Here is a 72,089-nt window from a genome sequence, read left to right on the forward strand (position 1 = left end):
CACGCCCCTCCTGCACTTACGCAAAAATCTCTTTCCAAAGGCATACTTTGATGATCCGAACTTTTGGGAAAAGTCATTTTCAACTTCTCGGCGTGCGCTGTTTGGGGAACATTAGGCTCAAATTCTTCCTACATGAACAAAGTGATGTTTGTTCATTTCATATTAAGTAAATTTCCACACATAGGGCTGGACAACATGTAGATATAGGATTGGAAAAACATACTAATTATCAAGAATAATGGATGTTATCATTGAAATTAAAGTACATGTAAACCATACCATTAATTTGTTCCAGACATTATCCTTGAAGCTTCCATCTATTTTTCTCCAATCTTTGTAATGAATTGGAATACGAGCTCGAACATAAACTCCAACCTGGGTATTCCATTTAGCATGGTTAGGACCCACAAATGACGCCATCCTCATTGAACTCTATAGGTAACTTGGTAATCGTTGGTAAAGCTTCCAAGGCTGAGATGTATGTGAGTCGGAAGTTAAATTATGAGATGGAAGTGGACTTTGACTCGAGGTCAGGAAGCAAATATGTTGTGATTGACTGATGACATTATTAAATAGCCTAATATGACAAAAAAATTTAGAAACAGAGAGGTAAAACTAGGATACCACAAAAAAAAAAATGAAAAGTTCAAAAATATACATTTATAAAGACCACTCTTGATAATAAAAACATAACTCTCACCTAATTGCACAAACAAACTTCAAAATAGAAAAAGTAGAAAATGAGAAGTTTGCATGCAACTAAGAATCTTAAAAATATCTAAGAATCTTAAAAATGTGATAATGCAACTATTACAATCAGGTTAGACTTTGCATCAAAGGCTGCAAATTAGGTTGGTCCTCAAGAATAGATTGAAGTCGGTTGGTGCATCTAGTTCATCAACTCGACTTGTCAATCGCCTAGGTGAATTTATCACTACCCACCAATTAGGATTTCTCAAATCCTTTGAGTAAAATACTTGACTAGCCTCGAAGCAAGAATCGGCTCATCAATATAATCGATCAACACTCTTTAGCCTATTGAGATTAACCATCACCAAATTAGAATCTGGACAAAGTTTACAACCATTGGTCTTGTCCTCCACCTTCACCCAATTACAGTAAAGACAACATGCCGGAAGGTCGATAGTCCAAAATTTCTATTATCCGTTCAATAACCCCATACCACTTAGTCGATGCATCAATGGGATTTTTGTCCTTCCTACTTGAAGTAAATGTAGTGATTGCATTCATGCAAACACCACCGCCTTGTGTAGCAACTGTTTCATCATGCGACCTAGTAGAGAACACAAAACCATTAACACGATACTTTTTATACGCTTTAGCTTTGAACAATGGTCCTTGGACAAATCGCCATAAGTCACAATTTGTGTCTTTTTCAGCCAACAACTGTGAAGTGAAAAAAAAAAAGACAATTAGAAAGTTAAAAGTACAAATTGTAATATCCTAGTAAACTAAATACATGAATAGAAGAAAACAATACCTTATCATATAACCACACAATGAACTCAGTTTGTATCTCCACTTCTGTCTTTGCTATCCCTTTTCTTCTACCACGTGCACTTGCTTGCAAGACACGATACTCACTGCAATTTGTTTATGCAGTTTGACATGACTATTTATTACGACTTTCTAGACTAGTAATTTCAAGTCAAATGTGTCAAAAAAAAAATCAAACCTATAATGTTCATCAAGCTTTTCGACGTCTAGTTGAAAAAGAACCCATCTACGGATTTGTATCCATTGTTCCTTGCCTAGGGTCACAGTTTTACCCTCAAGTATAGGCCCCTCATCACAATACTCTCCATCTTCATCTAGAAACACCTCACGAGTAGCTTTGTGATTTCCATCCCGAATTTTTGCATGTACTCCATAACATACCTAACAGATTCGAAACAATATAGGACTCCATAATAGAGCCTTCAACATAGCGTTTATTGCTCGGAATATTTTTACACTCCTTCATTGCCCTATTAAAATAAACAAATCCAAAATTGTACTTAGTAGTTTCGATGATAATTGCCATTAAATATGAAATAAAGGTAAAATTGTACATACCGTTCAAATGGATACATCCACCTAGGATACACGGGTCCACAAATCAGCCCTTCTTCATCACCAAATGCACCAAAAGGTGGATGCCGATATTAAAAAGCGGTTGGAAAATACTTTTCCAGCACACACAATGCCTCTGCTACCATGTATTTGGCAACTTGGATTTCCTTTCGGATTAAGACTTTCGAACATAGGAGATTAAAGAATAAGCTAATCTGGTGAATAGCTCTACGCAAATCATGATGTTTTGGAAAAGCGTGTTGAAGCAAAACTGGAAGCAAGTAACACATAATCACTTGATAGTCGTGGTGATTTCATTGTAAGCAAACCAGAGGACTCAAAGTGACAACATTTTTAAATTCGACGAAAAACCCAAGGAAGCTTCAAGTTCTTCAAAATTGTGCAAAACTCAAGTTTCTCATCTTTATTCAAGACAAATGGGGCCATTGGTTTAACAGATCTCCCTGTGATTGGGTCTGTTTGCATCCACTGACCACTATGAATCCCCATTTTCTTCAAATCCTCTCGCTACCAGATCAGATCCTTTGTTTTCTTTTCTTGTCAAGAATCGATTTATTATGTGTTCTCGCCACATTCTTCTCATCGTGCATCACATCAATAACATGTCGAATCTTATGTTTCGCCAATATTCCATTTCAAAGAGAATAGACCTCTTATACCATGCTTCAAGAATCTTCATAAATCTTCATCATCTCCAATAGCAACCACATCTACATCATCTACACCGCTTGGCACCTTTTAATACTTTACCAAGTACATAATGGACACGACTTAGCATTTTCTCAATTACTTCTCCCTTTAACCTTGGTGGAGGGGGTTTAACTCTTTTGTCTTAAGTCCTAAGTACTTGCCCGCCTAAATGGGTGATCGATTTAAGAAACATCCGTAATTTGTATAAACGATCTTCCTTGCATTCCCAAGATGCATAGACGGAGTTTCATCACCACAAATAGGACAAGCTTTGTAACCATGTGTTACACAGCCTGATAAGTTACCATACGCAGGTAAATCATGAATCCCCCATATCAACATAGCCCTCAAAGTAAAGTGCTCTCTTTTGTACATGTCATAAGTCGCCACCCCTTCTTTCCATAACTGTTGTAACTCATCAACTAGTGGTTGAAGAAATACATCAATGTTTTGACTCGGTGCCTTCGGCCCTGGTATTAATAATGACATCATATGGAACTCATATTTCATGCACAAAGACCGAGGGAGATTATAAGGAACTATGTAAACAAAGCCAACAATCAGAACCAGTGGATTGAACTCCACATGGATTGAATCCATCGCTTGCAATCCCAAGCCAAACATTACGCTCTTCCTTAGCAAAGTCCGCCAATCATCTTTACATGTCTTCCAATCGAAGTGAATCGATTGGGTCGCGATATAATTCCAAGAAGGTGTCGCTCTATCGTGCCATGTCATTTCACGCGCTATCCATGCTATTGTGTACAACCTCTTGAGTCTTGGAATCAAAGGAAAATGTCTCAATACTTTTCTCTTTTCTTTTGTTTCTTTCTTCCCCGTTTTCCCCTCCTTCACTTTGTATCTAGGTGTTTCACATTGAGGACATACCGTTAAGTCAGCTTCAGTCTTCCAATATAACATACAGTTGTTTTCGCATGCATCTATACACTTGGCTTTCATTCCCAAATCTTTTAACATTGCCTTCATTACAGGATACTTTAAAGGCAACGTGTTTCCTTCCGGCAACCATTTTCTTAACATGGACAATAGCGCGGTCACACTGTTTCCTGACCAATTATATTGCTTCTTCAAGTTTTGTAGGTCCACCACTGCCGAGAGAGTTGTTATAGGAGCCTCTCATGTAGGGTATAATTTTTCTTCCGCTTTTTGTTTATATTCATTATACCTTTTACCCAAATCTGGTTCAAGAACATATGGTGGTTCCAAATCTCCACCCTCACTTTCATCGCCTCCATTCAAATCACACCGCTAGCCCTTCATGTATGCCATAAGCAACGCCAACAAGATTCCCCATTCGAGTCCTTCAAATTTCATCGTTTTTCTTCATCTCGGTTACCCATTCGATCCTTATATGGGTTCTCACCATGTAAAACCCATACACGGTATGTTGATTCTATACCATGCAAAATCAAATGTTTTCTCACTATATCAAACGGAAACCTTTTCCTATTTCAGCACTTATTACAAGGGCAAGGACACGTGGTCGATGTAGGGTCCTTGTCACTAGCAAATTGAATAAAATCCGACACCCCTTGCTTGTATACAATCCCAAATCTATCAATTTCATTCATCCAATCCTTTGGATTTGGTTGAGACATACTGCAAAATAACTCCTTACACTACACCGTTTAGAATAAAATAAAATCTACTCAAAATAGTTTAGAGGCAAAAGGATGAAAGTGACTTTGAGCTTGCAATATGACATATACAGACACAACTATTTACTTAACTTCATTATACCAAATCAGGGAGTTCCTTCAATATGCAAGTCTAGTATAGGTAATAGCAGAGTATCATTTTTTTTTTCGTAGAAATATCGCAAAGTATCAAACCACTAAGGTAAGTATACTCAATATTTTAATCCAAATACCATAACAAATTTGACAAGGAAACACTAAAGAAAAATACAAACACTCGAGTTCACTCATGACAATGACGACAAGATATTTGTCCAAATAATGACATATAAGAAAAGATCTCTCAAAGTCAGTTTTAACACCATCGATTAGTTTACTTACCACAATCATTTTACTTGAAAAAAAACCATAGGATAAAACAACGATAATAACATGTAAACAGATAATAACCACAAAGATGCAATTCCACAAACAATCCAGAGACTCAAAAGAAGAGTTCAAACAGCATAGTATTCATATATTGAATAGTACTAATAGAGCATACTCATTACATGCCTGATTAAACCAACAAACTGAAACAGAGAACTAACAACTCCCAAAACAATTGTTTTTATGCCCGATTGTTATGTAATTTATGTTTTTCTTGGTTACAAAATTATTTTATGTGAGTTTCTAATGGGCTTTGAATTTTATATTGTATGAACTCAAATATAAATATTTATGTGGGTTTCCTGCTATGAATTTTATATTTATGTGTGCTATGAATTTTATATAATATTTGCGTGGGTTTCCTATGAATTTTATATTGCCCAACTATGAATTTCCTACACTATGGGGGCATATGTGTGAGCAATGTCTACTTGCAGGCCCAAGTCCCCCCGTGTACTCATAGTTTAAATCCAAGTCCTCATTGCAAGAGATCAATTATTTATCACAAGTAAGGGAAGAAAAAGTAAAAGGGACAAACAAAGTAAAATAGTAAAGTGAAAAGATGGTCTTAAGTCTAAATACACTAAAGAACACCCACAGTAGAAAATCTATTATATGGTCTTGCACTAGGTCATTGAATTTCAAGACAAAACATCAAATCCTAGGCTCTCTCGATCAAAGTTTCTTTAGAAGAAAGGAAACGATATATATGGGTGTTGCGGGGACTTTGGAATATCTTTCTAGTTCGCTAAGCAAGAACCATGAAAAGAGCAAGAAAAATAAACTATTGCAAACCGGGGAACTTATGGTCGAAGATGGATCATGATGGGTGTGAGCTTAAAGTTAAGAAAACCCTCTCTTCACTGAAAGGTATCTCTACTACTTAACCCCTTAAAATGTATTTGCATATATAAAGCAATAAGATATGATACATAATATGGTTGTACTCAAAACAACAAACCATATGATAGTGGGTATATAGGTTAGAATATAATAGGTAGATTGAGCAAATAGTATACTAACACAAAGCTATTGTATACTGGCCCGACATGTAAGGACTTCGAAGCATAGGGACCGTGAATAGGACATATACTCACCATCGGCAGAATTTAGGATATCGCAGTATGCGAATGGGGATGAGATTCGCATACTCCCAATTCCCAAATAAGTAAAACAGGAAAGAATTCCCAATCTTTGTCCGAATGAGGGAGATTCAATACTTGCGTGGGTTTCCTGCTATGAATTTTATATTTGCGTGTGCTATGAATTTTATATAATATTTGCGTGGGTTTCCTGCTATGAATTTTATATAAAATTCATAATTTCTAATATTTGCGTGGGTTTCCTATGTAACATGCTATGAATTTTATCTCTCAACTCAAATATTTTGAACCTGCTTCAAATGAGTCTGAATTTCAAAAAGAGATATTTTGTGTGCCAGTTCAGATTTCATCTATTAAAACCCACAGTTGCCAGAAACAAGACATGGGTTATTCTTTGTTTAAATATTTCAACCCATTCCAACATGAACTCTAGAAAACCCTATCCACGCTATCTAACTCCAAAAAAAAGGGAGTTAGATACTACTAACAATCTAACAATCCACAAACCAATGCTGACAATGGGTAGCTTTAATCCTGTTATATGGGATGATAACTGGACAGTTGTTACATCAGATGGGAGTCTATACAACTTACCCGAGATAGATGGAGTCAAAATTTCATCTCCAATCACCAAGGAACAGCCTAGAATCGTGACAAGCAAGAGCATAACTTGAGCCACTTTACTTTTCTCCAGCTTTTCTTTTATTTTTTGGGCTCTCCTTAACTGGTTTGATGGTGTATCTACAAGGAAAACTAAAGGTCTCGTACACTAGGCTTCAGTATATTTTAGCATAACAAGTTTAGTAATGCCTAAGGTGCTTGTTTGGCATGCTTCAACAGCACATACTTCTCAAGTGTGTGTGTGTGTACATGGATGGATAACCAAGAAAACTTATTTGAAGAACACAAGATATCAAATAAAAATCGAAATTTTTCGTTGTATTTCAAAATAAATATCATACCTTTGGTTATAACTGAAGCAAACTAGCACCGAAATTACTTGCAGTTGTGGATTAAACACCTAGAGCAGTGTGAAAAAAAAGCATAAAAGTGGAAATTAGTTAATGAAAATTAACGGACAGGTATAAGAAGAAGGAAAAGGAAGAGAAAAACTACCGGATGTCGGTGGCGCGTATGTTTGTTTGGTTGAGAGAGAGAGGCGTTGGAAAAACAATAAGAGGGGATGAAAATTATAAGAGAGGAGAGAGAAGAGAGAAGAGCGCGATTTTTTCTTTTTTCCCTCTCGCCCAAAATTCTAATTTTGGATTTTATTTAGTTTCTATTATCTTTTTTTTTTCCGCTAATCTAGTTTCTATTATCTTAATAACCTTTACGGTTTCCTGTCAAAACAAAACTTTATAAATACGTTACAAATTAATTCTCAAATCCGAGAAAATTAACTAACACATTATTTGCAATTTTAACGCTAAATAAACGTTAGGAACTTAGTTACGCCTAAAAAGCGTTAGTAAACAAAAAAAGTGTGCGTTACTGATTTTCTGTTTTGGTGTAGTGCGACATTCAGGAAGCTTACCACCATCCCGACTTCAAACAACCCGATTTTGAACTTTATGATGAGTCGGAAGGAGATCCTGGCTTGCATGTTCTATCGTTCAAAAATAAGTTGGTGTTATGGGATGGAAATGATCCGCTCATATGTAAGCTCTTTCCATCAACTCTAAAGGGAGAAGTATTACGCTGGTTTAGTGAGTTGCCTTCAAGATTAATTCACCAATACAATGAACTAGAAAATCAGTTTGTTAATCGTTTCCGCCACAATTGCAAGATGCCAAAGGATGTCAACTCACTTTTGAACATCAAACAACAACGTGACGAAAAGTTACGTACTTTTGTTACTAGGTTCCGAAAGCGGAAAAGCGGCGCCATCGCCACCATTGCTACCGGCGGCGGTACAAACGCCTCCGAAAGAAGGCGTCGCGGAAGAAAGTATAAGGAAACACTTCATCCCAGATTAGACCGACCTGACAGGGAAGGCCGACCTCGCAGATTTGTGGAAAATCGCCATCCTAGACAGGTCTGTCCAGACAGGGAAGAAAGGCGTCACAGAAGAAAGTATAAGGAAAAACTTCATCCCAGACTGGACCGACCTGACAGGGAAGGCCGACCTCGCACATTTGCGGAAAATCGCCATCCTAGACAGGGAAAAAAGGCATCACGGAAGAAAGTATAATGAAAACCTTCATCCTAGACTGGACCGACCTGACAGGGAAGGCCGACCTCGCAGATTTGAGAAAAACTGCCATCCCAGACAGGTCCGACCAGGTAGGGATGAAGGTGTCACAGAAGCAACTAGAGGGAAGACCACAATCCCAGACAAACTACCGACCTAGATAGGTTGGTTACACGCAAAGAAAAAGACAATCTCCAATCAGACCCGAAAGTGTGTACCGCCTAAAATCTTTAACTCTTGTAAGAGGTAATGGCAGGTGTCATCTTCCACATAGGCTCGACCGGGGGCATCTGTCTGTTTAAATCTTCTGGGTGAAATGGATTTCACTCTTCAATACAATTTTTTCCGATCTGCTGGGAAAAATAATGGAGGCTTATATCGATGATATAGTCGTTAAATCGAAAGATACTGAGACTTTAAAGAGGGAGGCAACTTGGAACATTGATTGTGAGATGGCATTGCAACAACTGAAGAAATACTTAGCCAGTCCTCCTATATTGACAAGTCCTTCAACGGGTCAACCTAGTGGCATATACCTGGCAGCTACAACTCAAGCTATTAGTGCTGTTCTTTTCATTGATGATGGTAGACCCGTCTTTTTTTTTTATCATAATCAAGTAGATTAGCCAAATGGGAAAGTTATCTTAATGGATATAGCATTGTCTTCCTGTGTTTACCATGCTCGTGATAATGGAGACAACTCACACAATTCTCCAGACGCACCACCAGAACAAGGTTTTCCTACCATGATCGCTTGGACCTTTGGTAGTAACACTGTTGTTATAGCTGAGTATAAGGAGTATAAGTTTAACTTACCGAGAATCCAAGATGAGCTTAACAGTGCTAGTTCGATGGAAGGCGCCACACAGCAGCAGTAATGCGGAAAGAGACGAGCTTTGTGCGACGTCAAAAATTGTTTTGCTTACGTCTGTTTTGTTGGATGAGCGTAAAGTGTTTTTCTGGATTGGGATGTGCGGCACCAGCACTTATATAGGTTTACGAGCGGGTTTTCCAGTGCTGATGGGATTCTTCTCCAACTCCAACTTCATCTCTACTATCAATTCTTATCTCATCCGAATACTTTGAGTCCAATTCGTATTTAACTTCTTATTATTATTATTATTACTAAACTGCCCCTACGTTCAGTTTTCAACGGTATAATCCAAGTATCAATATTCCGTTGGCACGCATCGTCTAATTCAAATTTCGTTTTATTACGTGACGCGTTCGGTACAATTTTCGCCAATCGATTTTTTTTTGCAATTTTATTTCTGTGCATATTTTATTTTTTTCTGTGCATTTTCGGCCATCTTTTTTTTAACTACATTGCGTCCCATATACGTTAGTTTGACATTATTTCGTTTCCGATAATTTACGGATTTTTTTTCGACAATCAATTTTCCTATCGTTTACGTTCACACGACACTTTGTTATACATTCCGCTTACTCTTTTCTTATTCCACGTTTTTCTTGATTTTTCTTCTCTTCTTTGCCATGTGAACTTTGTTCGCATGACAAAGAGGGGGCGGTGTTTCGACCCCCACCTACGTGGCAAACATCCATTACTAGGGGTCTCTATTTTATTCATTTAATCGACAGGGCTAAAGCCCAATTCGCAATATCATGGATCAATGTACAGGCCCATTAACTCATGTGTCTAAGGCTGAACCTTAGCCACATGGCTTGCCACTAATGTACATTGATTTATGTCCAGATTCGTTTCTTATCAAAAGAGATAATTATCAGTTGAGAGTTATATTCTATCACAATTACTCAAGCAACAAGATTACTTGAGCTACAAGGACTCTCTACTCTACTTATATAAATACCACATTATTTTTCATAAGGAACTACGTGGAAACTTGATCCCTAGATAATAGATCTTGGGTACGTAGGCAGCCATTGTTTGGTTCAGTTTCATCTCCCCCAATATCAAATTCCTTTATTTCTTAGTGTGTTCTTTACCATTGCTCTCGTTGTGTTGAAGCAGTTTACTGCCGAAACAGTATATGCGTAATGATATGCATTTTTCACAAAATGCATTTTATTATTTAGTAGTTTCGACCAACTATTATGAAATGCAATGAGTTGGTTTAGGGTTTAGGCTTAAGGTCTAGAGGTTTAGGGTTTAGGCTTAGGGTCTAGTTTATAGGGGTTTAGGATTTGGTGTCTTGAGGTTTAGGGTTTAGTGTCTAGAGGTTTTTAGGGTTCAGGCTTAGGGTCTAGTTTATTGGGGTTTAAAGTTTATTCTTAGGGTCTAATTTATAGGGATTTAGGGTTTAGGGTTTAGGCTTAGGGTCTAGTGTCGACAAGTTTAGTTTGTGATACACCATATGCAATTTAAAATGCAAAGTCATTGTCAGAGTTTTTCACATCTCCACTGCTAAAATGAAATACAAAATGAATTTGCATTTTCAAATGTATGACCAATGAAGGGATTTTACATTTTTAAATGTTGCCAGAGATTTCACATTTTAAAAAGTTGGCATACGCATTCCTAAAACAAATTGAAACCTTTATTTACTAATTACAAAGTAAGCAATGCTTGTAAACAATTAAGTTCTTTTTTTTCACAATGACAGTAAATGTTAACCAATCAAATAAAAGCTTTATAAGGAAAGTGAGAGAAACATCTACCAAATGCTCAACAATGTTTTCGAAAATATGAATTCTGATTTTGAAAATAAATGAGAAATTAATGGAAGATGTTATACATTGAATTCACCAATTAATGAATTTCTATATATGATAATATTAATCTTTGTTAAAATTGGAAACAAATTTATTACATACCTTTGATCACGATTTGAAATTGGCCGTATTCTTCATTTTTGATCTCTCACAAACTTAATTTTCCGAGAATTTAGTTGCCTAAATTGAGCAACTTTTCATATCTAAAATTTTTTATCCAGTTTTCTTTTTTGTGTGAAATTCAAAATTTTGTTTTGCATCTCACTACGTTACTGGGTAGATAGTCGGTTCTGCTTGTTTCCAAGTGAAGATATTTTGGTATATTCTTGATAAAGTTGGGTAACATGTGTCAGTTTCATATTCTAGTCAAATTGGAGTATTAAATTCTAAAAAAATTTAAGAGGAGTCTTAGGACTACTAAATATTTATAACCAACTCCTCTAGCCTAATTTTCTGGTTGTAAATCTAACTTCTTTAAAGAAAACGTCCAACTCTACAGTAATTTTTCATCACGTCATTAACTTTATTTGCCTTTTTTGTCCTTACTTTATTGCTGTAATTGCATATTTTGTCCGGTCAATTGGATTTTTTAATTCCAATTTTTCTCCTAATAATTTTCAATTATTTCAAATATTCTAAAAACAAAAGGGTGTAATAATAGATGGTATGGAAGGATTAAAACGTAAACATATTATATCTCATATCACATCATCTCATATCTTTTCTATTTCCCATCAATATCTCATTTCTCTTTCTCTTTTCTTATTATCACATCTATTTTCTTCACTATTTCTCCTCAATATCTCATATCTCTAATATCTCTCTCTCCTTAATATCTCATCTCATTTCATCTCTTCATTTTTTATCCTCATTATCTCATCTCTCTCTCTCTCTCATCCGAAATTTCGACAATTCCATCAGAAATTCCACACAAAATTTCAATATACTTTAAAATTTAGAACTTATTTTTTATTATTTTTTTTTTTTTATCCCGAACACATTTAGTCTAAATTAGTGTGTTAGTGGGACCATTTTACATCTAGAGCAACAAATCGGGCCAGGAAATTAGATTTTTATGTTCGATTCAAATTTGAATTTTGGAATCGGGTTTTTTTATTATCCCGATTGATTTCGGTTTCGGATAGGTAGTATAAAGTAAGTGCAAAAAAAACAGTCGCATCGCGCACGCCAGAAGACAATTAAATTTCGACAATTCCATAAAATTCCAATATGTTTTAAAATTCGGAAATTATTTCATTTTTTTTTTTATTCCGACAAATTTAACACATTTAGTCTAAATTAGTTAGTGGGATCTCTTTACATCAAGAGCAACAAATCGGGTCGGGAATTAAAATTTTTATGATCAATTCAAATTTGAATTTTGGAATCGGAGTTTTTTTATTAACCCGATTGATTTCAGTTTCGGATAAGTAGCATAAAATAAATGCGAAAAAAACAGGCGCATCAGTTGCAATTTGGTTGGTTGGCTTATTTTGACTGAGATTCGGTTGCAATTTTTTTAAATCAACATTGCCACATGGATTGGGCTTTTGGTGGGCTTGCTTTCATAGTTTGGTTGATTGTGGAACTCTCAATTTCACGCTCATAGAGCGTGCCCAAAATACTAGTCATATAATAAGTAAAGTACGTTTACACCCCCCATCGTATTTCAATCAAGTAGACGTGTAACCTTTGAGACGCTTAAACCTCTCATTCATCCCAACCAGTCAATCAACAAAACTAACTCACCGCATTTTTCGCTCTGTCTCTCCTAATAATAATAATAATAAAATGGGGTGTTGTGGTGACGAAGAAGAAGAAGTCGATGACTCAATCTTCAAACCACTCACCTCTTCAACCCCATCTCCCATGACATCATCATCCTCCTCCGATGACGTGATCATCTCACCCTTAAACTCAAACTTCTCGGCATTAATATCTACCGACATATTGCGAACAATATTTTCGAGCTTAGAATTAAACGACTTGGCTAGATCAGCATGTGTGAGTCGCGTATGGAATTCAGTTGCATCAGATAAAGAGTTTCAAATTAATGCATTTAAATTACCTTGGAAATTAAAGCACGTGGTTGGGACTCCGAGTTCGGGGAGTTTCTGGAGGGATAATAATAGTCTTAATCGTTTTGCGATTTCTCATCGCTTGGTTAGAGGGGACACTGTTACTAGTCTTGCTGTTAAATATTCAGTTCAGGTACATTTTTCTTTTTTGGTTTTCAATTTTGCTAATTAGAGAGTTAATTGTATATTTACTGGTTTGGATTTTGATGATTAGTGCTAGAAGTTGAATTTGCTTCTCACAACTCAAATGTGAAAAACTAGTGGGTAGATGTAATTCAATAGGACACTTGTAAACTTGGTTTCTGTCAGTTTATGATTATATGTGCCTCCTTTCACTCATACCTCGACATACTGGTCAATGATACGCATTCGGCGTGCCTATGTAGTTGAGCTAAGATGAAGTGTTGGTATGTCTAACAGGGTGTCCTGCTCAACATCTATGTTCATTTGTTTCCCTTGCTATATGGTTTACCTGTCTCTGCTACTTTTCTACTATTGGTTTTCCTTTCTGATAGAAACACTTATATGACCAAGCATAATGTATATGAACATTACAAAAAGTATGCGTAGTGCTTTTGAGTGCATAGGATGAAAATATGAAATGTCAAAAAAAGCATTTTTTTCTCTCATCATATTCGCAATCCACTATAGTTGAAAGATGAGAGTTTGTCAGAAGAAGAGGAATCTAATAAGTTTTGGAGTCTATACATTCAATTTCCTCTTTCATTTGGACATCCCCCACACTGACATAATTTTACTTCGTAAAGTCTATTTCTGATGGTATCTTGCATTTTTCATCTCCAAGAAAACATTACCTTTTAAATGGTTGGAATATAATAACCCAATGATATTCTCTACAGGTGATGGACATAAAACGTTTAAACAATATGATGAGTGACCATGGTATACACTCGAGGGAGAGGTTATTAATACCTGTCAGCAAGCCAGAGCTGCTTCTGAATGGTACTTGCTACATTGAACTGGATCCCTATGCCAAAAGAGAAGTTGCAGTGCTGTATCTCGAAGGTGGCCCTGTTGGAAATATTAGCTATTTATCAGGTGGAATAGCCACCAATAAAGGTAAAAGGGTGGTGATTGACTCCATGAAAAGAAGCATGCAGGTGGATGATGGAACTGCTGAATACTACTGGTCCATTTCTAATGGTGATCCTCGTGCTGCATTCTCAGAGTTCTCACAGGATCTTAGTTGGGAAAGGCAGGCTGGATTAATCTGATTTAGGGATGAATGATACAGGAGGGTTAGGAAAGCCAAGAATGCTCCTACTTCTGATTGTTGTATGTTAATACTTCTCCCTGAAGGATCATGTATTTATACATCTGTTATAAAATTGTAAATTGTTTGTCTTTATCCCTTACATTCTAAGAATAAATGAAACTAGGTTCATAGCATTGGGTTTATGTGGAGATTGATGTCATTGATTGAGTCCTCATCTGAGAAAGTTTTGGCTGAACGAGCTGTCTCATTACTTCTGAGCAATTACTCGTTATGCAAGGAGGATGTATCCAGTTTACTTACAAACTTTTTGCTGCTGATGTATCCAGTCATTGATTGTATTGACAAACTCACAAAAGCATATTCAAGTCAGGCCATTCTTGTCTTCAAGTGGAAGTTGCTCGATTTGCATTCTTTTAGTGCAATTTTGGTGGTGAACAGTGAGACCATCTACAAGGTCTTCCACTCATCTCCTGCTAGTTCAAATTCTACTTGGGAAAGTTAATAAATTTGGAGAAAAACTGTATAATATTAGGATTTGGAATTTTGGTACTTGCAAATGCGATCAATATTTTAGACCCACTAGAAGCTATTTCAATTCTCTTTTAAGTGGACCAAGAACGCCTTTTACATTTGCTACAAGTTTTTTCAGTGATTAACATCATCTCGAAAAGCAGCTTAAGTGACTTGTGTTTGCTTTAAGTCCTTTAACTAAGTACATACATGAATATCTAGAAAAGCAGCTACAAGAAGGCAGAAGCTTTTAAGTATTGCTTTACTCAGACACGTATATGGTCTTACGTATCAGTGGTCGTGGTCCTTGGCTGCCCCTCATCAGTCATATAATATTACCCTGGGAGACATAATAGGCCCATAGTGAAGATTACAACGCCTAAAAATTACATAACTTGCCAACACGCCAACATAACGCCAACATTTGCATCCGCTTGAGCCACTACGCATCACATAAACAAAAATAACTACAATGATACAGACCTAATGGTCATGGCAAGAGACGACCTAATGGAAAATGACAATGATACAGAATTTGTTGGAACTCACTCATGGAAAATAAAATAGTTTCATTTAAGTTCCAAAAGGTCTAAATGTTCTGTATAACTGAGTTAATTATGGTGTTCCATTCTGAAAAACAATAGTAATTCTGATGTAGAATTGCGAATCAGCTACTCTACGCGCTAATACACCACCCTCAAATGCTGTTCCAACACAAAATGAATAACCTGAGCCTTTCATTCTATTTGCTTTTTGTTTGTTCAGTAAGTATACAGATTTTCAGCGCCTTCCAATGCAAAAGGAGCTTTAGGTGGCTTCGACACCTGGGTTACCACTCGAAATTCAATCACTTCATTGGAACAGAAAAGGGAATAATGATTTCAGAAGTCAGATATTTAGCTGGATTTTCCGTTTGATTGTTGTGACGCTGATAGACTATCAGTCAATGCACGCAATTCTTTGTCCTGCTGCTTCTTTAGATACCTTTGTGCAGTTGCTGAAACAATCTTGATAAAGAAGTTGATGAGCATGAGCCAGACGATAGTGTTCCAGATTGAAGCAAATGACAGATCCCAGCTCTTCACCTAAGAAACACAAGGATTGAAGTAACTGGATTTAGGCAAAATGCCATCTACAGTACCAAATAATTGACTGCTAATGATAGATTTAGAGCTGTACTTGATGACCAGCTAAGTGCAAGTGACACCTTCAAAATGGTCAACTTAAACAAGTATTGTCTATATTGTATAGATCTTCAAAAGAAACCAATGTCAGGTTGTCAACTCTTTAGTAGAAAACAGAAACTGATTATTAATGTGACCGGTAAAACCTAGAAAAGTATGCATTTTCAGTCTAACCGAAACACATCTTAAGATACATCCATGCAATATACATCTTAAGATATGTGTATGCATTAGTTTTAAGTTTTATGGATAACAATAAGATATGTATGTAATACATAAAATATAACTACTTTCACAGATAAAAAAAAATGCTACAATAAAAGGTTAGTATACACACAGGTGACACAGCACAAGAAATGGGCAGTACCTTCACATCTGACGGCACTGGAGATGGAGATTGGGTTGTCAGATACTTCTCCTTGACCATGTGTAACTTAGCAATGAGGCTGGGCAAGATAGAGGAAAGTCCAGGAACAAAGCCAAGCACCCAGATCATCTCATTCTCCATCCACCCAAGAAGTTGATTATTGCAAACGGAGATGATAAAGACCGTCTACATCAATGAAATTAATGTAAATACCTCACCAAGAAACAAAAAAAAACACATGCTCAGGTGCAGCTATTTCTCATTATGGAAACGTGGCCCAGAAAATAATTAAAAATAAAAACAAAAAATATGATTAATTGTAATAGAGGATTTCAAAAACATTCCGCATCAGGGGTTATTTCTTGGCTTCGTTGAGTTATCAACAACTTGATTATTTTTAGTAAATAGAAGATCAGAAACAATGCTCATTAGGAGTCCAATTGGAACCAATAAATATAGGCCTGCCTTCCACCCACACCAGAATAAATGGAGTGTTCCAAAAAATTGTGCTAGTGGAGTAGACCTCGTGTACGGAATCTATTGGAACTCTACAAAAAGAGAATTATTTCGCAGAAACCTGTATGTGAGTCTTGATGATTGCTTTCCCTATCAATGTTGCGAGGAAGAACTTCCAAAATGGAATCCCAAATTGCCCGCACATAATGCCAGCAAGGTCAAATAATGGATTTGGCACCTGAAGAAAAAACAAATTATTCTGCTCAATTCCAGTTACCCAAAAAGATTGTGCTCACAAACATTTGTGAGAGTTATGAAATTTGTTCAAGCTCTACGTCAGAAATGAACTTTTGTTTAAAATTTGAAGCATCCCCTAAGTTGCAAGGAAAAAAAAACATACGCCTTTTCTTGTTTGATTCCAGATGAAATGCAAGAACTAATGGCACCTATGTTGTATCAAGACACGATACTACTCCTTAAACATTTGAGGCAGAAGGAAGCACCCTTTCCTTTTCCCAGTATGTTTCCATTTGCAAGAACTAATTGTAGTTTCTCCTAGGACCTCTGTGACTAATGCGTGTCTACTCCAAAAAATGAAATATCAGAGGGGGGACAACCCTCAAGGCAGGGGAAAAGGAAGAAACTCACTAAACTAAAATTCAAAAAAAGAAAACAAAATGAAAACAAAAAACAAAAAACAAAAAACAAAAAACAAAAAACAAAAAAACAAACGAAGATCATTTGAGAAGACCAAGCAAAGAAAAGAGACGGTTGAAAGAGATCCTGTAACTCTGTAAGTCTCAATGACATTAGAGGATACTGAAATGTCAGAAAGGAAGACAAACCAATAATTTGTAAATTAACCTAATAAAAAGGGGATGTAATACAAAATGAATTACAAGACTAAACATACGTATTTGACTTGTCAACTTCAAAGGAAACATTTTGCTCCTAAAAAATCATTATACCAAAACCTAGCGACAACAACAAATAAAGAAAACTCTGAATCAACATATGTTAGAGCACCATTTCCGATTTCCCAGTAATTGGTTTGTATTGGAAACTAAATGAAACAAATTAAACCTCAGACATATTACAAAGAGTTATCACTTCAAGTTTTCTAAAAGTTGAACCTATCAACATGAGAAAGGATAGAGAGCCAAACTCTAATGCATCATTCATAGATGTTAGAGTACACTGGTACCAGAAATCCTATAGTCAGATAAAAAAATAAAAAAAATTACCCGTGCCCAAAAAAAAAGCTAATTTCTACGGGTAACTTGAGAATAAAAACGAAAAAAACAAAAGCAAAAGAGAATCCAAACTAACCGAAGCAAGTACTAAAATTGTGAAAAAATTCAGATGTTGTGAGTGTGAAAGGAACCAGCGCTTGATTTGTGTCAGGCGATTGGATAGGACACCATCTTCTGGAGAGGAAGCATCCAATTCTTCCATTGCATCAAATTTAGTACCTGAAATGCGTGCTGCAGCGAGATACAAATTATCATGGCCTTCTCATAATACTATAAGTACAGGCTTACATAAAATTTGAATATGCTTAACATTCTTCACCATGCATGTAGTACCAATAAAGCCAAAGCTTGAACCTTTCTAATGTTGATTCACTTCATTTATTCACTCTTAAACAAGAATACGTGGAAACAGCGGTTCAACATTCAATCTGACCTACTGAATAGGTAAATATAACAGGGGAAAAACAATTAGAAAGTGGTGGCGCAAATAAATTTCATATTCTCAATATTTGCATTTTATAATACTATGATTGATGTGGAAATGAAATTCAATCTAATTTAATGGCATAATTTCTAAAGACATCTCTCATGTGAACAGATAGAACACAGACACATACACACACACAACATAAACAGTGACATCTGACTGGGCTTATTACCTGCTCTTGAGATAAAATAGGGAGGAAGCTCGCCAAGTGCCGTCCCAATGCCCCATAAAATTGCCTCTAACTGAACTTGAGGCAATATGCTGCTGAGTGGAACCCTCAAACCATGTAATGATGGAAATACAGGGGGGCCAAAATCAGAGCAGTCTTTATCAAGCCAAGAAGGGACTCTTTTTAACTGTATTGTATCATATGGCGCACTTTTTAAGTCAACTCGGCCACATTGCATAGCCTTAATAGTAAACAGGGCAATATGGGGGCCCAAATATAACACGAATGTGTGCAAACCAGATCCTACACAGAAAATAATATAAGGGAATTGGTAAGAATTCATGCATGCACATAGTTAATGAATATAATTACCTATTACAAAGTACATATGCATAACATCATGATTAAGCACTTGCATCATCACCCCACAAAAAGTGAATCTAGCCAGCTTATTCCAAGTATGTAATGACTTATCTACAGGATTTTAAAAATAAGAGACAAACCAACATAGACCAAGCAAAAAGAACAATGTCCATAAAATGTGAATCTCCCCAGCAACCACCACTCACCGTGTAAAAAAAATATATTTCTGATTGGGTTGCTTGTTAGTGGTCAGGGTAGGACTCTATCCCAGGTTGTTGGTTCAACATAACTCAGCTAAGGGTAAAATTATTACGAATTAATTGTAACATTAATTACAAAGTCCATAAACATTCATTTTTAAAATCCTCTTTGCTACGTGTAAATATGGCAGACAACATCAAAGTTTGGAGAGAACTGATGACGATACTGTCATCACCAGTGCTGGAACTAGTATTTCGTAATGGGCTGGGCTAAAATGAATCTTGGAATTTACCATGGATGAATCTGAAATAAATTCCACTTACCCAAGCCAATTGAAGATGCTACACCAAGGGCCACCCACCACAGTCCAAACCGGAAGTAGTGAAGCAACTCTTCGACGTGCTGCACAATTATGTGATGAGATTAGCGAGATTAATCCAAGTAATCAACCAATAGTTGAGGAATAAGACATGGCTACTTATGAAATAGTGTACGTCAAAAGCTTTAAAAGGTAATGAATGTGTCACTCTAATTTTCAATGATTGAAATTAACATCACTTAGTTTGCTAAATGAGCCATGGAATAATAAATACGAGCATTACAAGAGCAAAGCTGACATTTTAGTATTAATGCATTGTCATGTGAAAAAATCTTTGTGGAATACATATTGACTAAATTTTCTGAAACAAGCTAATGTTTTTTTTTTACAGGCTAATGTTTTTTTTAGTAATAGAATTATTAGCTAATCATGATTCACATACCTTTTCATGGGGTCCGTCAATAGTAATAAGTAAGACTCCAAAAGCCAATATCAGAACGCTTAGAAACAAAAGCCAGCCACCTTTAGTAAGAAGATACGTTATCGAGCGCGTAAGGTACTGAGCAGTAGCCAAAGTGAAAAACTTTAGCATCTTGAAAGGTGCTGCCGTTAAAGTCAAATTTTCTAGTTCCAATTGATGCTTCTCCCGAAGTCCTGTTAATATAGGATAATAAATTAGCAAAAAGAAAGCCAAGAGAACTTTTTAATATTTCACTAACAAGTATATATTGCTATATATTAGTTCATGATGTTTTCCCCTTATTAGTTGTAGACATATATTACAACTCAGGTAAAGAAAGAGAAAAAAGGACACAAAAAAAGGCACTTTTATTGAACAAAAATAAGATAACATTTATCTTCATCAATTTAAAATGCATTTACAAATGACATAAACAATTGTTAAATATCTTATTCCTGAACATGTTTTCTTTACACGTGATACATTCTCAAAACACATAAGAACATCAGGAACTCCAGCACCCTAATACCATTTAAGAAAAAGAAAAAACCCCGAAAAGCAACCTTTATTATTTCTTTCTAGTCATAAAACTGAATGTGTAAATTAAATCAATTCCCTTTGGGTACATCTTAAAGCGTTCAATATCATTAAATACCATTATGTTCAACTTTCTCTGAAGTACTAACAATTATTCAATGAAATCTTAGAGTTGGTATTCAAATCCACCAAGGATTCGGACATCTGGACCTACAGCCAGTACATACATCCTTTTCATCGATAACCTAGGCATATAAAGTCAAGATAAATAGGAAAGTGTACTGTTCAAATGGCCTATAAATAAGACAAAAAAACTATGGATCCTTAAAAGAAAATGTGGAAAACTTACTGTCAAAAATACCCACTAATTATTCATAAATAATCTTCCTTGAAATGTAATTTATTTGAAAGAATGGTGTGTGATAGTTTGATCGTCTACTTAAGTGTCAAATTCATACTCAAGGGGCCATCGTCTCAGCGCACCAATGGAACTTTTTCTCTTTCTGGGAAACAACCAATGTATCTCTTACTAGTTCTTGGCAACCAAGTTAAAAGCAACAAATTCTGAATGCGGTAAAGAATTTAATACCACTAAACACCACACCATTCTTTTTAAACTGTGTACGCATTAATAATTGTACGAAACTACGAATGCACAATGCAAAATGATTTGTAAAGGGTATTCTGATCAATAAATAAGGATCTACAAAAGAAGATAGAAAAATGGAAAGAATGTAGGTTGAGGTGACCTATATAAGACAATAAATACTTTATCTCTCTATTGGGACATCTCGAATTCCCACTATACTAAGTTTCATTATGAACCCAATAAGATTTCACCTCCTACTTATCTCCATGAGCAGTCTGTCTCCCTTAAATATCTTCCTACTCGAAAGAATGACAACTAGTTTGTTTCCAGATTTGCTCAAATTTTTGAAGCACACATTAAACATATCCTCAAAACTATGTTAAAAATCATCATTCTCAGTTTCCAGCTCCTTGGGCACTTTACCGGCGAGAAGCATAATTTTTTTTTTTTCCAACTAAATGACTTATATATGAAATATCGAGGTTGTAGCCTTCACATTTCGTGCTACAAACTTTCTAATCTACAAATTACACCACCTTTCCTCATGAAAACCAACTACTAATCTCTCAATCTACATTAAAACATCACAAGCACCAAATTACCAAAACACCATTCATGCATCTACACCTACACCTACACCTAAAAATTAAAATTAAAGTAAAAAAATAAATTAAAAATCATTCCTTTAAGCCATTAAAATAAAAACCAATTAAACAACAACACGTCACCTGATATTTCAGAATCAACAGCAGCATTGGTTGAAGAAGAAGCTGAAACAGACTTGGCTTGTTTCTTCGAACCCATCCTTAAAAAAAACAAAAAATAAAAAACTACACCCCTTGTTCTTTTTCTTTGTTACTGATTCATGTGAGAAGCTTTTAAAATATATATAAAATAATAAAAACAATTCGAGTTTCGAAAATTTTAAGGTTATTTTTCTTTTTAAGGTTTTTAAGTTTGTTTTCTCAGATCCGGTAAAGAATTGGGATATTATTATTTGGGTGGGTGGGTGGGTGGGTGTAAATAGTGTTTCAGAGAGAAATTATCGCCTTACTTTCTGAAACGTATTTTTTGGGAGAAGATGTTTTTTTTATTTTTTTTGTTCTCTAAATTCCATTATTGTCCTTTTGGTTCTTCTTCTTAAAATAGTTATTTTTATTATTATTAAATAGTTTTCTTTTTGCTTTTTAAGACCCACCAGACACCTATTTGACTATGTGCTAATTTGGTATATCCGCGTACGAGAATTATTAGGTTCCTCAAATTATTTAAAATTTTGATAATGCTTTGACAGTTTCAGAAAGTTTGATTTTATTGGTGTGGACTATTGAAAGTTGCAATTATGGCTGCACTTTGCGAAGGTTTCCACCATTCATCCACAAAAACTAATGCCATTCAATGAATCACTTTTAGTAAACATAATAATGGTACTTATGTAAGCAATACTGTTTGTGGAAACATAGAAACCTATCTATGCAACTATGCAAGTAGCCAAGTATGCAGGTCAGATACTCTGATATACTGATTGTGATATTTCATTTTGACTGATTAGAAAAGCTTTTCACCGTCTCCCCATCCCATAAAAGAATGAATATTGATTTTAGGTTTTCTTTTTCATTTTTTTAAGTTGCTTTTCTGTATAGGTATATCATAGAGAAAAAACTGCCTATAGATATCTTGGCCTATCCTCTCATTGCCCGTAAATCATGGAATGTTATGTTGGATGGATTTATTTTGGCTCACATATCACATGACTCGTTTTGAACTTTCGGTAAGAGAACAAAATATCGAATTCGATCAATATATTGTATATCTAAAAAACTGAAATATATCGATATATCAAATATATTAATATATCGATAGACATATTTTTCTGTTGATCGGTAAAAAATTTGTTTTGTATGTTGATATATTAAAAATATCATTGATATATCATAAATATCATTGATATATTAATAAAAATCGGACAAAAATTGGTCAAAGTTAACAAACTCAACAATCAACAATTTATGTTGGATATATAGTATATATCGGTCGAAAATTACAATATATATCGTCAAAAAAAGATTTCATATTCGGTAGAGATATATCAAATATTTTTATCTCATATACCCAAAAAACAAGATATATCGGTAATATTTCATAAATCTCGACAATATTTTGGGCCCTGTTTTTAGTTAGATTGGTTGCTAGAGTTTTGAAATTTAGTGACTACTTAGCAGTGATGAATTAATTGGCAACATCCATCCGCGTGAACTGTTAAAATTTAGGAGCTTTATAATTGTAAAAAAAAACAATTAAGTTGATTTTTAGTATTTTGTAAAAGTAAGACAAACGCGACAAATACAGCATATGCTTACATTGCTTAACCGCATTTGGCGTTGATGAACAAGTTAGCGTGTAAAGTGTAAACCCTCCAAACAAATTAAGGTTCAATCTCTTTCCTATAAGAGGTAACGTGGAATTTCTGTCAATACCAATCTACCATAATTGGAATATTGTTGAAATCAGGTAAGGCTTGATGCCAAATGTTGATGCATAAGTTTAGCTTGATACAGTGCTGTACACAACTTGAAAAGAAACAAACAAGTTGTTGTTCCGTATCTCTCCATTTTCTTCTTTCTATCTAACAATCTCCATCTTTTTTTTTTTATCTAACAAAATAGAAAAGTGTGGGGCCCATCTAATAGTATGACTTGGCAAATACAAGTGTTTGGAGAGTTCGTGTAATTTTGTTAAGTACAATTAATATCATGAGATCTATCCAAAAATCAATAATTGCGGCAGGGCTTATAAACTGTTAGGCTAGCCTATAAACTATTGGGCATCCAAATTTGGCATGGTACTGTATAATTGGCTGACCCAATTGATTTGGGCTTATGGATAATGGGCAAATTTGGACTTATGGATAATCGACAATTGGATGCCCTTGTGTCGAAGGCGTGACGAGTTGTTTCGCGACATAAGCATGCGTATGCCTTGCACCGAAAGTGCGACGAGTTGTTAGGGCAGCACTGCAAGCGCATCGAGGTCTCACGGGCCGTAGGCACAGATAGGAGTGTAATACGGGGCGGACCGGGTCAACTGCAGGTCAAATAGTGATGGGTCGGGGCGGGTTGAAGTGTCATGTCTTAGTACCATTACCCGACCTATTAGGTTAGTTTACGGGGCGAGCTTTGGGTGGGTTATCCGGGTCGGGTGGAAATTATCATTTTAACCCAATTTCACCCAGAAACAAACTTTCTAATTCTACAAGTAATATATTTCAAATTCATAACATAGAGAAAAAAAATATATAATCAATCAATTAAAAATAAACAAAAATAATAAAAACTTAAACTAAAACCCAAAACCATATCGGTAAATTTGAAAAAAAAATTCTCGTGATTTATCATTTGTAAATTGATTATTTTTCATAGCAAGATAAAATGAAGATGAGAGCGAAGATCTATGATACAAAATAATAAAATATAAACTAAAATAATTTAAAATTAATACAAAGATGAATAATTAATCTTCTCAAAAATCGAAAGTTGAATTTAAACTTTTGATATTTGCCCAATGTTCAAACTTGAATATTTGAAATTGATGTTGAACTCATAAGTTTGTGTTTATATTTATCAAATTTCTACAAAAGTTAAAAGAAAATATAAACAAAATACAAAAATATTAGAGTTAGAGTCTTGAAATTGTGCGGGTCAACAGAATTGGATCAATGACTTTTGACACGGTGCGGGTCGGGCGGCTTGATGGGTCGGGTTTGAGCATAGAACCTATACCCATAGCCCGACCGCATAAAAACAGTGACGGAGTGGGGCGGGTCGGTGCGGGTTTGGGTGGCAGATGAAGACCGAATACCCTTACCGGATGATGGGTCAACGGTTTTTTTTTACACCCCTAATCACAGGCATATCCTAATCCCAAATATGAAAAAGATGACTTCTAAAGACACCCTTTATTATTTATCCTATCTAAAGCAAACGGTGTCAATTTGACTTTGTCTACGAATATAGTGAGGAATGCTTGATTTTTGAATTCTCTTCTTTCGTGAAAGAATCATATTTCCAATAAAAGTGATTCAAAATTATCAGAATTTTCTTTTGAGATGAAAAGGAAAAGAAAAAAGGTCCATATACTAACACCCATGCATAATGCATTGGGTTTCATTTATTCGGGCTTTTAGAATGAGACATCCGTGACCATAGTTCAGGCCCAACTACGATATGGTCCCAAGACGCCGCAGCTAATGATCAGCCACTAACAAAAATGTTGGTTCGTTTTGTAAGCTAATAAGTTTGAATGGTGGTTAAGGACTTAACACCATCTCTGAACCGTCTTTGCCAACCACAGAACCACTACTGTATGGGCATCAAGGTTTCTCAAAAGTTCTCACTAAATGGGAAATCCTCAATTATTGAATCCCTCTCATCATGCTTTCTAGATTTTTATTACTGTTTATCAATAGATTCCTTGAAAATGCGAGTAACTTGTTAAATTTTTTCAAATTGGCAGGCTAGCGTTGTAATTTCTTTTTCCTTTGTTACACATAGGAGTTTTTCTTTAAAAAAAATCTGCTCCTATTGAGACTTTGATGCAGGTTACGGATATTTGGTAAAATTGGTTTAAATTTGTAGTCCTGGATTTGATGTTATTAACGATGATTGTGCTCCCATATTTTATGATAACAACACTTAACTTAAGAATCTTCCTTGCTTTGACTTAAATTCTTGAGTTACTGTTTTCCATGTGAGGTGTTGGAGACTTACACCTCCTGCTTGTATCCATACAGTTGGAGCTTTGTTACCATTAACAATGAAGTTAACTTTCTTCATATATACATAGGCTAGTATATTGAATCACAGTAGGTAGGTCCACCTTTCTAGCTCAAGTTAAACTAATATACATGCTTTCTTTCACGATAAATTATTTGATTTTTGTATAAATTATTTACTTGTCTTTACTGGTAAGTGGTAACTTAGAAAGAGTGGGACTTAATAAGGTTTTATGCAAGTAGCCGATTACAATGTTGTCGAGTTCGCCAAATGGGGATCATTGACTGCACTTTCCTGCTTTCTTGATCAGATACTTAAGCAATACCATACCGGTATATTAATTACGCTAGTTCTTTACTTCTTTTACCCCCGCACACACTCAGAACTTTCACAAACATGCATCATGGCAAGCACCTATAAAATGCACACGAACACACCCACATACACACACACTTCTCTTACTTCTCACTTCTTTTAAGGCTGTCAATCTTTCTTTTTCTGACCTGCTGAGTAGCACACCTACTCCCACCCTGGTGTAGCTTGAACAGCCATCTAAGGAATGCACATGCTGAAATCCAAAAACCAGTCCAAGGTGTCTTTGGCTAGAGTTCTTGCAGGAAGTGATTTGCAGTGTATGCGTATGAGGTAAAATTGGTTAGTACTTATTAGTTGTACTAATGCGCTGTTGCGATCGCTAATTATATTCGTTGCCTGTAGGTAAATGGTTAGTCTAAAATTATTTTTATGTTAGCTGTGAGACAACACTTTTGGCTTTCTATGCTAAGGTTTGGAACTTCTCAAGGTACTATGAGGATTTTAGGTCAAGTTCCTATGGCACGTGCTGCTGCTGCTGCAGTGGCTAGTGGCTACTGCACAAGAATACCAAGTTCATGCTGCTCAGATGCAGCACGCCCATTCTAAATGGAAAAAGATGCATCCGGTCTGATTTTAACATTGCTTAGTAAACATTTGATGGTAGATTTTCTTTTTTAATTTTGTGGCTATAAATTGCACATGTGTTGGCTAATCTTCTCCATGTTGGACAGTTTATATCCTATGCGCCTAAGCCTCTAAGGCACCTTGAATATGCTAATGACTATACCCATATAAAACAATTAAGTTACCTTATTATCTACTTTACAGTAGGTCAACTTGACTACAAAGTGCTGATCCACCGCTTTGCCCATCCATTTAATGCAACTAGAGGTGCTGTTCAAAGAATTTTAACTGCATGAGTAGCATTTTTGTGCATTTTCAGGTTGTGTAAGGCTCACCGCCTAACATTGTAGACTTGTATTGCAAGGAGAAGCTTCTCCCAACGGCTGATATAGCGACTCCAAGTTTGAAGGAGGTTACTAGGTGGTGTGAGTTAGGACATAGTAGGTAATGTCTATCTTGATATGGTGCACTTGATAGTCTTGAAACTTCATGATCTACTTCCTTCTAATTTTAACTCGGGTAGTTGCATCTCAAAAGTTTGGCCTAGGAGGTTTTTGCGAGGTATCTAAAAAACAAAGGTTTCAAAATAAATTGGTTTCTGAAAATCCCCATTGCAGGTTAGGGTCATTCATTGCCTGGATGAGTAGTGGCGTAATTGGGATCAGATGTGACATGAACGATAACTCAACCAGATCAGAGGTAGGGTAACAATTATTTCAAAGAGTAATGCCTGAGTAGATCATTTTTGCTTTTTATATATTGACTCATATATTATCACATTCAAAGTATGTATTAGGACTGACTTGGGTGGAATGGGATTCAACTTAAAACCAGATATTGTGCTAGGAGCTGAGTATCTATTAGGACTGACTTGGGTGGAATGGGATTCAACTTAAAACCAGATATTGTGCTAGGAGCTGAGTATGTATTAGGACTGACTTGGGTGGAATGGGATTCAACTTAAAACCAGATATTGTGCTAGGAGCTGATGTTTTCTTTGACTCGAAAAGTAAGATTTAATTTGTGCTAAAGTTATATTTTTATCATGATAGTAATAACTGAACTAACACTAAGCTGATCTTTTGTTTTGTACGACACGAATGGTAGGATTAAATTTGGGGTTGATGGTAAAGCAATAAACTGTACTCTTGCAGTTCATTATAGTATTATATGAAGTTTGTTTATTCTAGTCATAGTTGGAATCATATGTTTATATAAGGAGGAAAGTGTCACATGGAGGGTGTGAGGAATACTCCTCGAAACTATAAAGGTTAATGCTCTCAATAAGGGAAAACTTTGTGCCGGAAAGGGAGAAACATTATCATGGATGGGATTCAGTGGTTGACATTCCTAGGTCTGTTTGGCGATCCTCAAGACTGCATACAATGTTCCAACCCGACAGATGAACAAATTCTAAGATACCCCTTAGATAGTTGAATTTAAAGAAGTTAACTTAGGCTACCAATGTCCGAGTTTGCAAGGTTAGTGGTGCTCCTCTTGGTTTGCTATTCTTTGAATTGTGTTGTAGTGCTATTCTTTGAATTCATCGATCATATATGTATACTTTGTTGAGTTGTGTTATAGTGCTAGTATATTACAAGGTTCATTAGGCAGCCACAAAGTGACATCTTCTTTGCAAAGTTTTAATGCCTTATTAGTCATTATCTGTTTTGATTACTTAATTTATTTGTTTTGGTTTTCTTGCATATTTCAGGACTATATTTGGTTGGGTACCTATGACTATATATGAAATGTAGTCCTGGTTTTTCTTTTCCTCTTTCAAGTGCAAATTATTATGCATGAAGATACATTGACTTTTTATGAACTGAATGTTTAGTGATGCAATGACTTGTACATGGCTTTGTGTTTTTTTTTTTATGCTTGTATTAATGGTTGTTGAATGATGTGTTACGTGGACAGCCATGAAAATTGCAAGCATAAGTCCTTTTAATTATGATGATATTGGCTTTTGATTTTGGAAAATATGAGTTGGTCCATCTATGTAGTATAGTGTTGGTGGGCCACTATAGATGCCTCTTATTTTATTCAATCTTTCAAGTTAGGGAACAAGGTATATGGTAGGAAGAAGCAGGGGATGTAGTTGTGGTCGGTGACTTGCTGAAGATATATTTTCTTTAACTTTTTCTTAGTCCACTGAAAGTAGAGAATTGCTAGCGTCCTGACCCTAAAAAGGGGTAGGACCATTGTCACCTGCTAAAAGATGAGAAAGGAAACAAGGGCAATGTTTCAACCGGTGAAATCTTTCTAAACTTAAAACTTAGGCTCAAAAGAAAAAAAAGGAAAAGAGATCGAATAGAGAGAAAAACCGAGTTATCTTCTTCGTTCTTTTTTTTAGGTTTTATCTCCAAGACTATCCAATAGTGGGTCGGGAACTCAATCAATCGCGAAGATATATATCCCGACAACTACTATATTCGTTTCTTCTAGTTCTCATAGCTTTGAAAGCATCCGCCCCAAATCAAATTTCATCTGGTATGTATTCCAGAGAAATAAATTTCTCAAAAATTGATAGAAGAATTTTCGATTGTTGTGACTTTGTTAAAGGTGTTTATTTTGTTGTGATGTTTCTGTATCTTTTTATTTATTTTGTTTTTTTAGGTGAATTTCTTTGGTTGAGTTTTATTTTTGTGTGACTGGGTCTTTAGCTCAAATTGGAAGAGCACTTGAGAAATTCAAGAGACGAACTTAAATATCTCAAGATGATGGTGGTTCAAATCCACCACACTCATTGATATCTAAACCATAGAAATGTAAATCTGTAACACTATTTCATTGTACAAAAAAAAAAAATCACAAAAGTATCATATCATTGATCATGAGAATTAGAGAATTAGTTATTTACAAAATACTTGGTGTCCATATTGACATTGTCACAAAATGACTCCTGCACACTACAAAATTCACATCTTCTCACAAAAATATGTCGATTGTATTTGTTCTTTCTTCTTCTTTAAGTATAAGGAGTCCATAAATCTTCTTCCAATCACCATTCACCAATCGTTACTGTCGCAAGCTTACTGCTATGTTGTAGTCATCACCATTTTCAGTTGCGAGAGCACTCAGTAGTTGTTGTTGTTGTTGTTGTTGTACTTACAAGATATTCAAATTTGAAGTAACAAGCATTAGCTAACCAATAGCCGGTGTTAATAAAAAGGCTATATAGAATTATAAACTTTTCAAAGGTCTCACCTCTTTACAGCTCTTGATGTTGTGGCTAGGTTGTTTACAACGACTGCACTTGCTTTTTTCTTTCTTTTCCTGCTTGGCTCACTTCCACCCCAGTTTTGATTCTCTTAGATGGTTGACCTTTAGAACCTGTGGATACGAGATCGTGTACTATTATAGTGGGCGTCATGCCTTCAACTTGATATCCATCTTGAATTTTTTGCTGTGAAGAACCCGTGACATTATCTAAAGACGTCAACTTCTTTCAAAATCTGTTTTACAAGTATATACTTGTCTTTGGATGTACAACCTTCCTCAACAAGTTTGATACAACCCACACATAGGTTACTAAAGCATTTCGCTTTAAACTCTTGACTATCCTCGTTTACTCTAGTAGAATCTTCATAAACGATATCTAAAGATTTTGCATTCTTACTCCAACGTTTCAGTACATAGTGAGGTGGGATATCATACACACCTTTTGCAAATAGAACAACTATTGTGTGTCTGCACAGAAAACCTTTGAACTCGCATATATGACAAATACAAGAAACGTTGGTTTTTGAGTCATCCCACACAACTGTGTATTCCTTCGTTCTCTTTTTATCGTTTGGCTTCATTACCAACTCTTGCACTACATGTATTTCCTTTTCCCCATCTAGTTGGACTGTACCTCTATTACACGAAGGAATTCGTAATATTTTTTCTTGGAATTTCTTGATATTCCAAACGTGTATATAGATGCCATCTAAGCTTCATAAGGCAACATTGTCTTCAAATATGGGGATTTTTGGCAGAGTCTCAAAATCTGCTTTCTCTTCATCATTGTATCTCTTATGTAGAGCTAAATTGTATTGATCCACGAACTCTTTCAAACAAGTCTTATGGTTTACATAATCATCGAAGAAGGAATTTATGCTTTCATTTCGTTGAGACGTTGACATTCCTGCAAAAAAAGTATCATTCATGCACACCGGAACTCACTGTGTACGACATTCGAAAATGTTAGAAGTCATTCATGATCACCAAGCTCATATGTTTCAATCAGTTTTTTTCACCATTTTTCGAACTCGTCGACTATCAATGAATCATAAATGCACTTGTTAAACTCATACATAAAGGTTGGATTGGCTACACAAACACTGCCCAATTTCTCAGGTACTTTCTTCAGAATATCCACAAGCAAAAATGATGGCGTGTTGTTCCTAGAAAAACTTCTTTGATTGCTGCTTTCATCGCCTGGTCTTGATCCGTGATAATGGCTTTAGGAGCTCTTCCTTCCATTGCAATCAACCATGTTTTAAAGACACAAACAAAAGATGGTATAGTTTCATCCGTTAGTAAAGCACATCCAAGCAACACTGATTGCCCGTGGCCCGTGGTGGTTATTAACTCCTACGAATGGGGCAAATTTCATGGAATATTTGTTAATCAAGTATGTAGGGTCAAAAGTAACAACATCACCAAAGTGTGCATAAGCCATCCTTGACTTGGCATCTATCCAGAAAACATTCCTCAAGTGTCTCCCTTCATCTAGCTCCATAGCATAAAAGAAGCGAGGATTTGAAACTTGTGTACGCAGAAAAAATTCATAAATGATCTGCACATCCCCAGTTGACATTGATTCTCTCTTTTCTTTGTCACAAAAATTTCTAAGATCCTTATCCGTGAAAGTCAGATTTTTCACTCCACCCGATTGCTTCACCATTGTTGCCTTGATCTTCGGAACACCTACTCCTACTGATGAGAGAGTTCTAAATACGTTCTTTTCCGGTGTGCTAATCTTCTTTTGTGATCTGAAAAAGCGTGAACTATCCGGTTCCACTTCATGATTATGCTCTTTAACAATGTCAAGCAAAATCCACTTTCCATTAGTAATTCTCTTCACCTTCATCATTGTCTTACAATCTGTCCTTGTGTTTGGTCGTGGGTTTTCAACTCCTTTTATAGCACGTTTTTTGCCTTCTTTAGAACACACATAAGTCCTACCAATCACATCATATATTGTTCAATTTTGAATACTTCATGTGCTATCTACGAATATAATACTGAAGCCAATAATCTTCGCATAGTCATTATAACATTTATAAGTTTCTTCTTCAGATTCAAATTCCAAATCAACATAGGGATCTACAATTGCATTCTCATTTTCAGCGAACTCCTTGTCAACTTCATCGACAACTTCTTCCATGTAAACATTAGGCTCTTCACTTCTAATGATGTCATTGAAGATGGACTTCTCCGCAACCACGTTTCCATCAATGTATATTGCATCATCCATTATTGTTTGTTCAAAACTCAAGTGTCTTGGACTATCCATGGCGTCGACGTAATCCATATATTCTGTTCAATATAGATATGATTAAAAATTTTAGGAAAATTATCTAAATTCTATTTCATTGATGATAAACTGAAAATAAACTTGCTAACTAGATACCTGATAAGCACAATATTGGTTCAAATTAAGAGACTCAAGTTAATCCAAAACAATAAAGTACATCATTGCTAACATTTTTTTTTTGTTCAACCAAAACAAGAACAATGACTGCAATAAATTGTTCCTAATTAAATATGACTCAATCTCGATGAAATTCAATGGAGACACTCAAGGCTAGGAGTGACAGAGGAAAACCCAAAAAATTATCAAATAGAAATGAGAGTGGCATCACCCAAGTTAAAGCCTCATTGTAGTAGCTATTAATTTGAAATATTTGATGACTGAAATGTTTAATCTTTTTATCTTTGTAAGTGGTGCTTGCTTGCTGGGGTTGCTTTGATATCCATTGCGCTTGTGCCATAACGATTCCAAGTGAAACTACCATTTAAATTTGTTTATAATGTATACTAGTGAAAATGAGAGGAGAGAAGAAGTAGACAAAGTATACAAATTACCTTTTTCCATCAGGTTGTCTCGTTTCCCACCATTGGCTAAAACCTTCAATCTTTCTTTTTGAGTTTCTTTTTGTTTCAAGTTTTTTTTTATGAGTTTCACTAATTAAAATTGTAAACATATGGAATAGGTCAACACGTATTTTATTTCGACATTTAGCAGGTGAGAATGGTCCTACCCCTTTATTGGTCAGGACACTAATAATTCTCCTGAAATTATTTGTTGTTTTATCTATATTTTGATATTCGCACTTGTTAATCTATTTGATTCAAACAAGAATCTTATGAAATGGTTAAGGTATTGCCTTGTAATTTCTATCGTATAGAAGTTGACTTGCGCTCACTAATTGTTTTACTTGCAGGAGGGATCATAAACGAGTTGTAGAGGGAGCTATACTAAGCCACTAAGGGTAGTCCCCCACACTGAGAAGCAAGGATACAAGTTTGTTGGTTTCATCCAAGAACGTGTTGTGGACTATTATCAAAACGAACGATAAATGTGTTTAAATTCATGTAATGACTCCGGCGGGCTTGGATGATTTATTTATTTTTTTAACTTTTGGGATATGTTTCATTTTGATTTTTATTTAAATATATGTAACAGTTATCTAAGTCTAGTTGGGATTTGATTGGATATGGAGTGCAGAACCAATCCAGTGAATTTTTGTCTTTTTTATATTTTTTGTAATTTTTTAAACTATTTGTCACGGTTTTGTGAAAACAGTTATAAAAGGATTACTTGTTATGACGGTTATGGATAATATTTATCACTATTCAGTAAAAGCCGTCACTAAAAAGAGGTTATATTATGACGGTTTTCAACTATTTGTGAATGTTCTTCAAAAAGGATTTGTGATGGTTTTGAGGGAAAAAAACATGACCCCCACTTGGTCATGGTTTTGGAAAAAAAAAGGGTCAAAAAAGACTTTTTGTCATCACCGTTTTTAACACTCACAAAACCTTTTTTCTGTACTAGTGTTAGTACTAAAAAAAAGGCATATTATGACGGTTAAAAGCCGTCAAGATAGGTGTTTTAGTAATATTTTTATGATGGCTATTGTAACATGATGTCGTGTATGACATAAGCGTCAAAAAAATATAATAATTTTATGACAACTATTGCAACATTATGTCATGTATGACACAAACGTCAAGAAAATATAATAATTTTATGACAGCTAGTTATTATAACATTATGTCGTGTATGACACAAATGTCAGAAAAATATAATAATTTTATGACGGCTGTTACAACATTATGTTGTGCATGACACAAGCGTCAAGATAAAAAATATGATGGTGTTAGGATGAGTTTCCTAAAATAGTCAAATTAGCAATAGAATAAACTGTCAACGTTCTTATCACAATTTTTGGGCACTAGGTCGGACCATTTTTGCTTTCAATTAAACCATTAACAACTTCACAAAAAATAAGAATACCAAAATCAAGTAACTCACTAAGAAAAAGTGAACAGTCAATACACTCCTCACTTATGTAAACAGCAACGAGAAATCCAAGTTCCCCTCGCATGATGAAAATTCTCCCGCTCACCCCAATTATTTTTCTCTCTCCCGGATATTAAGGGATTGATGTTAAGGTTACGCCTATTTATCTTTCTTCCCCTTCCATCGCAAATCCTAACAATTACGCCTTTTTTTTTCTTTGTCTCATTGGTTTCTCGCACACTCACTTCTTCGCTGCGCTTAAACTTGTTTGAGAAGGGATCAGTTTGATTACTACTATAACAGAGGTTTCTAAAATCTAATAGTAAGTTTTTTTTTTTTTTTTTATTTTTTTTTCTTGTTTAAATTGTTTGTAGAAATATTTGTTATTGAATTCGAATTTTTTGTTTTCAATTAGGTGTTTGACTAATTTATCGCGTGGGGTTTTTAGTAGTATAAGCAATCTGTTTGGTTCGGCGATATTTAGGGCCCATTGTAAGGACAAAGTGGGTTATTAGAAAGGGTTGTGGGCAGTTCAAATGCTTTAAAGTTGTGGCTGGTACCCTTCTACATGTAGCTCCCATCTGCTGTTTTGATTATCTTAAGCTGCTGTTTGTTTTTTGTTATTTACGTGGTGTACGATGGTCTTTCCAATACCACTATCATCTGTGTTGTACTTATATGTGCGTGCCAATGCTTGTGTAGTCAGTTCTGCACTTCTGCAAAGGAACAAGAAGCTGTAGATACCGATTTGATTGTTTTGAACTATGATGTTGCTGGAAAGTCTGTTATGTATAAGAGTTTATGTTGACCACTACACCACTACACCACTCCATTTAAATCTATTTTTCCTGTTTTTCACATATACTCAAACAACTAGATTTGCTTTAATTTGATGCTTTCACGAATGTACTAATTCCAAGTTTTTTTTAAGGTTAGGCCACTCATTCTCATACCTATTGATATCGTTTTCTTGGAATAAAGGATATTTGTAAAAGAAGATTATCTGAAGTTGCGAGGATCGAGTCAGAACGAATGCAAGGTTTGCATTTCTGTTTTGCAACTCTGCACAGTTGGAAGTACTTTTCGAAAAAAAAATAAAAATAAAAAGTGGTTTCGACTTCCTACGGGTATGACTAATTTTTGCCAATAAATATTCTGATTTTTCGGAACGTTTTGTGAACAGGTAAGATTCTATTCCATCTTTTGTTCTTTTCGATCTTGTTTGATGTTTTTAAGGAAGAAAAAAGGTTGCTCTTTTGAATCTGGTTTCCCCCAATTTAAATATTTTGACTGAAAAATGTGTTCTTATAATCGAAAATATCTACTGTACAATTACGGTGTTTGAATAGCAGTTCATTCTTATTGTTTTAGGTTTTGCTCATCGGTGCAGAAAATTTCTTATAGAAATTAATTTTTTTCTTAAGCGGTTTCAAAGCTTTTAGCTTTCAATTACCTTGATTAATAAACTGATAAATTATTAGAAACTAATAAGTAACAAGAATAAACTTTGTGTGAATTAATGGGTAGTTGAAAACTCAGTTCACTACTTTGCTTAGTGCTAACAGTGAACACGTCAACCACTATGCAAGGTGCTAAAGTTATTTTGATTATCTATGTTCGGTTTGCCTTTCATATCAGGTTGCATGATTCTTGAGATTAATATTATTAAGTTAATGTCCAAATTGAGGATAGCACGTTTCTAGCGGTGTGAGGTTGAATTCTCAGGTTGTATAGTTGTAGTCTTTGAAGAATCAAGAGAAAGAAATCGATTACTTATAATTTCATATTATAGTTTAATATAATGCTTTTACTATGTGGACTGAATATTGGTTTGGTTTTGAATTGGCAGACTTCATCAAGTCAAAAGAAATCCCAATGATAATGGAAGTAACCATATTGATTAAACTAGAAAGCCAAAGCTATAAGGAAGGTACGCTATATTTATGCTGGTTTCTAATTATTTTAAACATTTGAAGGGAATTGTGCCTTGAATGGAAATTCTTGGACTTGTTAGTAGTTGGAATATGGGATAATTGTGCCTTGAATGAAACCTTCAATGGTAAAACATCAATTGTGCCTTGAATGGAAATCCTTCAATGGTAAAACCATAGAATACGTTATAAGGAGACACGAGCAAATAGTTGCCTTAGTGTTACAAATAATCTGCTCTCCTAGGGAATTCTTCGATGAACAATATTAGAAGCACGGTTTGATAATACTAACTGGCATGAATGCAGATGGACTTCATGAGGTAATAAAAATATTCCTCTTAATCCATATGGTCTTGTACGATATTGAATTTAATTCAAACAAAAATTGGTCCAAGATTTATTGTGAGCCAAAGGTAAAAAAAATGCATAACTGACAACCCAAATAAGAAAATAATGTGAACTGCCACGATATAAGTAAAGTAAATTCCATATTTTGTCTTTATTATTAAGCTTTTACATTTCCACATCACCATTTTTATTTAATTACATCAAGCAGGATGCAACAACTATTATATGGGCACATTATAAACTGGGGATGCTTGGAGAAATCATTGTGATCAAACTAAGTATAGGAACCAAAGCTATTAAGAAGGCACTCGATCTGCCTTTGCAACCCATAATGTATTTAATTTAGTTGCCAATATTTAATTGTTTGTTCTGTTGTTTAGAAAAGATTGGAATTAATATGCTTCAGCGCATGTTAGTAGGTGAACCAACTATATGAAATACTACCAACCTTTTGTTCAAAGGGTGTTGACATGTTGTACATTTGTGTGCTCACCGGCAGCTACAACTTTTTTCTGACATTTTGTTTCTAATGTATATATGCTCTCTATCTTTCGTAGTCTGAAATTTAGCCTTTAGTGGCATATATCATGGATAGTTATTATTTCTAATTACGACGTATTGTTTTGCTAGCTAGTATCATTTATCTATTTTCTTAATATTGTAGAAGTGGCTATTTGATTATGTTTAGTTAACTTATTAAACAAACTAACATATTCTTATTCACATTGTTTCTTAGGTGATAAGTCAGTGACGTTCGATGGAGGAAAGAGTTAGTAAACACCAGCTTGGTAGCTCGCTTCAGTTTGTTTGAGATGGATCGGTTTCATCGGTTGGATGGGTTACGTAAATTGGATTATTATTCGATTATGAGACTTGATTTTCAACCAAATGTTTTAGTTATTTAGTATTTTATTCGTGAATAAATCATCTAATATGAATAAGTTCCAAGAGTGATTTATGTTGGTAATAAAAGTATGATTCTAGTTTCTATAATGGAGTTAATTAGTTAGGGTGTATGTATACATGGGTTTACAGGTTATCTCCATATTTACAGGAAAATTTGTGGTACAAATACATATTTCACCATGGGTAGGTGCGGAGAAAAGAAACAAGAAAAAAAAAAGGGGTTATGACAGCTTTTAAAGATCTGTTGTTAGACACACCAGTTCTTGACGTTTTTAGTGATTAATTCTTGACACTTTTTCTTAATCACGAATGATGTTTTCATAAAACGGTTTACTTCTTGACGTTTTTCCTTATAAAACTATGACGGTTAAGTAAAACTCGTCATGCAAAGTTACCCAATTACGACATTTATAACTGAATTTATGTCATATAAATTGGAGTTCTTATGTCAGCTTCTCGAGAACGGTCATCAAAGTAATGACGGTTTTTGTAAACTTTTATGATGGGCTCTATAATGACAGTAGTTTCTTTAACGAAAAAACATCATTAAACCTGTTTCATGACAGCTTTTAGGCGTCATTATAAGTCTTTTTTTTAGTTGTGTGTCTAGTAATATATAATTTTACTACCCTAATATTAGTGTTAAATTTGATGGTTCTTTTAATAGCACAACATTACAAGAAGCTGGAGCTGCAATTCTCTTGAATAGTGAAGAAAAAGCAATGGGTGTTGCAGTGACAAGGGCTAGACTTAGAAGTGTTGAAGAAGCTGAGCTGGTAGCTGCAGAGCTAGCTTCAAGTCTGGTTGCGAACTTTCCAGCAGAAAAGTACCACATTATGGGGGATAGTCAGAATGTCATCAACTCTCTTGCAAGAAATTCTGATTCGATAGCTTGGACCTCTAGGAAATTCATTTGTTTCCAATTTAAGAGATGTAGGTAGAAAACTGGGAATTCAGTTGGATACCTAGACTTCAAAATGGGGAGGCTCATAAGAATGATAAGATTGCAAGCTATGTTTTGAAACACTCTAACTTCAGTAATGAGCCTCTTCCGAGTTGTATTGTTGAACTTGATTGTCCTCTAGTTATTATTTAATATATAAAATAGGATATTATTATTCGAAAAAAAAAAATTATGGTTGATAGACACTCAGTACACCCCTAGTCCTGACTATCGCAAGTCGCAACATTCAATTAGTTGTAACTGTAGACTGGGAGGCAGTTGTCCATGACCATGGCCAGGTTTCTTCCCTTTATCTGGGCCACACTTTTAGGTTCTTCATCCGCCAATTACCTAGCACAACCCACAGTCTTTTTTAATTTGTGTTAATTTGCACACCCCATGAGTGCCTCTTAGAGAATAATAGTCTTAATTAACTTGTGCCCAATACCTGCCCTTTGTATGGCTTTCCCCTTCGGGGCGCGTAGATAGGCTTCAAGTGGGTTTATAAGAATCCAGAAAAATAATGTACTTTCATTTTTTTTCCTAAATGATACCCGTACTTTTTTTCTCGTCTATTAGTACTCCGAACTTTCAATTTGTTTCAATTTAGTACTTCAGTCTCTTTTCCGTCTCATTCCGTCTAATTTCGCTAACGGATTTACTATTCAAATTGACTATTCTTTTTCTTTTTTCTTTTTTTGAAGCAGAATGTTAAAAATATCCATAGAATGATTCGCTCAACAATAATTTGCTCCTGAAACATAACTGGAATAGAGCTAGCTGGTGAGAATGCACTGGAAAGATACGATGAGGGTGCTTATGCACAAGTTTTGGAAACGAGTAGATCAAACTCTGGGAATGGGTTGACTGCATTTACATACCTAAGATTGAACAAGAGAATGTTTGAAGGGGATAATTGGCGTAATTTGGTTGTATTTGTGAACAATATGTCAGAAGGTGGTCGGATGATTCTGTTAGGAAAATGGATTTGCACGGTGGTCGGATGATTCTGTTAGGAAAATGGATTTGCACAAATCCATTGAGATATGAATGAGTAATTTGTCTCCCAAGTTACCCCACTTGAAATGAAATGAGTTTCTCTTGAAACAGTATGTAAAGTGAAAAAAACTTTTTCAAAAGGATGCACTAGTTCGAAACAGTGCATTATGTCAAAAAGGTGCGACATTTCGAAATGTGTATTGGTTTGAAACAGTATATCATGCCGAAAAAGTGTGACCTTTCGAAATAGGTACTGGTTCGAAACAGTGCTTTATGCCAAAATGGTGTCTTTTCGAAACATGTGACTTTTCAAAGAGTTGCTTACTTTTTTCCAAGAGTCACTGTGTTGTTTTGAAGAGGCACCACTCATCTATAAATAGTGGATGAATTTGGAGAGAAAGACACCAGATCACACAGAGTTCTGATATTTCTTTTCTCCCTTTGTTCTTAGTCAAATATTATGTTGTGTTCGTTGATTCTATAGAATTGAAGTGCTAGCTTTCTATAGAAGGAAATCCGTTCTATCTTGGGAGACAGTTTCCTATCAACCTTCAAGCACCGTGAGGGGAAAAATCTGTCTTAAGGACATAATGTATCTACACTAGGCTCAGATTTAACTAAGAAGTACAAGACACTCACAAGAGAAAATATTTGTATAGTTTGGTAATTGGTAAAGAGTAAGTAAAATTAAGTTGTATATTCCTAACAACTTAAGACAAATTCTCTTTCTTTGAATTAATTTGGTTGAATTAATCTTAGTTAATCATTGGTAAAGTAAGTTCATTAGTTGAACTAAAGGTTTGTTCATGATATATTTGTTATATCAATTTGATTTTCTTGTTTACTTAACAATAAATATATTTTTGGAATAAGTTTCCTACAGATTCAACTCTCTGAGTACAATTCAACTGGGTCAGATCTTTACGTTGGTTTTATCCATGACCGGAAGATGGACATTAAGAAAGCTGTACTAGTGTAAGAAGTATAATTTTCATGCTCAACAATAGAACATTTCTAGACTTGAGAATGTATATTGTGAGTCGATAATGAATTGCAGAGCTACTAGAGTATGGTTATACAACAAAAGAAATAAAAGAGATGTACTTGTATTTGACCATTCGATCTATTGGAATATAATATATGTAGAATTATCCTATCAAACTACTTGAGTTCTTCATTTGAAGAAAGGAGGAAAACAAAATAAAGCATATTGTATCCCAAATTTGAACAGAGGAGGAAAACGTAGGGAAGGGATCATCTTATTGTTATTTGTAAATCCTATAAACCCTGCTTTCATTTAAGCAAACTAATGGTTATCTCCTTAAGGCCCTAAGGTAGGAAAACTCAAAGTACAGAGATAGCTCATCACGTATACAAGGAGGTAAGCCCAAAACTACATTATTCCCGCCTGAACATGAGGTCCTCTAATGAAAGGAGTCAAAGGACTAATCCCATATTACATTATCCCATCCCAACATGAAGTCCTCTAATTGAAGGCCTCTCAAACTAGCATCAATTAGAGACACATCTTTAAATTACAGACGACCTTATGAATAGAACAGAATGTAAGCTCAAAGCTTCTTATATTCCTCTCCAGCAATAAGGACCAACACAAAGCGTGTAGTAATCTACTACCTTCAAAATACCTTTATGGCTATTAACCTATCTCCAAGTCTTCTTTAATTATCCACTATTTTCTGTCTTCTAAAAAAGCTTCCATATAACAGACCCAATATAACATCACCAAGCACAGGAAATAACGCAGTTACTCATCAATAGTGTTGCGACTTCTAGAAAAAGTAACCACAAACTGCTTTGTCAAAATGAAATCCCCGAAGAGGTGTTGAATTTTGATCTCCTCTTTGCCCACACACGATGCACTTATTAGTCATCATCTTCCCCCCTTTTGTCAAATAATCAGCCATTCTGCTTTTTTTTGGACAAGATAGAACATGAAGTCAAAATGGATTTGTTACTCCATATTCTTCTATTACTAGCTTCGCTGAAGGTAATTGGAAGAAGTATGGTTGATACAGAATCATTCTATGGATATTTTCAACATTCTGCTTCAAAAAAAAAAAGAAAAGAAAAGAATAGTCAATTTGAATAGTAAATCTATTGGCGAAATTGTACGGAATGAAAAGCGAATGAGGTATTAAATTGAAACAAATTGAGAGTTCGGGGTACTAATAAGCGAGAAAAAAAATATGGATACCATTTAGGAAAAAAAAAATGAAGGTATGTACTACTAAATAGTCATAAACTCTTAAGGTTTCTTCCTTAGGGTTTGCACAGTGCACAACTGCACACTACCACCCCAAACCTTAGAGCATCTTTAGCAGTGATATCAACCTAGCATCAAACACCAAATTCTCAATATTTGGTGTTTTTTCAACTTCAGGAGAACTACATGTTGATGAAAACACCAAAAAAACACCAAACCAAACACCAAATCGACCAATATTTGGTTCCAGGTCTGGTGCTGTATCAAATCACTCATGCGGTTTTGCCAAAACCGCGCGGGCTTGGGCTGCTAAATGGGCTTCTATGGCGCGGTTTTGGCAAAACCGCGTGGGCTTGGGTTTTAATGGGCGCGGTTTTGCCAAAACCGCGTGCGTTTTTTCTGAAAATTAGAACTATGGTGCATAAAACTTGAAAAATTATGAGTTGTGCATAGAAGTTAAGAAATTAACAATTGTGCAATTGAATAAATTAAGAATTGTAATTCAAAATCGAAAAAATTAAAGAAATTAAAAACCTATGATTATGATTATGCAGTCCAAAATCTATGATTATGATATAATCATATAATATCTAAAATAATCCAAAACCTATCATATTACATCAAATTTATTTAGCTATCTTCTTATGCCCTTTACCACTCGATCCCTCTCCTCTCTCTATTTGGACGTTCCGAAGCTGCTCCTCTAAGTTCCTTATATGAGAATTATGATCTTCTCTGTCTGCACGGAGGTTAACTACTTCAGCCTGAAGTTCCTCATATCCCTGATGTTGCTGCGTGTACACTTGCTGCATATCCTCATACGCTTTCCGAAGTCTCGCCATCATACGCATTTGGGATTGCTGATATGTCCGAGAATATGCCTCCTCTCTTTCTTGGCTATAATGATACAGGCAGTCCTCATCCCATCAAACATAAGAACACGGTTCTCATATCTTTCTAGAACCTCGACCTAAAAATCCAAGAAAATACAAGATGTGAGTACATATTATATATATAATGAAGAAGATAAATAAAACAATTAAACTCACCATGGTATCTTGATCAATATGCAGCTCTAAACTTCGAGAAACGAGCATGAGGCATCTCGGGAATGGAAATATAAGTAGGCTCCCCATCGAGTCCACACACGCAAAAATCGAGGATTACTTGGCATTACCGGGAGTGGATGATATGCATTCGAGGGTTGTGGGTTGTAAACAGTATGGCGGATGAGGAATATGTAGCTCACATCTCATCCCTTCCGGGCCCACAAACTTCGAAGTTGCTAGCCCGACTAACGGGGAGCAACAACGAACCCATGGAGACATGGTTCCACCATCTATATCTTGATCGATGATCCGCTTTCAACAACAAAAAAGACGATCCGTCCAAGGACCACCACCATGGAACTTCATGAACTTGAATTCTACCCCACGACTTTGCATCACTAACATCCGGCATGGGAGCACATGGAACTCCATAACGTCCCATCATCCCTCCGACATCCAACATCCGCGGTACCAAACATTCAAACCCGACAAATCGCGGCAAAAAACAACTCGTGGACGTGACAACACACAAGCATCTTTGTCTAACCGGATCGTCAAAGGCAGTAGACAAACACCAAGGTCTCCACTCAATAGATGACAATGATCTAATGTCAATCTGAGCACGAGCCATATATACAGATATTATTCCTAATTAATCTGCCCTCTGTTACGAGTCAAGTGAGGCCCTGACCAACTAGCAAATCTAGGGCGATTATCAGTAATCATGTCTATGTTAGGAAAAAGACATCGAAAGTACTCGTAAAACCAAATTTCTAAAAGTCCCGTGAATCCTGCAATCTGAGGACTTCTACTTCTGAATGTCTGTGAAGCTTTATCTAACGCCGATATCAATGTGGCATATACTGAGCTACTCTAGTCATAATCTCTCATAGTATGCAAATCAGATACATAAGCATAATATCCCAGTCGTACCGTAGAATGACCATTGGGAAACAAAACATGCAATGATAAAACATCAAAAAAGCCCTAACATACTGATTAGCACCCTCACTACCCGGTAGAACAGTCAAAGCTAACTCCGCTCGTGTATCAGGATGCAAGAGGGGTTCCATATATGCAGTCTTAATATGAGATAGCTTAATCCCAAAAGAATCATAAGCATCCGCACCCAAACGAGGAAAACTCATAAGCATACTATCCATATTCTCATAATTTGTATGAAAAGGTATCGGTTGGCCTATACCGATACTCAACCCAAAAATCATAGTGAAGTCTAGTGGTGTGAACCCTAACTCTGCACAAGGAAAATGAAATGTATGAGTTCTACTCCACCATCTTTCTACTAAAGCTATGACCACTGCCCAATCAGCCTTCTCATAATCCGTATCAATCAAAATACCCAAAGGTGTATATAAAATACTATCTATAATATGTACAAACTCATCCAAACTCCTAATAACCTTCCACCACTCTCTAACACCAAGTAAAGCCGATCTAACTCGGTAGTCAACAACATGCTGATATTATATAAAAAAAAATAATGCGTATAAGATAAATAATTAATTGGTCCAACTCAACTAATTAATATTCAAAATATTTAATCAAAACTAATTAATTACCTGAGTATTAGCCACTGTATTTGACACGTGTTTTGTATCACGTGTAGAAGACACAACTTCCATATCAAGTGCTTCTCCAGGTGCAAATTGCCAATCGAAGTCGTTCATCTGATACTCCAGTACATATGGATGTCTATCAGTCGGCGCGACATCCTCGGGTTCTTCTTCCCCACTGTCTTCTTCCCCACCGTATTCTACTTCCTCAGGTTCTTCTCCCTCATCGCCAATGTCGTCTGTGTACTGACAATCATCACCGTCGAAAGGTTCAAAAGGATCCATATCAAATTTTAAGAGTTTAGGTAGATTTTTGTTTTTTTTTTAACTAAGGAGAGGGTTTTATAATTGTGAGAAGAGGTGAAAGTGACTGAACCGCGCGACTTTGGAGCTGTTTATATAGAAGTAGCACGCGGTGTTCTGAACACCGCGCGGTTTTGCCAAAACCACGTGGGCTTGGGCCTGTCAGTTGGGCTTTAGTGGCGCGGTTTTGGCAAAATCGCGTGGGCTATATGGCGCGGTTTTGGCAAAACCGTGTAGTTGCTTGGTGTTTTTTTGATATTGCTCCTAAAGTTGCTTGGTGTTTTTTTGGTTCAAAATTTTGGTGTTTTTTTTGTTGCTCTGCTAAAGATGCTCTTAGGTATCATTGCTCAAAGATTTAACCAACTTTGTTAGTTGGCACCTGCCTATATGTGTATTTATGGAGAGTATATATATTACAATTACCGTTTGCGAAAAACAAAATATTACTTTTGGGTTTTGATTCACATTTTGGTTTCAATTTCCCTAAAGTTTGCACCATTTACAACAAATTTTCAAGTTTTTGCAATGATATCGATTAAAAGAAACACTGATAGATTCGGACAAGAAAATAGTTGTTAGGTGCCAAAGATATTAGGTAGACCAATTCTCATCAGTGCGGAAGATACAAGGTTTTCAAAATAAATATGTATCCACTATAATAGTATGTACGCACTAGTCTATCCAAGAGCGTCTAGTTCAATTGGTTGTGTACTCCTCTTCTCATTAGACAATTTGCAATTCAAGTTCAAATCCCACCAAGTGCTAGTTGAGTTCGAATCCCACAAAGTGTTAGTTGGGATTTCTTTCTTGTGTTACTATGATAGGTGGACCAAATAGTGAAAATAAGTCTTCATGGATAAAGTGGAGGTGGTTGGGTCTACTCAAAATGGCGCATCGCTTGAGAGTTTTTGGGCTAGGTTCCCTTCGGAGTTGATGAGCCTTCGTTCGGGTAATATAAGCAACCTTCAGGCCAGGGTTTTTCAAAGTACCAGGTGGGTCTGTCTTAACCCTTTAAAAATTTCAAAAAAAAAAAAAATGTACTCACTAGGGATGTATTATTTGTATATATATAAAATTGCAGGTAGTCATCAAGTCTAAGGATGTTCCCTTCACCAATCATGGATCATATGGACTATGTGTGGATAAATACTTAACTAGCTAGTCATATTATTATAGTATCATAATACTTAGTTGGAGAAGAACTTTTAAGTTCTAGATAGAATATATGGTTGATATATGCCTAGGGGTGTAATACGGGGCGGGGCGGGTCAACTGCGGGTCAAATAGTGATGGGGCGGGTCTAGAGGATACAAATCCAGTGGTCCCTGAAGGGGCAGGGCGGGGCGGGTTGAAGTGAGTCTTAGTACCATCACCCGGCCTGTTGGGTTAGCTTACGGGGCGGGTTTTGGACGGGTCATCTGGGTCGGGTGGAAATTATCATTTTAACCCAATTTCACCCAAAAAAAACTTTCTAATTCTGCAAGTAATATATTTCCAATTCACAACATAGAGAAAAAAATGGAATCAATCAATAAAAAATAAACAAAAATAAAAAAACTTTAACTTGAACCCAAAACCATATCTGTAAATTTGAAATTTTTTTCTCGTGATTTACTATTTGTAAATTGATTATTTTCCATAGCATGATAAAATAAAGATGAGAGCGAGGATCTATGATACAAAACAATAAAATATAAACTAAAAGTTTTTTACCGTTAATGGGGACCTTTACTTGGGGTGTTGGTAGCAATATAACTTAAGTGAGTTCGTGATCGTGTACACACCTTTCCTTCCTCTTTTAGCAAAAAAATTCAATTTTCCCTCTCTTATCCGACACGTTTCAAGGTTCCTTCTTTTTCTGGTAAAATCCTCAACTGAACACAGTGTGAGTTCAGAGGAAGAATTAGAATCTAATCTAGTAATTGTTTGTGAGACCAAGATGGGTACTCAGTTGGACAATTTACAGATTTTTCCGACGTTACAAACATCAAATGTTGCAAATCAATCCACTAGAGAGCAAGGTAACAGTCCAACTATGGTGAACAACAAAGAGCAAAATACTCAACCAAACCCCCCCAGCCAACACATCTACGAGCTGGAGTTCTCTTTTTCAGGGTGGTACGGTCAGTCCCCCTAACACAACTCTCCAAAGGTTTGATCTTGATATGATAGAAGGTGTTACCCAAGTACCTTTAGATCTGCGATGGAAAGGTTTGAATCTGTGGAGAGATTATGTGGTGGGTTTCTTCGTGGAACAAAGGCTGCCATATCCGGTAGTAAAGGAAGCCTTGAAGAAAAAATGGAGAACAAAGGGTGACTATGAGATGGTTGCGGATACTGATCTGTTTTACTTTAAGTTTTCCAATGAGGAAGATAAGAGGAAAGTGCTAGAAAATTCTCCTATATATATTGCAGGGAAATGCTTCATAGTTACCCAGTGGACACAGGATATTGAGAAGAGAAAGAGTACAGTGAAAGCAATACCAATTTGGGTAAATCTATACAATGTGCCGAAGGAGTTATGGACTGGGGAAGGGATGGGTTTTCTAGCCAGTCGAATAGGAGACCCCCAGAGAATGGATGAAGCTACAGCAACTAGGAAAAGACTCTTGTATGCTAGGGTTTGCATTTTGGTAGAAATTGCCTCAGAGTTACCTGAGTCATTTGATATCAATATGGGAGGTGAGGATATAAGGAAAATTACAGTGGAATATGGGTGGATACCAAAACTCTGTGATCATTGTAAGAGGTTAGGACACAAAATAGATGGATGCTTAAGGAGAGGCAATAATCAAAGGGCAGATACTCAGGTGGAAGTTGGGGTGACTACTAATGTGGAGGTGGACGAAAATAGAAACAATATAAATGAGATAGGGGAAGTTAACATAGGTCATATTGATGCAGCAGTCATAACTAGGCAAGCTGAAACAGTCAATACTGAGGGAGTGGATAGAACTGTAGGAAATCCTAATGAGGTTTCAATGGCTGAGTTAATTTTGAGTGCTATAGCAGTTGAAAGTGAAGGGGTACTAAGGAGAACTGATGAGACATCAGTGGTGGCTGAGAATGCAGAGGGAATAGTGGCTACGAAAGAGTCAACCCAACTGGTAGAGGGTTCTGAGGTGGTAGTAAATGAAACGAATATGGCTTTGGATAGAATTGAGGGCTCAGAGTTGGCAGTAGAGATAGCAACAGCAGAAGTAACAGAAGTAGCCACAGGGAATGCACAAGTTTATGATAGTGATAGTGACACTGAAATGAGCCAGAGTAATATGTTTGCGGCATTAGTGCCGTATGTGGAGGGTAGGCAGAGTGATGATATGCAGAATAACTCGAACCCTCTGATGCACTATGATCTAGAGCATAATGAGTATAATAATTTCCTGGAAGCTACTAGAAATGGGGACTTAGAGGACGAGGAGCCATCAGAGGATGAAACCCTCTACTTTAAGGATATGAACAATATTCCACTGGCTGATTTACAATCTCCGGCTACTCCAAGGAATGGAATTGAGACAAAGAATCAAGGAAAGAATACGAAGGAATCAAGTGGAAAGGAAAAAAAAGGAAAGAAGAGCAGGGGGCGTCCCAAGGGTTCAAAAAACAAACACCCTAAGTTCTAAATGATAGGTCCTATTTGTATTTGGAATGTGAGGGGAGCTAATGATCTATTAAAAGCAAAGGAAATTAATAAGGTGAGGGTAGATAAGAAGCTGTGTATCTTTGGTTTACTGGAAATGAAAGTTAAGTATCCGAAGTATGATATCATAAGAAATATTTGCTGCCCTTCCTGGGAGCATATTGATAACTATGGCAGGAGTCAGTCAGGCAGAATTTGGGTTTGCTGGGATCCAAATGTTATTAAAGTGGTTCTTTTAACATAGTCAGAACAGTTTATACATTGTAGAGTTACCTATCTTCCAGAAGCAAAAGACTTTTTACTCACAGTGGTATATGCGAGTAACTCATTACAAGAAAGGAGAGAGTTGTGGAAAGAGGTGATAGGCATACAAAAATTGATACAGAAGCCATGGTGTGTAGCAGGAGATTTCAACAACATATTGACTGCAGATGAAAGGTTAGGTGGAGAACCAATGCATCCGAATGAAGCGGCTGATTTTAATATATGTCTTGAAATCACGGGGTACATGGGACATCAAGTCTACAAGATTCTTTTATACGTGGTGGAATAAATCCATTGGAACAGCCAGAGTCATGTCGAGGATAGATAGATGCCTGGTTAATAATTTGTGGCTAACTCGCTACCCACAAACTATAGCTGAATTTTTGCCGCAAGGAGTCTCGGATCACTCTCCAATGCTGCTAACATGGAATGACTTCTCTAAAAAACCCACTCCTTTCAGATTTCGCAATTTTTGGGTTTATCAGACAGAGTTTAAGACTATGCTAGAGGATGTCTGGGGAATAGAAATCGCTAATAATCCGATGTATAAGTTGATGTAGAAACTCAAGTTACTAAAGGATAGGATTCGACCATGGGCACGGAGAAACTTATCCAATCTACATGAGAGAGTAAATGTAGCAAGGCAGATACTACAAGATGCTCAGGTTTTGCTCCAAAATAAGTCTGATGATGTCATGCTAGGAGAGGTAGAAAGGGAGGCCATGCAGAAATATATCAATCTCAATTTGAGCGTGACGATATATGGACCGTAAATCGAGGAAAAGTGGATGCTAGATGGCGACAGATGCACAAGTTATTTTTTCAATTGATTGAAGGAAAAAATAGCTAAGAAAGGTATATGGACTATTGTCAATGAAAATGGGGAGACAGTCCATGGACAGGCAGAAGTGGCAGGGATCATTGTTGACTATTTCACCAGGATGTTGGGCATTGCAGCAGCACCAGTTAGGGAAAGAGAGTTCTTCATGGATTTGAAAGTTCGGAATACTATTGAAGCGACTCTGTGTGATGTTCTAGAAGCCGAGGTGACGGGGGCGGAGATAAGAAAGGTAATTTTTTATATGGAGAATAACAAAGTGCCTGGACCTGATGGGTTTAATCCATTTTTCTTCAAAAAGTGCTGGGAAACAGTGGGAGACGATGTCATAAAAGCAGTCCAAAATTTCTTCAGAAACTTTAAGATGCCACGGGGTATAAATGCAACTTTCTTGTGCCTCATTCCAAAGGTGAGCAATCCTTCAAGAGTGGAAGATTTTCGTCCTATTGCACTGTGCAACACGATATACAAGTGTATCTCCAAAGTAATCACTTCTAGAATGCAACTGGTGATTTCTGACCTTGTTCATGAGAATCAGTCTGCTTTCATCCCAGGTAGATCTATACAAGACAACATTCTCATGGCGCATGAAGTGTTAAGAGGGTACAATAGAAAACATGGTACGCCCAGATGTTCTATCAAACTAGATATCAGGAAGGCATATGATACGGTCAGTTGGCAATCAATTCTTTACCTACTAGAGAGATTTGGATTTCCCCTGAAGATGCGCCGATGGATTCAAATGTGCATCAGTTCGCCATTCTATTCTGTCTTGGTGAATGGGTCGCATGAAGGGTTTTTTGCTGGAGGGAGAGGGTTGAGACAGGGTGACCCCATGTCGCCATATCTTTTTGTGTTTGTCATGGAAATTCTGGGTATTGTAATCAGGGAGAGTATTGATTCAAAACTCATGCGCTACCATTCAAAATGCAAGAGAACTTTGTTGACGCATTTGGCCTTCGCGGATGATGTCCTTATATTCTTCAAAGGGGAAGTAAGTTCTATTGAATCCCTCAGGGAGTGCTTGCATATCTTTAGTGAAGCGTCTGGCCTGAGTATTAACTCTCAAAAGACTACAATCATGACGGATGCCATGGAGCAACAAGAAGCAACAGTATTGTCTCAGTTACTGGGGCTGGAACTAGTGAAACCGCCAGTGAGATATCTCGGACTCCCACTTTTTTCTGATCGGCTGGGTATCAAAGACTGTCAACCTTTGATCGAGAGGATAACTTGTAGAATCAAGGATTGGAAAGCTAAACTATTATCCCATGCAGGTAGATTACAATTGATTCTGTCGGTTTTGAGCTCGCTAAATATCTATTGGGCTCGTACATTCATTCTGCCTTTAATGGTCCTAGAACAAGTGGAGAAGATATGTGCCACTTTTCTCTGGAGTGGGACAGAAGCAAAGAGATGCGTGCATCAAGCAAGTTTGAGCACTATATGCAAAAAAAAGGAGGAGGGTGGGTTAGGCATGATGAATTTGAAAATATGGAATAAGGGTGCTCAGTGTGGGTTACTGTTCAAGATAGCAAGTAAAGACAGAAGTGTCTGGGTCAACTGGATTTGGGAGAATCAGATGAGAAGTAAGTACCTGTGGACCATGCCAATTCCAGCTGATTGTTCATGGTCATGGAGAAACATCTTGAAGTGTCGGAAAGAAGCAAGAGAGCTGATTAGATACTCGATCTCTAATGGCGAAGATACGCTACTCTGGCATGACATTTGGTGTGATAGTAGCCCATTACTCAACAATGCTCAAGCAATAGCAGAAATTTAGCTACCTCTCAATGCGACAGTGAAGGAACTCGTGTCAAATGGCGAGTGGAATAATACAATGAATGAGTTGCAGTGTCAAAACCTCAGAGAAGATATCCTGAGCACACTAATTAATCGCCACCTTGCTAGAGACCGAGTGGTGTGGCTTCCTCATCATAGTGGGTCCTTCACCTCTAACAGTGCATATCAAGCTTTGAGTAGACAAAGGGAAAAAGTAAAGTGGCAGAGACTGGTATGGGGCCGACTGGTAATCCCTCGGCATTCTTTCACTTGTTGGCAACTGTTCTCCAACAGTCTTTCTACCCAAGACAGGTTAGTACAAAAAAAGATACTCTCTCACTCTTCTTGTTGCTTGTGTCAGCAAAGTAGGGAATACTCTAATCATCTTTACTTTGATTGCACGTACTCTCGCGAGATCATCAATGGAATCAAACAGATTTTGGGTATAGCTACGGATAGAAGGAATTCCAATAGAGAATGGTCGTCTATTCTGAGATTATGCAGGGGCTCGAGCTGGGTGACCGAAATATATAAGAGCTTCATTTGCGCCGATTGATGGAATCTGGAAAGAAGCCCGAAATCGGCGTAGGTTTCAAAATCGGAAAGACCAAAGATCGCTGGTTTTGAGAAGAGTCCTAAGGAATATGAAAACCTACATCCGGTACAAGTATTGGAAATGGAGGACACGGTGAAGCGAAGGGTTGGCTCGGGCTATCGGCATCCGTGTCAAGTTCAAAGAAGCGACAAACAAAGATCGCCAATGGATCCCGCCAGAACAAGATCGAGTCAAGCTGAATACGGATGGGTCAATGATAGGAGAGGGTACAGGGCATGGTGGAGCAACCAGGAATTGCAAGGGAGAAGTTCTGACAGCGTTTTCTGGTAGTGGTGGCGAGCGGTCAGTCCTATTCTAGGAGCTGAAAGCTATCGAGGTTGGGCTGGGCAGATGCATAGAGATGGGTTTTGGGAATGTAGATGTGGCGTCAGACTCACTTCTAGCAATCCAAATGATAACAAAACTGGCAAAGCCACCTTGGAACTGTCTCGATGTGGTAACTCATATCTTAGAAATGTCGTCCAACTTTATAAGCTGTATTTTTGTACATGTATATCGGGAGACCAATAGAGTCGCAGATCATCTTACAGGACTCTCTAGATCCCATGTAAGGGATATTTTGCATGTTGGTCCTCCTCTAGAGAGAGATTTATATAAGTTTGTCGAGGAGGATGCAGCGGGTAACATATATGTAAGATTTGGTTGATTAATGCAGGTAGGGGTCTGCCTAACCCCAGCTTAAAATTTAAAAAAAAAATGATTCATCTTCTCCTAAATTCGAAAGTTGAATTTGAACTTTTGATATTTGCCCAATGTTCAAACTTGAATATGTGAAATTGATGTTGAACTCATAAGTTTGTATTAATATCTCTCAAATTCCTATAAAAGTTAAAAGAAAATATAAACAAAATACAAAAATATTAGAGATAGAGTTTTGAAATTATGCGGGTCAACGGGGTTGGGTCAACAACTTTTGACACGATGCGGGTCGGGCGACTTGACGGGTCGGATTTGAGCATAGAACCTATACCCATAGCCCGACCACGTAAAAATGGTGGCGGGGCGGGGCGGGTCTGTTTTCGGGTCGGTGTGGGTTTGGGTTGCGGGTGAAGACCGGGTACCCTACCGGATGATGGGTCAACGGTTTTTTTTTACACTCCTATATATGCCTAAATCACTTGTTGATTATTAGATTTTGTTATATGAATACTAGCCTATTTGCATGCTCCATGAGCGTGTTATGCATGGCATTCTATCTACAACACAGATTCCTATATAATTTATAAACCATCACTTATGAGTTTTTTTTTTTTTTTTTTTTTTTATGATTTATGGCCTTTTGCAATAGTTTAAACAAATTTCATGTATAGATTAATATGCGAACTCTGAAAAAAAATGGGAGGAAGTGTAAGGAAATTATATTTTCTTTTCTTCCCCTAAATATGGTCATTATAGGAATTCCAATATTTTAGGATATATGCTAAATATCGGTTTCTATATTGTACAATATTGTGCAATATCCTCTGCCTTGATGGACGGCTGAGATTAATGAAACCCTAATTAGTAGAATCGGTCCTCTCTCCACCTATAAGTAAAAGCTTTTGTTCATCACAAAACTACTTCACAAAATTCAACACATTAAGATTTGAAGGCAAGGAGAGAGAAACAGATCTATTCTCTGGCGATTAAAGCATTCAATCAATAACAACATCAGACAGCAGTATCGACAAGCTCTCTACATCAGGATATCTAGAGGTAACATTTACATTGTTTTTTTATTAATCCTACATGTGATTATTATGTAGTTCAGGATCTTAGGATTCATGTTAAGAAATATCTAACATGTGGTATCGGAGTTTTGTTTTAGAACACATGATAGTCCATTAGTTAGGATTACTTTGGATTGCCATAATCGGCATATGTAGATCCGTTTCTAACTCTGTTTTGCAGCAATTTATCGATCCAACTATTATGGTATGCATAAATGGTTTATGTTTAATTTATTCCGCAATTTTAATTAATGCACGACCGTTTGATCGTGAGAAATCAATGTAATAGTTAAATATATTTGTGAATACGATAATTTTTATTTTTATTTTATTTTATTATTTTATTATTATTTATTTTATTATTTTTTATTTTTTGGTCAGTACGGTTAGGTTTCACCATAGTGACCCTAACTATTAAACACTGAATTTTGGCCCTAGTAGTACCATCATGATGTTTACAATACATATTGTTCAAACGCATGAAGCTTTTAATCGCCCACAGGCGGATTATATGTATACATCCAAACAATGATTAAGGAGTGTTTTGTTCGCACGTAGACCAAGGATATTCACAGATCTTAATTAGGAGAAACATCACTCAATTTTTATCACCTTGAATATGACGACCTTAGATGGTATAATGTGTAGAAATTATGGTGACTACCCACTGGAGCACCTAAATTTTATGTCGTATATATTCATACACGTGTTGTTTTAATTAAAAGCCTTATTGTATCTCTATTTGTAGTTATCATACCTACCAATCTAAATTCGCATGCTACCTCTGTCACTAAGCTCAATGGAACCAACTTCTTAGAATGGAAAGAGCAAGTTGAGTTCACATTGGGGGTACTTGAACTGGATATGGCTCTTCTTAATGGTAAGCCACCTCCACTTACTGCCGAAAGTACCGCTGAGGAAAAGAATCTCCTTATTACTTGGGAGAGGTCTGACAGACTAAGCATTATGTTTTTGCGAATGACTATTGCTACCAACATCAAAACATCCCTTCCTAAATTTGAGAATGCTAAGGACTACATGCAGTCCATTCAAGATAGGTTTAAGATTATATTGCAGACAAATCTCTTGCTGGGAAACTAATGGCAGATCTTACAACCATGAAGTTTGATGGCACTCGCTCAATGCATGAGCATGTCATTTAGATGACCAACCTTGCAACAAAACTAAAGAATTTGGGACTATCAGTGGATGAGGCTTTTCTCGTCCAATTTATCTTGAATAGTTTACCTCCTCAGTACGGGTCTTTCCAAATTCATTACAACACTATTACAGACAAGTGGACAATGAATGAATTGGCTAACAAACTAGTTCAAGAGGAGGCTAGGCTAAATCAACAAGGTATTAAAGTAGCTTATCTCGTTCAAGGAGCTGGACACAAAGCTGGGAGAAAGCATAATTCAAGCCATAAAAGGGCACCACCTAGATCTAATGAGGCTAGTCAAAACCCCAAGAAGACAAAGAAGGAAGACGTATGCAAATTTTGCAAGAAACCTGGACACTTTCAGGCAGACTGCACTAAATGCAAATAATGGTTCGAAAAGAAAGGTAACCCCATGGGTTTCATAAGTTATTTCGAATCAAATCTTACTTTTGCTTCTTCTGATACTTGGTGGATTGACACCGGTGCTAATGTTCATGTTTCCAACTCAATACAGGGATTCCTTACGATCCAAACCACAAACCCAAGTGAGAACTTCCTCTTCATGGGAAACAAAGACAAAGCTCCAGTTGAAGCTATTGGAACCTTTCGTCTTGTTTTAGATAGCGGTTATCAGTTAGACTTATGTCAAACTCTTTATGTTCCGTCTATTTCCCGTAATTTGGTTTCAGTAAGTGCACTTGATAAAGTTGGTTATTCGTTTGAAGTAGGAAATGGTATTTTCAGCTTATTCAAAAATTCTAGTCGAATTGTTTCTGGAATTTTGATTGAAGGTCTATACAAGTTTCATCTTGATAATCAAATTGCTGAAACCCATCTTACCCTACATTCTAAGGAAACAAAACGAGAGTCATCTTCAAATGACTCTTATTTCTTGTGGCATAAAAGACTGGGTCACATATCCAGTAAAAGAATCAAATGATTAGTAAAAGATGGTGTCCTTCCGGAGCTAAATTTTACTAATATTAAAGTATGTGTGGATTGTATTAAAGGAAAAACAACAAAACACACAAAGAAAGGAGCCACAAGAAGTACCCAGCTTCTTGAAATAATTCATACAGATAGTTGCGGATCTTTTGACATTCCTTTGGGAGAGAAAAGTATTTCATTACCTTTATTGATGATTGCTCATGTTACTGTTATCTATACTTGTTGCATGACAAATCTCAGTCTATAGATGCTGTACAAGTGTTCATTATTGAAGTCGAACGGCAACTAGACAGAAAAGTGAAAATCATAAGGTCTGATAGAGGTGGTGAGTTTTATGGAAGGTATGACGAAACAGGACAACATCCTGGACCTTTCGCATAACTACTTCAAAAGCATGGAATTGTTGCCCAATACACAACGCCTGGTTCCCCATGGCAGAATGGTATAGCTGAAAGGCGAAATCGTACATATATGGAAATGGTTAGATCCATGATGAGTCATGCTAACTTACCTATATCCTTATGGATGGATGCTCTATGCACAGCTGTTTATATCTTGAACAGGGTTCCCAGTAAAGTAGTTCCAAAAACACCTTTTGAACTATGGAAAGGATGGAAACCTAGTTTAAGACATCTCCAAGTATGGGGTTGTCCAGCTGAGGCTAGAATCTACAATCCACATGAAAAGAAATTGGACTTTAAAACGATTAGTGGTTACTTTATAGGTTACCCAGAAAAGTCCAAAGGATTTAGGTTCTACTGTCCTAACCATAGTACGAGAATTGTTGAAACCAATAATGCCAAATTCTTTGAGAATGGCGAAATTAGTGGGAGTAATAAAACTCAAGATGTGATCATTCAGGAAATAAGGGTACCTATTATTTTTCCCTCTATTCCGAAAGATGTTGGAAACCCTCCCGTTGTTGAACCTTTTCACAATGAGGAAAACCCAATAAATGATCAACAACTCCATAATGATATTATCGCCAACCAACACATGGATGAAGCACCAGAGGAACCAGCATTAAGAAGGTCTCAAAGAGAAAAGAGATCCGCTATTTCCAATGATTACATGCTTTACCAAGTTGAATCTGAAGAATGGACAATTAAAGACCCGGGTTCTTATTCACAAGCCATTAAGGATGTTAATTCTAGTAAATGGATTGATGCCATGAAGGATGAACTGAAATCTATGGATGAAAATCAAGTATGGAAAGTTGTTCAATTGCCTCCAGGACACAAACCAGTTGGTTGTAAATGGGTCTTCAAGACCGAACGCAACTGTAAAGGCAATATTGAACGATATAAAGCTAGACTTGTTGCCAAAGGTTTCAATCAGAAAGAAGGCATTGATTATACTGAGACATTTTCCCCTGTGTCCAGGAAGGATTCTCTTAGAATCATCATGGCATTAGTAGCTCACTATAATCTCGAGTTACATCAAATGGATGTGAAAACCGCCTTTCTTAATGGAAACTTAGATGAAAAAGTCTACATGAGTCAACCTGAAGGCTTCAAAATTGAAGGTCAGGAAGACATGGTCTGCAAACTTAAGAAATCAATATATGGACTGAAACAAGCTTCGAGGCAGTGGTATCTAAAGTTTCATGAAATCATTACTCAATTCAATTTCAAAGAAAACATAGTTGACCCTTGCATATATCTCAAGATCAGTGGGAGTAAGTTTATATTTTTGGTTCTGTATGTTGATGATATATTACTGGCTAGTAGCAACCTTGGTTTATTACATGCTACAAAGGATTATCTCTTTGAGAACTTTGAAATGAAAATATGGGTGAGGCTTCTTATGTGATAGGAATAGAAATATTTCGTGATAGGTCACTTGGTATTTTGGGATTGTCTCAGAAAGCATATATTGACAAAGTTCTAGAGCGATTTGGCATGATGACATGTTCCTCTAGCCCTATTCCACTGCATAAAGGAGACAAGCTTGATCTTGAGCAGTGTCCACAGAATCCTTTGGAACGTAAAGAAATGGGAAAATATCCTTATGCTTCTCTTGTAGGGAGTTTGATGTATGCACGGGTCTGTACTAGACTTGACATTAGTCATGTTGTTGGCATACTGGGTAGATTTTAGAGTAACCCAGGAATTGCTCATTGGAAAGTTGCAAAGAAAGTGCTGAGATACCTCAAGGGAACAAGAAATTATATGCTCACATACAAAAAATCAAATCACCTACAGGTGATTGGTTATTCAGATTCAGATTTTGCTGGATGTCCTGACACTAGACTTTGCACTTTTGGCTATGTGTATCTCTTATGTGGAGGTGCAATATCATGGAAAAGCCAGAAATATGAGTTGCTTTACACATCCACCATGATGGCTGAATATGTGGCATGTTATGAGGCTACAATTCAGGGAACATGGTTGCGCAATTTTGTCTCTCAATTCGACACTTTGAGTTTCATCTCTAAGCCATTAACACTCTATTGTGACAATGAAGTTGCAACCTTCTTCTCCAAGCATGACAGGATATCTAAGGGAGCCAAACACATGGACCTTAAATATCTATCACTGAAGCAAGATGTTAAATTAAAGAAAATTGTCATTGACTCTATACGTACAGATTACATGGTCGCACACATATTCACGAAAGGACTACCTCCAAAGATATTTCAGGGACATACTAAAAGCATGGGTCTTGAAGATAGTTCTTAATTATCATTTTCTGCTTTTATTTCTGTACTTGTATTTGACATTTATTGAGCTCTTAAAACAATTCTACATCTACGATTTCTGTTTTCCATTGTGCACACATTTACGTTTGGATGAATGATAACAGAAATAGTCTTTAAACAAAGACATTACGAGACCATTACGTAAATATCCTATTACGGTCTAACTATATAAAAGTTGTAAATGACGTAGTACATGGAAGTAAGCATGTTACAAAATAATGTGTGCACGCCATGACTCCCATTGACAACCGAATTAGCCACGACACTTATGATAACCGACTAAAGAAGTATTTAGCATATAATGCGCGCCTTATGATTCCTAAAATGAAATCACTGATGGATCTTCCTATCGACCAAGTGGGAGACTGTAAGGAAATTATATTTTCTTTCCTTCCCCTAAATATGGTCATTATAGGAAATCCAATAATTTAGGATATATGCTAAATATCGGTTTCTATATTGCACAATATTGTGCAATATTCTCTGCCTTGATGGACGGCTGAGATTAAGGAAACCCTAATTGGTAGAATCGGTCCTCTCTCCACCTATAAGTAAAGCTTTTGTTCATCACAAAACTATTTCACAAAATTCAACACATTAAGATTTGTAGGCAAAGAGAGAGAAACAAATCTATTCTCTGGCGATTAAAGCATTCAATCAATAACATTCAATCAATAACAACATCAGACAGCAGAATCAGCAAGCTCTCTGCATTAGGATGTCTAGAGGTAACATTTACATTGTTTTTTTATTATTCCTAGCTACATGTGATTATTATGTAGTTCACGATCTTAGGATTCATGTTAAGAAATATCTAACAGGAATAACCGAAAAACTAATAAGAAGATGGTAAGAAAGAGCCAAAAAGGAAAGAAGGAGAGGGAGCACGTACGGAAATAGGTGTCTACTTTTTGTTGTTTCCTATTTTCATTTATTTGACTTTTTAATAGGTGTCATAGATGTTGGGAATGAAGACAAATTTTGGGGACCACGTTATTTTTTTTATGATAATGGGTCGAGTTAGAGTTAGGTATATGTCCATTTCCATGAGTACAATTTATTGTTGCAATTTGGGATGGACTACAATACATGGCCCATCACAAACAAAAGTTGCGAAATCATCTCTTATTGGATGGATTGGAATGACGTGGCAGAAAATAAAAAAATAAAATAACACCAAAAAACTGCGAGAAAATAAACAAATTCTTCTCTTTTCGTTTCTCTCTCCACATTTCTCCGATTCCCCACTCTTTCCTCTTCTGCGAAAAACAGGAAAAAAAAACCAATAAAATGTTGCACAAATACGTTAGGGTGATGCATCACCTCCATTTGGTTAATGACTTGTGAACATTTCTAGCACGAATTGGTTATTGTTTCAGCACCCACCCTTAAGTTTTCTTATCCGAAAATTTGGGGTATGGCTCCAAGCATAAAGTTTCTTCCTCGACAATTTCTCCGCAACCTCTCTGAAGTCGATTACCCATCAATGACTTTGTAACTTTAGATCGACTCGTTGTTTACAATTATAAAATCTTCAAATTGTGAACTTTGTAACTTCAATATGCTTTCATTTTGATCTTCAAAGTCCAATCCTAATAAACGTTCACAAACTTATAAACATTGATAATAGTTTGGTATTTCTTCTGCACCAACACATTTTAGTGGGGTTTTTTTTTTTTTTTTTTGGTTTTAATTTGCAGAAGAGAAAGGAGTGGGGAATCGGGGAAATGAGGAGAGAGAAACAAGAAGAGAAGAATTTGCTTATTTTCTCGCGGTTTCTTGGTGTTATTTCATTCTTTTATTTTCAGCCACGTCATTCCAATCCAACCAATAAGAGATGACTTCGCAACTTTTGTTTGTGCTGGACCATGTGTTGTAGTCGCGCCCATTTGGGATTGGGTTGTGCAATTCAATAAAAAAAGAAAGGGCAAAATGGGAAAAAATTAATGATGTGATGAATATACTGTTACACTCTCCGTTTTCTTTAAAAAAATAAAGACTAGCCTTGTGCACGTGGCAAGCCACGTTTTTTTAACACTTTTTTTTTAAATTTTAGTGGAGCAGAGCCCACATGAGTTGACAAAATCACTTTTTTTGTTTTTTTTTAAAAAAAAAAAGACTTCAAACTTTGCCAGCGTATTTGATGAAATCTACAGAGCTGCCACCGTTTTGCCCACAAAAAACAAATAACGATGCTATGAAATTGCCACCGTGACAGAACAGAATCTACTATTGTTCGCACCTCAGATTTTTTATACTGTTTAGATTTAGATGTATGAACATATTAGCCTTTGTTCTCACATGCACCCTTTTCAGCTTAGTTTATTTAGTTGGGTTGTAAGTATTAAACCTACGATAATGGAATTTAAGGGTGTCAATGGGTACCCGTTTAACCGGAACTATAGAAAAAATCATGGTTATATATAGTTCCTAATTTTATGAACTATTTTAAAATGGTTACTAAAAAAATCGGACCGGTATATATAGAACCAGAACCGAATAGTTTTTTAAGCAAAAGAATTGCACCATAATCGAAACTGGACTGGAACCGAATGTTATCGTACTTTTAGCATAAAAAATATCTAAATAAAGTATATAAAAACTCAAAACGTTCATTTATATATTACTAAATTATATTTATTAGTGTAATATGTAGTTTTCATGGTATTTAATGTTATAAATAATATAAAAATATAGCTTACAACTTTAAATATATAGTTTTACTTAACTTTATTATTGAATGATATAATTACTTATATCAATATTTAAAAACCGACTCGTTCATGCGGTATTTTTGTGTTTTTAATTAGTACACATTTTTTAATAAGACCAATAAAAATGTGTGTAAATAGTGAATTTCTTAATAACCAAAATGAATAACATGAATCGGAAATACCCGCTAGGAACCAATGATTATGAGTAAGGTTCCACAATTTTAAGAACCACAAATAACAGGAACCATAATTGAAACCGCAAAATTAAATAGTTTCTGGTTCTTACAACACTAAGAACCGGACCAAAACCTCTACAATGGATTCAATATTTGCACTTAAAAACACTATTGTAACAACTAATAAATAAATATTTAATTCTTCCCGGTTACGCCAGCAACAACTTTTCTGTTAAGTGTTAATTGTTAAGTAAGTAAAACAATTTTTTTTATTCCATCAGTAGGCTAAAAGGCAATAAGAAAATAAAAATAAATAAAAAAACGAAAACACTATACTGGCTAAAACTAAGGAAAACATATTAGGAAAACACTATTTTTGGTCTCTTTGTACAGTCATAATTTTTTTTTTGATTGGCATGTTCAATCCCCATACCTCTTATATCATCACCCAAAGATTTTACCAACATTGTTAGTTGGCACCTAATGATATAGTCATAATCACTTGATCTAAATAATTTGTTCATCAAAAAATCTGAAACTCAACATGCATGTAAACTCTTTCTAGTTTAATTTTTCAAGAAATTGGTCCCAATGCTCATTTTCAAGCGAAAATAACTCTCACAACTAACTTTTTTTTTTAATCACTCTCAAGGACAATTTTCGGGTGAAAATAACCCTGAAAGCCAAATTTCGAGTTAAAATAACTCATAAGGACAAATAGCTAGCCCGGATTTGAAATAAATATTTTCCGATTTTACCATTTTTGTCGTTTTCCTATGAACAATGAGTATTTATACCTTATGTTGATATATGAACAATGATTGTTCATAGCAAAATCGGTGAACATACCTCATACAATATATTAATGTATGAACAATGATTGTTCATAACTCATGTTGAGGTATAAACAATGATTGTTCATACTCCAATAGGTGTTCTTACTGATCGATCATACATTACATTAATGTATGAATATTGATTGTTCATACCCTAAATAGGTATGAACAATAGGTGTTCTTACTAATCATATATTATGTTACGGTATGAACATTGATTGTTCATAGCTCATGTTGAGGTATGAACATTGATTGTTCATACTCTAAATAGGTATGAACAATGAATGATTGTTCATACTCTAATATGTGTTTTTACTGATTATACATTATGTTGAGGTATGAACAATGAGTGTTCATAACTCATGTTAATGTATGAACAACCCAAATAGGTATGAACAATAATTGTTTATACGAACAATGATTATTCATAGTTTATGTTGAGGTATGAACAATCATAGTTTATACTCCAAATAAATAGGTGTTCTTACTGATTATTCGTACATTATGTTGAGGTATGCACATTGATTGTTCATAGCTCATATTGAGATACGAACATTGATTTTTCATACTCCAAATTGGTATGAACAATGATTGATTGTTCATACTCCAATAAGTGTTCTTACTAATCATACATTATTGTTGATTGTTCATACCGGCCTGGGTATTAACAATGAGTGTTCATAACTCATGTTAAGGTATGAACAACCCAAATTAGTATGAGCAATGATTGGTCATACAAATAGTAGTAATTGTTCATAACTTATGTTGAGGTATGAACCTATTTTAGGTATGAACAATCATTGTTCATACTATATACATCGAGTCGTTTCGGCTAGGCCGGACCATTTATTATTTCGCACTAGGGGTATATTTGACTTTGTTAGGAATATACAACTTAATTGTACTTACTCTTTACCAATTACCAAACTATACAAACCTTTTGTCTTGTAAGTGTCTTGTACTTCTTAATTAAATCCGAGCCTAGTGTAGATACACTATGTCCTTAAGACAGATTTTCCCCCTCACGGTGCTTGAAGGTTGATGGGAAACTATCTCCCAAGATAGAACGGATTTCCTTCTATAGAAAGCTAGCACTTCAATTCTATAGACTCAGTGAACACAACATAGTATTTGACTAAGAACAGAGGGAGAAGAGAAAGATCAGAACTCTGTGTGATCTCGTGTCTTTTTCTCTCCAAATTCATCCACTATTTATAGGTGAGTGGTGCCTTTTCGAAACAACACAGTGACTCTTGGGAAAAAGTAAGCAACTCTTTGAAAAGTCACATGTTTGAAAAAGGACACACCATTTCGGCATATAGCATTTTTTGAACCGGTGCCTATTTCGAAAAGGTTGCACCTTTTCGGCATGATGATGCCTTTGTTTCAAACCCGGTGCACATTTCGAAAGGTCGCACCTTTTCGCATAATGCAATCGTTTCAAACAAATGCATCATTTTGAAAAGGTTTTTCTCACATTACGTCTTTGTTTCAAGAAAAACCCATTTCATCTTAAGTGGGGTAACTTGGGAGACAAACTACTCATTCATATTTAAATGGATTTGAGCAAATCATTTTTCTAACAATCCCCACATGAATGAAAATTTGGCTTCTTCTATCATAAACATCGGATTTACGTTCTTTTTTACAAATGAAAAGATACCGCGATCGTGTCAAGTAGCATGGGAGGCCTTGAACTTGCCTTAGTGAAAGACGATCGGATTTAATTGGACGATCGGTGAGACTTCAATTAATGTCCTTGAACCTGTCGGCCGTTTGTATAAACCTAGATAATCATCTTCACGCAGCATCGCCTCCTCGAATCTTGTTGGTTCTCACGTTTGTGTTCATTTTGGCCTTGAACACTTCTTGGTTTCAGATAGTGCTTTTGAGACATTTGTCTTTAAAATTCTCATAGAAGCGGCCCCACTTCGCACTAACATAGGTGATTTCTATAAAGAGTATCATGCAATACTCCACTTGGATAACATAACTTTCCAAAATATAGTAAATCATTAAAAGCTTGACTTATCCTGGTTCTCGCGGCAGATATGCACTGTCTTATATAGGAATGGGTTAGAGTATAATATTACTCCCCAGTGCTAACTGAGTCACAAACATAATTCAGTTGGCCCATTGAACCTAGATCTTGGGATCTCCAGTCAACTAGGTTGGTTTTTCCATTATGATGACTCTTGGTTGATTATCTCAAAAGCTTTAAGCCCATTCCCCTTGATAATCTTTCTACTTGCTCTCTTGTTAAACCTTTTGTAAGCGGATCCGCAATGTTATCTTTTGACCTTACATAGTCGATTGAGATAACTCCATTTGAGAGCAATTGTCTAACGGTATTATGTCTACGACGTATATGTCGAGACTTCCCGTTATACATGCTACTCTGTGCTCTACCAATAGCAGATTAGGCATCACGGTGTATACACACCTTCCGGCAATGTGTTTAGCCCAGTTTGGAATATCTTCTAAGAAATTTCGAAGTCACTCAGCTTCGTCTACAGCCTCGTCCAACGCTATGAATTCTGATTCCATATATAGTGGACCTTGCTATGCACGTTTGCTATAAGGATTTCTTTGAAATTTATGCATCTCTCCTAGAGCAAAACACCACATTTGATGTCTTTTGAGTAATGCTTCAACAAATTTCCAATTTTGAATTGAGTAATTCAAGAAGATACATAATCCCCCACATTTTTCCAATTTCTCATGACAAAGTCAATAAATTGGAAAACCATTTAGATATATATTTTTCAAGTGAGGCTTCTTCTTAAAGAATGTCACATATCATTCATATAGTGTCGAAAACACTTCTAAGACCTCAATTTTGCTTACAAGTATTCTTATAAAACAATATCTTAAGCAATCTTCTTTATTGACACTCTTTGGTGCAATAGTAAAACACATATATCTTACAAATAATACAATATTTTTAGAACCCTTTTAGCACCCTCCATTCCTAACATCTGGAATGAAGCAAGGATTCTCGGAATCTTGGATCATAATTCCCTCCAAGTGTGGCATTACCACCACCTTGTTTGCTTTCAAGAAGTCCATTCCAAGAATGACTTGAAAATGGTCTAAGCGAGCTACCATCAGGTCCACCTTTCCTCGCCAGTTGTGCATCTTAATGTCAACTTCCAAAGCGAGTCCTTTCACTTGTTCGGCTTCTTGGTTCAAGCCTCTCATAGAGCTCATACATTCGCTGGAGTTTCAATCCAATAGCCTCGTATACATACTTTCGAGAGATTAACGTTATGAGTTGAACCGAGATCTACCATTGCTAGTATACACCAGTTATTGAGTTCCACTTCTACATAACATAAAGGTCGTCATCGGGGACCAATATGTTCATACCATTCAACGAACTAGTAGGTCTAACAAATGAAATAGGAACAACATGAATAGGAGAACCTGGTGGTGTTGTCATTTCTATTCTAAAATAGAAACACACCTTCGTTATTTCCTTAAACCAAAAAAGAAAAGAAAACAGAAACAAATTCTGTTCGGTAAAGAAGAAGAAGAAAAAAGAATCTGTCTTAAGTTGTTAGGAATATACAACTTAATTGTACTTACTCTTTACTAATTACCAAACTATACAAACCTTTTGTCTTGTAAGTGTCTTGTACTTTTTAATTAAATCCGAGCCTAGTGTAGATACACTATGTCCTTAAGACAGATTTTCCCCCTCATGGTGCTTGAAGGTTGATGGGAAACTATCTCCCAAGATAGAACGGATTTCCTTCTATAGAAAGATAGCACTTCAATTCTATAGACTCAAATGAACCTGACATAGTATTTGACTAAGAACGGAGGAGAAGAGAAAGATCGAACTCGTGGTGATCCGGTGTCTTTTTCTCTCCAAATTCATCAACTATTTATAGGTGAGTGATGCCTTTTCAAACAACACGGTGACTCTTGGAAAAAGTAAGCAACTCTTTGAAAAGTCACATGTTTCGAAAGGACACACCATTTCGCATATATAAAGATCAATTTGAACCGGTGTCTATTTCGAAAGGTTGCACCTTTTTCGGCATGATGCCTTTGTTTCAAACCGGTGCACATTTCGAAAGGTCGCGACCTTTCGGCATAATGCAATCGCTTTCAAACAAATGCATCATTTTGAAAATGTTTTTCTCACATTACGTACTGTTTCAAGAAAAAACCCATTTCATCTTAAGTGGGGTAACTTGGGAGACAAACTACTCATTCATATTTAAATGGATTTGAACAAATCATTTTTCTAACAGACTTTTCATCTACCCGAGCCGTTTTTAATTTCGTGTCAATAATATATTTGACCTTTCATCTACTTGGTCCTTGTGAGTGATTAAAAAAAACAGAATGGTTATAGGAGTTACTTTTCCCCCGATCTGTCCTAGAGAGTAATTCCATGTTAATTTTTTCATAGTCGAGCCGAGTCAATTTGGATCGACGTTGCGAAATAATTTTTAAATTTGATGCAGTTGTTCAACAGCTTGTCATTTTACACCCTAGCTTCGATCTCTCCTCTTTGGACTGTATACTTCTATTTTGAAGTTCGCTTCAGTCCATAATTTTTAGCATACAGTAGTTTAGGCGACATATAGTTCAAATAACTACCCTATATTGGGGAAAATTCTAAAGTTAACCTCTTAAACTCGATCTTGACATTTAATATATTGCGTACACATTGCGAAAGGGCCGTGACAACATTGGGAGCTGATAAACTAAGAGATATTGTAGGATATTGAAATATTACGTGATATATATATATATATACTCATCAGACAAATATCTAGTACTTCCGATTTCACTGTGAGAAGCCGGGCCGGTCAAGGCAAAGTGAGGCCTTGGGCGAAAACAAAAGGTGTGGCCTTAAATAGAGAAAAATATTATATTTTATTATATAAAAATTTGAATTACCAAATAACTAGCTCCAAATTTCTAATGGTTATATATAGATGAAAATAAAATACAAAATCTACCATGTAAGATTAGATAAAAAACTATTTTATTTGTTTGAAAATGATCATGACTCAAAATATGGAGAGTGAAAATGAATGATAGTACAAAGAGACGAAGGGTTATAGAAAGAGAGGAGAGAAGTGAAGAAGAGCTATGGGAAATATGGAGATTGGTGAAGAATTGAACGTGAACTCTTTGGTTTGTTCTTCTTTCTTTTCATTTTTTTTGGAGAAAGAATTTTGATTAACTAAGGACACACTCACAACATACTAAGTCAATGATTTACTTTTGATCATTGGATTATTGATAAATTTCGAGATTAGCATTTGATAGAAGACTACTAGATTGTGTACCCATAGGTAATTAATTATCTCCGAAATCTAGTGCGTGGAGTGAAAAATGATTTAGTTAGTTTCCATAAATGACAGTTATATCTTTAATTTGTTATTATTTGATTTAACACTTTGAAAAGAGAAATTAGTGGACAAACTAAGGCTAACTCGCCTTATGGACGAGTCGACACTGGTGAGAAGTTGTATATGATGAAATTGTTCTATAGCGTCATCTTCATTAACCTTCTGGTCGTTATCAGAGATCACATATTTGTCTATTTGTCATAGCTAGGGCTGTCAATTGATCGGTTTGGGTCTGATTCTGGAAAATCCGAACTCGAATCGATAAGAAAAATGGGAACCCGAAACCGAACCAAACCAATAAGAAAATTGAGAACCCGAAACCGAATCGAATAAAAAACTATAAAATCAATTAAATCCTAAATTAAATCAATTAATTTTAGCCACACAATTGATAAACATATTCAAAATTAATCATAAATATTACTAAAATGTCATCTTATCGGTTCGGTGGAGGACAAACTCGAAACCAAACCAATATCTTATCAGTTCGGTTCAGTTTCAGGTTGGTAGAGGGCAAACCAAATTTACCGAAACCCAAATCATTTTGTATAGGTTTGGTTCGGATCGGTTATCGGGTTATCGAAATCTATTAACGACCCTAGTCATGCCAAATACCATACAAAATTGCCATTGAAAAAATAAGATCAACTAGTTGATTCAATGTGTAGTTGACTTAATATTTCGCATTAAGTTCACTTCGTGATTAATAAACAGGGACAGCTTAACCCCATAGCAAAATAGGCAACTGCTTAGGGCACCGCAGCCCAAGAGGCCCAATATAACTAGTATACTGCATAGCAGTAGGGGCGTGAGCGGAAAATCGGAGAACTGGAGACGAAGAGTTAGAGATGGAGAATTGGTGATGGAGAGGGAGAGGGAGAGTGGAGAGGGAGAGGGAGGAGGGGCGTAGAGAGTGGAGAGGGAGAGAGGGAGATAAAGAGAAGAAAAATGAAGATAGACAGACAGACAACAGAAACCAACCAAATCACATTTTGGCCACATACCCCCCTCTCGGTCCAGAATGTTCGGCCACTATTGTTTTTCAAGCCCTTATGTAAAGGTTAGATAACATATATTGGAAACTAGGAAATAACGTTGGATAACCATTTGTTTCCCTCGCTTTCTCCAACATTTCTCTCGCATTCTCCAACTAAAAAAATTCCTGACATCTATTGGCATTTGAACTTTGCCTAGGGCCCTCATTTTCTTGAGCCGCCACTGTTAACAAACCAATCCGCGGTATGCAAGTTGTCTAGTTTAATTTTGGTACGTACTATATAACTAGGATAGAATGATAGAGAACCCTACGAAGCACCACTTTTACCCACTAATAGTCATATAATATATCAAGGGATCCCATATATCAATTCTATTGTGGGATCTATGACATAATCATATGAGAATGATTCTTCTTACTCGGCCCGTTAATGCATTCTTGTTAAGAAATTAAGAATATTATACCAGATGCGTTAATTGGCGGAATAAATTGGCTTGGGCCCTGGGAGACTGGACATCAGGAGTCTGCAGAGGTATACTTTATTTCTAGCTAGTCAAGTCTCTTATTCACACTGTTAAAAGCCTTCTATTAAGCATTCACACTTACTAATTTTGGATTCACAGCTAAAGCAGAGTCTGATTCATCATTTCTACCTTTTGTTTAACACGCCTAAACTATGGTGGTGTTGATCTTGAATTCTTGCAATCGTGAGTTTGAATAAAATATATTAGCTATCATATTGGCACACAAATTATACACGTACAAAAAGAAAATCCCACTAAAGAGTTGAGTAGTTTAGCAATGTATTATTGACTATGGGTCTTAATTTCCGGAATAATTTCAAATCACCAAAAATAACCATATCATCATGACAGAACTTCTTGAGCTCTATAACTCTCCATTTTATTATGATTATTATTATTATTATTTTAGGTTTATGATACTATATTTGGTTTGTATGAAAAATATTTATTCTAATTCTAGAAGAAGAAAAACTTTGCAATTCCTCAGTTGAGGGTTGAACCCACAAGTCAAAACTAGAAAGGAAATAGTAGCAGCCGAGCAGATATTGATGTGGAAACACTTATTCCTCAGTTTTCCAAATAAGCATGCATTCAGAATATTCTGAATATTGGTGTCATGGAGACACGGAGTCATGGACTCGATATATGTATTCCAAGAAATGTGTCCTAACTCCCAAGTCTCAACTACAATCTACATATATGACATGGAGTTGGTTTGCAAAATTGCAAGTTGAAATCCTCTTCTTTCTGTACTTTCAATGTGGTCTAAAACTAATGTTTAACACTGTATCGTATTTGAAAATCATCAGATCAAAATAGATTAACAAATAACAACTGTAACGCCGATAAAAGGAGTGAGATTCCTCATCTCTCTGTCTCGGTCCTTTAATCTATAATCTATAAACTATAAACGGGCAATAACCGCGGGATAGCTAAGTTCTTTTATGATTGCAACTTATAAGCTCGTCTCTGATCGGAATGTGGGGATAATGTTACTCTCTCATTTTTTTTTGGATAATATGTTACTATCTCAATGGATTATTTGTTACACTTTGTTACAAATTAGTGGTTACAAGTCCACAACATCCTATCTGTAACTCTGTACCCGTCCATATTTGATTGGTTTAAACTTTACTGAGTACCTTGCATCATCTAGTTCTAACTTCTAACCATCTAAGTGAGGTTTCACTTCATGGCTTTGGGTTGAACTAGCTTCCATTTTATTCATATTTCAAAAGTATCAACTTTGTTTGCTAAAGAAACATTGATTTTTATTTAAAAGAGATATATCGAGCCTGTTTGTTTTTCCTTAACGTAATGAGCATCATTCGATTCCCAACTGAGCATATAATTATTCATGTCCTGAATAAGACATCCTCAAACATGATATCATCGATGCCACCGTGGAGAACTCTTTCCAACTGGCATTTTGGCTATTTAACTATGCGGAGAAGTTGTGCAGAATAAGGCTATAATTTTTCTCATTTTTTATTTCTAAACTTTTAGTTGTCTGATTGTGCAAAGCATCACTCATCAACAGTCTCTTCTTGACTGAGGAGACGAGCCAAGCTTGAATATAAAGGTGTGTTTGTTAAATTTTAACTCATGGAAAGGAAAGGAAATAAAATGGGTAGTCCACTATGGAATGGAATGGAAAGGAAATAATTTTAAATGGTATGTATTTAGTAAATTGGGGAAATGAAAGTAAAAACTGGAAAAATGAATAATCATATTTGTTTGCAAAAGCTATGGAAATGAATAATTGTATTGTTGGATCATGGGTGTATTAGTAGTAAGTCCCTATCTATCTATTTCCTTTCCTTTCCTTTCCACAAAATTTGCAAGGGTTAGCTAAGGACACAAAACGTTTTCCATTTCTATAATTTTGTTTCAATATGGAAAAGCCAATTTCCTTTCCATGGATAAACAAACGCCTTAAAAACTATGGAAAAAGTGAACCACTCTTATTTTCCTTTCATTTCCATAATATTTCCATCATAACAAACACACCCTAAATATCGTATATGAAGCGATGACACTTACAATAAAATGAGACTACCTAGAAGGACCCCCCCCGGGGGGGGGGAGAATTTAAAAAACCCAATAAATTACACTATAATGTTTCGCCACTCCAAATTTTTTGAGGATAGTGTACCTTGCCCCCCAACCCAAATTCCTGGCAAGTAATATATTTCTCAGATAACCAACAAAGGGGGGGGCGGAGAGAATTTCAAAAACCCAATAAATTACACTATAATGTTTCGCCACTCCAAATTTTTTGAGGATAGTGTACCTTGCCCCCCAGCCCAAATTCCTGGCAAGTAATATATTTCTCAGATAACCAACAAGAGGGGTTGGGGTGGGGGTTGGAATCAATTTTAGAAGGGGAGGAACTAATTAATCTTGTCTAAAGGAGTCCACGTGAATTGGAATATACTAAAGCAGAAAGTAAAATGAATCTGAGAATGCCTGTGAGCAATTTTTTGCTTCCATTGTTAGTTCCTCCAAGCGCTCCAAGGGAATTATCAGCCACACACATAGTTACACCTCGCACAAAATCCTAAAAATTTCTAATTTTACTAGTTTGTCCCTCAGTCATAACTAGAAAGGAAATAAAAATAAAACCGAAACAAAACAAAAAATAGGAATCAAAATATGAAAAACACGATGGATGCATTAAGAACAAACTAACAAGAATATGATATTATTGTTATTAACACGTTTTTGCGGGAAGAAGATGAAAAAGAAATACACATGCTTGTTGGTTTATTCCACTTTACATTTTTTTTATTTCTTCTTTTTATTTCTTTATGAGGGACAAACTAGTAAAATTGGAAATTTTGAGAATTTTGTGACGGTTGTAACTTCCCTTATTTTGTGGAAAAGATGAGACGTGTATGACTCAAAATTCCCTTGGAGCGCTTGGAGGAACCAACGCTGGGAGCAAAAAATCACTCTAAAGGGTTGTGGCCTGTAGGCATCCTTACTCCTTAGAGCAGTTTGATTTACTTGGCAGGATACCCATGGACTTATTTAATTTAAAGTCAGCACCCCATTGGGTATTGTCGTATTGACCATATTCCATTGTAACAATTTTCCTTACAGACTTACAGCACTAATCGTGTTCTAGACTTCTAGGGTGTCACAAAATTGTGCGGGCGTTTGGAAAAGAAGCACATACGAACAAATAAATGCACAATACCAGAATCAGCGTATGAATATTCAGTGAGATAG

The 72,089-nt window shown here is 36.0% G+C and overlaps 2 protein-coding genes, 2 long non-coding RNA genes and 3 pseudogenes across 25 annotated transcripts; 4 read left to right on the forward strand and 3 right to left on the reverse strand.

The window, feature by feature from the left end:
• LOC147518036 (protein FAR1-RELATED SEQUENCE 3-like) overlaps positions 1 to 420 on the reverse strand; it is an 8,933-nt pseudogene extending 8,513 nt beyond the window's left edge.
• Positions 421 to 12,546: 12,126 nt separating this feature from the next.
• LOC147518037 (peptidoglycan-binding LysM domain-containing protein) lies at positions 12,547 to 14,344 on the forward strand. Its single transcript, XM_086590038.1, has 2 exons — positions 12,547 to 13,067; positions 13,795 to 14,344. The coding sequence occupies exons 1-2, from the start codon at positions 12,648 to 12,650 to the stop codon at positions 14,167 to 14,169; spliced, it is 795 nt and encodes a 264-aa protein (XP_086446164.1). The 5' UTR covers positions 12,547 to 12,647; the 3' UTR covers positions 14,170 to 14,344.
• Positions 14,345 to 15,235: 891 nt separating this feature from the next.
• Positions 15,236 to 22,179, reverse strand: KMS1 (SNARE associated Golgi protein family). The gene is made up of 8 exons (XM_086590037.1): positions 21,795 to 22,179; positions 19,923 to 20,134; positions 19,485 to 19,563; positions 18,601 to 18,900; positions 18,018 to 18,172; positions 16,810 to 16,926; positions 16,233 to 16,418; positions 15,236 to 15,766 (listed from the first exon to the last, which is right to left on the reverse strand). The coding sequence occupies exons 1-8, from the start codon at positions 21,868 to 21,870 to the stop codon at positions 15,578 to 15,580; spliced, it is 1,314 nt and encodes a 437-aa protein (XP_086446163.1). The 5' UTR covers positions 21,871 to 22,179; the 3' UTR covers positions 15,236 to 15,577.
• Positions 22,180 to 25,274: 3,095 nt separating this feature from the next.
• Positions 25,275 to 38,599, forward strand: LOC147518039 (uncharacterized). 15 transcript variants are annotated; one of them, XR_015211698.1, is made up of 5 exons: positions 25,334 to 27,221; positions 27,395 to 27,476; positions 27,612 to 27,786; positions 28,837 to 29,270; positions 33,215 to 33,464. It is a non-coding gene; the product is annotated as an uncharacterized LOC147518039 (long non-coding RNA). The 15 variants fall into 15 exon arrangements; XR_015211699.1 differs by having other exon boundaries at positions 28,841 to 29,270; XR_015211694.1 differs by lacking the exon at positions 28,837 to 29,270 and having other exon boundaries at positions 25,275 to 27,221.
• On the reverse strand, positions 29,021 to 32,244 carry LOC147518040 (protein FAR-RED IMPAIRED RESPONSE 1-like; annotated as a pseudogene). Its single transcript, XR_015214481.1, has 3 exons — positions 32,013 to 32,244; positions 31,133 to 31,967; positions 29,021 to 30,942 (listed from the first exon to the last, which is right to left on the reverse strand). The product of XR_015214481.1 is annotated as a protein FAR-RED IMPAIRED RESPONSE 1-like (transcript).
• On the forward strand, positions 34,229 to 37,563 carry LOC147518041 (uncharacterized). Of its 7 annotated transcripts, none has more exons than XR_015211687.1 (5): positions 34,240 to 34,618; positions 34,712 to 34,866; positions 35,233 to 35,335; positions 36,146 to 36,226; positions 37,312 to 37,563. It is a non-coding gene; the product is annotated as an uncharacterized LOC147518041 (long non-coding RNA). The 7 variants fall into 7 exon arrangements; XR_015211686.1 differs by having other exon boundaries at positions 34,241 to 34,618; positions 34,712 to 34,852; positions 35,228 to 35,335; XR_015211685.1 differs by having other exon boundaries at positions 34,241 to 34,618; positions 34,712 to 34,852.
• A 15,801-nt stretch (positions 38,600 to 54,400) lies between the features above and the next one.
• On the forward strand, positions 54,401 to 55,337 carry LOC147518042 (uncharacterized; annotated as a pseudogene).
• The last annotated feature ends 16,752 nt before the right edge of the window (positions 55,338 to 72,089 follow it).

Source organism: Coptis chinensis, chromosome 2 (genome assembly GCF_015680905.1).
Source record: "Coptis chinensis isolate HL-2020 chromosome 2, ASM1568090v1, whole genome shotgun sequence".
NCBI lineage: Eukaryota > Viridiplantae > Streptophyta > Magnoliopsida > Ranunculales > Ranunculaceae > Coptis > Coptis chinensis.

Coding starts and splice junctions, on each gene's coding strand:
- LOC147518037 (XM_086590038.1), top strand. CDS start 12,648: ATGGGGTGTTGTGGTGACGAAGAAGAAGAAGTCGATGACTCAATCTTC. Junction 13,068..13,794: donor CTGTTAAATATTCAGTTCAG/GTACATTTTTCT, acceptor TATTCTCTACAG/GTGATGGACATAAAACGTTT.
- KMS1 (XM_086590037.1), bottom strand. CDS start 21,870: ATGGGTTCGAAGAAACAAGCCAAGTCTGTTTCAGCTTCTTCTTCAACC. Junction 20,135..21,794: donor TGTTGATTCTGAAATATCAG/GTGACGTGTTGT, acceptor CTATATTAACAG/GACTTCGGGAGAAGCATCAA. Junction 16,927..18,017: donor CAATTTTAGTACTTGCTTCG/GTTAGTTTGGAT, acceptor TTTTTTCTTCAG/GTGCCAAATCCATTATTTGA.